This window comes from Quercus robur, chromosome 5 (assembly GCF_932294415.1).
Source record: "Quercus robur chromosome 5, dhQueRobu3.1, whole genome shotgun sequence".
In the NCBI taxonomy this organism is placed as follows: Eukaryota; Viridiplantae; Streptophyta; class Magnoliopsida; order Fagales; family Fagaceae; genus Quercus; species Quercus robur.
Genome location: NC_065538.1, coordinates 15398393 through 15470481, shown reverse-complemented (window position 1 = coordinate 15470481; position 72089 = coordinate 15398393). Strand labels below are relative to the sequence as shown.

General features: G+C 35.6%; 2 protein-coding genes and 1 long non-coding RNA gene across 5 annotated transcripts; 2 read left to right on the top strand and 1 right to left on the bottom strand.

Annotated features, from left to right (window-relative positions):
- Positions 1-6725: 6725 nt before the first annotated feature.
- Positions 6726-9625, top strand: LOC126725256 (uncharacterized). 2 transcript variants are annotated; one of them, XR_007655381.1, is made up of 5 exons: positions 6726-6797; positions 7838-7955; positions 8126-8334; positions 8516-8767; positions 9175-9625. It is a non-coding gene; the product is annotated as an uncharacterized LOC126725256 (long non-coding RNA). The 2 variants fall into 2 exon arrangements; XR_007655380.1 differs by lacking the exon at positions 6726-6797 and having other exon boundaries at positions 7740-7955.
- A 20446-nt stretch (positions 9626-30071) lies between these two features.
- LOC126727872 (uncharacterized) lies at positions 30072-31121 on the bottom strand. Its single transcript, XM_050433775.1, has 2 exons — positions 30967-31121; positions 30072-30885 (listed from the first exon to the last, which is right to left on the bottom strand). Exons 1-2 carry the CDS (start codon positions 31119-31121, stop codon positions 30072-30074), a joined length of 969 nt encoding a protein of 322 aa, XP_050289732.1.
- A 29587-nt stretch (positions 31122-60708) lies between these two features.
- LOC126725254 (LRR receptor-like serine/threonine-protein kinase IOS1) lies at positions 60709-68253 on the top strand. 2 transcript variants are annotated; one of them, XM_050429825.1, is made up of 13 exons: positions 60709-61176; positions 61255-61792; positions 64615-65096; positions 65196-65331; positions 65454-65525; positions 65650-65721; positions 65801-65881; positions 66027-66187; positions 66277-66512; positions 66610-66736; positions 67097-67159; positions 67251-67443; positions 67662-68253. In XM_050429825.1, the coding sequence occupies exons 1-13, from the start codon at positions 61092-61094 to the stop codon at positions 68059-68061; spliced, it is 2646 nt and encodes an 881-aa protein (XP_050285782.1). In that variant the 5' UTR covers positions 60709-61091; the 3' UTR covers positions 68062-68253. The 2 variants fall into 2 exon arrangements, with proteins under 2 accessions (XP_050285782.1, XP_050285781.1); XM_050429824.1 differs by lacking the exons at positions 60709-61176; positions 61255-61792; positions 64615-65096; positions 65196-65331 and adding an exon at positions 65349-65357.
- The last annotated feature ends 3836 nt before the right edge of the window (positions 68254-72089 follow it).

Below are 72089 nucleotides of genomic sequence, written 5' to 3'. Positions count from 1 at the left end.
AACGAGAGAGAGAAAACTGATATCTTCCAGTTAGACCACCTGAAACTGTTATAGGTATTTTTTCTTTTAATATTGCTTTAAATGTTTGAGTTGATTTAGGCTTAGGTTTGGGTAGTTAATTGAATTGATTTTGATTGTCAATTTGTCAAGTAATTACTGCTATAATTATTGTTTCTTTGTGTATTATTGTTATTTCCTTTTATGGATGTTTTGATCTGATCATGTTGGATCGATAAAGAGTTATGATTGTCAATTAACCATCTTCTATTGCATTTATTTTTAAATGAATTTCCTTTTCATTTGTTACTGTCTGATTAGTGATTACTAAACACACACACAAAAAAATAAATAAATAAATAAAATCAGAGAACAAAGTCAGTATTAGGCAGAATTACCACTAACAACAATCCTCCCACCATCATCATGCCAAAACCGCTACTTGTAAGTTTTTCTCCTCATTTTTCAGCTTTTTCATTAAATATGATCATAATTTGATATTTTATTTAGAGTGGTTTCGATTTAGGTCTTTTCAGTTTGTGCATTACATATGATCAAGTTTTTGATATTTGTTTGGATTGGTTTCAGTTTAGGTCTTTGTGTCTCTCTTGCCACAGTCAGGCTGCCATTTTTTTAAAGAAGAAAAGGAAGAAAAGAGCCTTCAATTGAGATAATGAACCTATTAAGAATGTTACACTATTTAAAAATAGAAGAAAAACAGAGATTGAAAGAGAGATAAATCTTAGGGTAGCCACCATCATCATGAAGCTGGAACCGTTATCGGTAAAGGTTTTCTTTATTCTTTTTTTAAATTATGCGGTAACTATGATTTATGTTTGGGTGTTTGGTACTATAGGTTCGATTAGGCATTTGGGTTAGATTTTATTTTGATTAAGTTTATTGGATTTGATTTGGTTTATGGTTAGGGTATTTGTGTAGCTTTGGTTTGGTTTTGGATTTTCGAGTTAAAATTGTTTTGGGTAATTTTTGAATCACATAGAGAGCAAAGTATTTTTGATATCTTCAATTTCTTTTATGCTTCTTGAATGAGTATTCCTGGCAAAGAGTTTCCAATCATTCCACTCAGTGTTTATTTATTTAACTCTCTCTTGGATTCAATTGTAAATTTCATTTGTCATTAATTGATTTCAATTCCAAATTTGTCTAATAAAAAATTAAAAGGTTTTTCTTTAGCTTTTCTTTTCTGGGTTTGTAGGTGAAAAGGAAAATCCTTGGAAGCAATCCTAGTCTGAGTAGAAACAGTACTAGGTTTAGTTTCCACTTTATTTGAACCATCACCGGTAATTTTCTTTTTAATTGATTGTTAAATATGCTTTATGTTTGGATATTTGGTTGGATCGATTGATTTAGATATTTGTGTTAGAAACTTTTTTTTTTTTATTTGTCTTTGTTTTGGATTTTAGGATTGAAATGGTTCAGGGCTGTTATGTGATTAATTTCACAATCTGCATACTATGCTACCAACCATATCTACGTTGCTGGATGCCGCTTCTTTCTATACAATAATCTGTCACTAAACAGGTACTTATTCTTTTACGCATTACTTATATGAGTTATTCTGTTCTTTTTTCTATTCGTTTATAGGACTTCTTCTAGATGTTTCTTTACATATATCTTATTTGAATTTTCTTCAACAATCTATACCCAGGGTTAGCATAACGTAATTTTTTCCCTTCTTCAAATATTGTTTCTGCCATTAGTTTAGGCAATTCCTAGTTAATTGCTTTCTCATGATTGTTTTTCCTATTCAAATACTATTACTTTGAATGCATAGTTAATTGATGGGGTTATGCTCCTCCTTTGGATGCTTTCCTTTGGCGTATATAACCTTTGACTTTCTATTTGTTTTCTAATTTATTTTGTGGTTTTTTTTAAATGTTTAATTCCTTCCTCTTGTGAGAGAGAGAGAGAGAGAGAGAGAGAGAGATCTAAGGAAATTTACCACTGTTAAACCAGTGTCACCCTATTTTACAACTTCAAGCCACCATCTTAACTTTCAAAATATTATTGTTAAAGTTTTAAATTTTATTTCCAAATTTGCTGCTAACATATGATTAAGGCTTTGGTTTTGAATTGGATGAAAAAAATAATTAAGGCTTTGGTAATTAATTTCCTTTGAAGCACTATTTGTGTGTGATTTGTTTGGAGGAGAACGGGGGTTGGTTATTAATTTGAGTATGAGTGTGGATTTATTTATGTAATACTTAATGCATATGTCAATTGCAAATATGACTACATTTTTTCTTTGAGAAAATTATTGTTAATGAGAAATGGTGATTTTAAAGAGTTGGGAGTTTGGTCCTACCAAATCAAAGAACCAAAAGGATACAGTTACATGGTACTGTACTTAACCTCCATGTCTCTCTCTCTCTTTCTTTCTCTCTCAAATATCTCTCTATAATTTCATTCAATTTGTGCTTTTCAATATTAAAGTTTTGTTCATCTTCTTATGAAAAAATTAGAAACAAAAGCCCTTCATTCCAGGTTGATATGAAAGGTTTGGATGGAATGCTAGGAGCTAGCTATGTTAGGATAGAAATCATTCTATAATTATGATGCTCCTAAAGCTAAGAAGCCAATAACCAGGACATCCAATTATTTGCAAAGGTGGTGGTGCTGTTGTTATAGATAGAGGAAAAGGAAAGTAATAAGAAGCCTATATATGAAATAAAGAAAGAGTATTTCTTTTTTCCATTGTTAGAGCACTCACCTTAATGAGTGTATAATAGAAAAATGTGTAAAATTTACACAATTTTGCACAAAAATGACCCACGCTAATCCATATATAACCGTGTAAATTTATAGGTTTGCTATATAGTAATCGTATAAATTTACACTGACACTATTTATTTTGCATTTAGCTTTGGCAGGACAAATTTATAAGTTTTCCTGTTAAGTATGATTTAGGGTTTTGTTTGGGAGTGTTTTATCTTTTAAATTGATGGGTTTGGAGCTTGTAGTGGGTTCTGTTAATTTCAATCAAAACTTTGTCATAATGTTAAGATAGTTTTAAATTTGTGGTTCAAATTAGTTTTTCCTGTTGTATAGTTTCTTTCTTTTTTTCCTTCATGTTGTATAGTTTCTTCTCCTACATTTGTGCTGTTCCTTTCCTGTAGCAACAAAGTTTCCATTCTTACATTGTTTATGCCTTATTCCTTCTACACTATTCACTGTTGTTAAGATTCCATTTAATTTCTTATTTCCATTATTTTTCTCCAATCATAGTATACCATGTTTTTGTGCCAGACATTGGGTATTATGCCCAAAAAAAAAAAAATTTTGAATCAAGGTTAAAGGTAACTTGATTTCCCATTTTATTTTTCCAATTTCTTGGTTTCTGTTTTGTCGATTATTTTTTTTTGGTTAGAATATCTTTCCCTGTTTGGTAGATTTTCGTAAGATTTTCTTTATCTTTTCATTTGCCCCTTATATTTGAAATCATTTAATTCTAACATAATAAAAAACGCTACAAAATTATGCATCAAGTTCATTTCTTCGTACCCTTTTCTTATTTAGATAATTTTCTGTTTTATTTCAGATTGTGAGATTTTAAAGTTTTCTTTATTTAGGTTATGGTTTTGTCATTGTTGGAGGATTTGTTTCAGTTTCTTTATGCCATCTTTTTCATTGAATTTTAAGTTTTGTCATAGGATAGTCTGAGCATCCTAAGACTCTTATATCAACATGAATTGCAAGTACTATAATATATGTTGTTCTAATTTTGAATCCAACTATAATTCTTTCCTAATGTTGGTTGCTAAATTTCAGTTGAAGAGATAGGGTTTTTAAGGTAGATTCTTGCTTATATCTCTCTTTGTTGATTTCATTTTTTTTCATCTTTTCATTTCCTATGTCTTTGTCCAATCATAGAAAATTGAAGTGCAGATTGCAATTCATTTGCCTCTTAGATTTTCGCTTTGTTCAATGTAGCCCTATTTTGGGAATACAAGATTGATTGAAAATTGAGATTTCCATGAGTATTCATTTTGATAGGTGCTACATTAAAAAGCTTCTAATTTTAAGTTAATGAATCTGAGTCCTAATTTTGAGTAATGAGCATGATTGTTGTATTATATACAAAAACAACTGAAGGCCATGAGCAAGGAAAATATTTGGAGTTGAATTCAAAATGCAAACCTTTGCAGGATATTGCCAACTTTTAGAAAACTAAATATCAAGAAAGCTATTAATTTGTTGTGGTTGGTCTCTCACTTTTTTCCTTTTTAAAAGTCCATGTTGTTCAAGTGTTAGGAAAGTTGTTAATTTGTTTAATAAATAAAAAAGAATAGCATAATCTAAACATATATACTCCATTCTAATTTGATCATAGATTGATCAAATCAGTTGGTGTTTGTTTGCAATGCATCTATGATTTTGTAAATTTTATAGACCCAAAAAAGGAGGAGACCAAGCTTGCATTTAGAATTCATTTCTATCTAAACTAAACTATGATTATTACACAATCATTAATTTTAAACTCTCTCTTCTATTTTTGTGTAGGTGATTTTGTAGATTTCCATGCACCAATGTATATCTTACATGCCCACATTGCCTATCACAAACCAAGAACCCATGCTACAAATAATAAATAGTGCTATGAACAATGTTAATGTTGTTCTAGATGTAAGTAGCATAATCTAGACGTAAATACTTCATTCTATTTTTATTACAAATAGATCAAATTAGTTGGTGTATTTTTTGTATGGCATTTATGATTTTGTAATTTTTACAGACTTAAAGTAGGAGAATTGCATTCATAATTCATCTCCATCTAAATTGACCAATTATGATTACTGAAAAATCATTCATTTTAAACACACTCCTTTTTCTGTTTTTGCGTAGGTGATTTTGCAGATTTGCATTCGATATTGCCTATCACTAGCCAAGAACGTTTTTGGTGAGACCATAAAACTAATACCAACTGCAAGGCCACCCTATGCAAGGCCACAATCAACTTTACTAGCGAGACCTTCAGGAGTCGGCACCATATCTTCCCTGCAATAGTAAGTGATTTAAGTAGAATAGAGATATTTTGTTTCTCTTTTTCACTGTCAGTTCAATTGACAAGTAACTTCTTTGTTTTTTTTAATTTTTCAAAAAATTATGTATAGACAATGATACGAGAGCCTATTTTCTAAATTTGATTCTTTGTACTAATCAGCAGTATTGATTTGAAGTCTTGGTGTATTAATATTGCTGTCTTTGTGTTTATTTAAATTCTCAGTGAATACATTGAACATACTGAATATATAATGTGTGGGAAAAGTACAGTACTATCTTGGAAGATGTTAATTTGAATTTCTTTGACATTGTTTCCTTCATATTTAGAATCAATGAACTACTAGGACTCTCTTCTATGTTTTGGATTGAACTTTCAGGCTTTAGTACTCAAATTTTATTAGCTATCCTCAAAGGTTTCTTCTCTACATTCAAATGGCACTTTTAAGTTTTAAACTAATTGCATAACCTCCAAAATTTGCAAACATAGTTTTGTTTTGTTTTCTTTTTTATATTAAGTCATATTTTTCTCTTTATATTGTTAGGCATAAAGAAAAAGGCTACTCTAAGTCTCAAAAATGCTAATAGACCTTCACATCACTATGCTCTCTATTGCTGACTATGGTAACAAAACTATCTGGAAGTAATCTTTAGGTTATGATATCATGATTTTTGTCTCTACCCTATTTGTTTTCTTCTATATCTTAATTCTAAATATTTGTTTCTTTAAGTTTTTGTTGATGCAACGATGACTCTCAATCTCTTCGAAACTAAAATTGAATAAAAAAAAGTTCTACAATCCAATGTTATATTACCCTAGTGATGAAGAAGATGAGATGAGTATTTTGATTCATTTCACTTCAATTCTTGATTAGTTTTGGGTGTTAGAGTTGCAACATTGAGTGTGTGTTGGGTTAATATCTGTGTTTGTGTATGATTTTCAACCATGGCATCTCCGCTGGATGAAGTTAAATGAGAATTCCAGAAAATCCAATATAGTTGCTTCGTTGATAAAATAGAAAAAGTTATTATTGAAATCCATGACAATTTGGCTGTGTAATCTATAGAAAGTTTGGTGGTAAATCCCTATTTCTATCTCCTCATAATCATTTTTTTACTTCTTGGAAGAATATGAAACTTAATTTTAAAATGAAGTTCTAGACTCTAATTCTTATAGAGCTCCCAAGTTGGAACCCTTCTATATTTTTTTCTATAAAATTTAATTTCAATGGCCTCTAGGATTATGCCAACTCAAATGTATCTATATCTATATCTATATCTATATCTATATATATATAATAGCAGAAGCTGAGAGAAAATGAGTTCCTAGAATTAAGGAGGTAATGACAAATAGGAAAAATCCCTATCTAAAATTCAGACATGTGTAACTTTAAAAAGCGATACACTATATTGTTTTCAAAAAATTAACACCGTTTGGTTATAATTGTTTATATTAACAACAAAAAAAAAAAAAAAAAAAAAAAAAGCTGTTAAAGGAAAAAGAAAATGTAGAAAGTAAAAAATATCTACCGATCTCTATGAAATTAAAAAAAACGTAGAAATTAAAAAACCCTGCCAATATTGTGATACAGGAAAAAGGAAAAAACGCTACCCTCTTCACATCAGTCTTTTTTAACATTTTTTCTCTGTAAAAAAACCCTAGCCATATTGCGATAGAGGCGATCTCTTCGCATCAAACTCTGCTAGGAGAAAAAAAAAAACTTGCGCCACACTGGAGATTCGATTGGCCGACCATTGCTATCCCCTTTTGAGTTTTCCAGGTACGTTCTGCTCTCTCTCCCTCTCCCTCTCCCTCTCCTTCTCTCTATGAGTTTTTGTTGTTTGATTCGGTTTTGAAACTTCTCTGTGATTTCGGGATAATTTTCCCCTGTTTCCGTCAATTTACGGAATATTCTAGATCTGTTTTGCGATTAAAACCCTAGCGATCTCCTCTTCAGACTCTACGAACCAGTGGAATCGGCATCCGTCAAAGCTAAATACGATCAAACGTCCCATAGGTTTTGACAGTTTTGAGAAATTTGGTTGAATTGATTTGTATTTAGGTATTTGGGTTACATTAGGTTTTGATTTGATTTAGTTTCTCAGAATACTAAAAACTTTTGGGAGTATTTGGATTCAATTAATTTTGTGTTCGATTTTGGTTTAGCTTTAGCGTATTTACAATTGGCTTTGGATAATCAAGGTTTAGAGGCCAAAAGTCCGAGAACGGTAGAGAGAGAGTCGGTTAGTCACAGAGTTCAGAGAGATCAACCGATTGGATTTTTTTTTGGAAGAATAGGAAGAATAATCATTAGACTGTTAAGTTAATGCGCCATGGATTGAGAAAGGGGCACCACCACAAGTTCTGTCATCACCGTAAGCCTCCATCCACTATCAGACTACCGGAATTGCTTCCTGTAAAGTTTTCTTTAAACTAAAAAATTAAGGGTTTTTGGTTTTTATTTGGAGAATCAATTGGGGGTTAATTATTAATTTTGGCTTATTTGTTTTTGTTAAATTTTACTATTCAGTGTAGCTCAATGATTAAATTGTGTTGGTTTTGAAGGATTTGAATTTCTTTTGTGATGATTATGTAATCATTAATTTCAGTTCTTATTTCACATCCTCACTGCTATTTTTTGTTATTTGAATTTGAATAAAAATCCGGACGTTTATTCTCTTTCTTTCAATGTTTTGGCCTCAAGTTATAATCTTTAATTATTTACTGTTATTAAGGACAATGAGAAACAAAGAAGTACAAAACTTTACTCCATTGTTATATATAAACTTTACTAATGTTTAAAATGTTCTAATATTACAGATTCATATCGCAACGAAGTACAAAACTTTGAAGCAGATATCAAAGAATGTGAGATGCAGTTAACGTAACAAACAACCATGATCTGATCAATATTGCTATGATCTTGGTTGACTAATAGGTAAGTTTTAATTTTTTTTTAAACAAAAAATAATATTAAAAAAAAAATGGATACAGAAATCTAATTTTTTTTTTTCATATCTGCATCTTCAACTTATAGAACTATTTTGTTTAATTAACTTATACATTCCTAACATTTTCTTTGACATAAGTATTTTTAATTGTTTCCAGGGAACATTATATGTTTATAATTCTTTCTTCGGCCTTATATGGTTAAACATCAAGGGGAAATTGATCACATCTTATTGTAGATGAGAGTTAATGCTGGGAATATTACAATTCTGTATTGGCAAAAAGCTGTGAATTTTGATCAAACAAATTTTTTTCAGACTCTACAGTATGTTACTTCCCAGTCAGCATGACGGTCTAAATCTGATAAGGTATCCAATGACAAGAAAAACTAATATCTGCTGTAATACAATGCTTGAAAGGATTATCTAAAACATTTCAGATTTAATAAGAGATCTCAGATTTAGTAGTAACAAGAAGAGTACTGATAATGGGAAAATCTTAGTGTAAAAGAAGAAAATGAACTAATTCATTTATTCTTACTTCATGCAGAACATGTTGGTTTATCTCTCTTCTATGGATTGCCCTTAACTTCTGTGTTGTTCTGGGCCATATATATGAACTGCTCAGTGGAAAATCGAAAGGTTTCAAATGAGAGGATAAAAGAGTTTACAAATATTACATCAGAAGCAGCTTGGGAAATTAAAGACTGCATTTCCATATATATCAACTGCTCAGTGGAAAATCGAATGATTTTTGTTGAGAGGATAAAGGACTTTACAATATTGACCTTAGAGACTCCAGGTAACTGGCCTTCAACTAATTCTGTTTAATTTTTTTGACGAATTAAATCAAAGTTAACAATGAGCTTTGTCGGTTGGTGGCACTGTCCTGTTTCCTCATTGGGTGAACCTGATTTCATATCTCTCCCCTCCCTCACTTGAAAAGAAAAAAAAGAAATCCGAACTTCATATCTACAACTTCCTAAACTATTAAACCATGGCTAGAGTTTGGACTGTAATTTACTTCTTATCAATTATTATATTACTGTTTGAACTTAACAGAATTTGTATTGCTTTTTATATTTCTTTGGATTGATTGAGCAAAATAATTTGATACCATTTGATTTCCTGCTTATTACACTTTCCTTCTTTTTCTTTTTTTTCTTTTTTTGGCATCCTATTGATCTTAAGGTTCATTTTTTTTAATAGGGGACTCATTAACTGCCAGTCTGTACTTGCTGTCATCCTAACAAAAACAGCAGTTTCAGCCCATTTTACTTATTATTGAAAATAAACCAATGACTTACTGCTTACTATTCAAGGGGAGACAGAGCGCTAAAAAAAAGAAAGCATTATCACTATTTCAAACTGTTTTCCATCCTACCTGATCTACTGTTTTTGAATAGCGATTAAAATTGTAAGACTTTGAAATCTGAAAGTGTAATATATTTTTGTTGTTGTAACTCTATGGTTGCTGGTAGGTGAATTTTCATTTATAAAACAATGAATGTAATTACTATTAAATTGACAGAAATTGTTTGTAATTCATTTAGTAGATCATGTTTGGTTGGAGCACACCTCTTTTTCTTTGAGTTTCATACTGTAGAATACTTTCAAAGATTGTATGTGCAGCAGCCAATGTGGCATGACCACAAAACTGAAGCTGCAAAGGCGTATCAAACATTTGATTGATTTACATATACTTATTTTAATTTGCTAAAAATTCTACTGCACCAATAAAATATATGAACCTGTAGGCCAAGAGCATGTGCTCTGGCAACAAGATCTATAACTTTCATTCAAATAATGGTTATGCTACCTAATTAAATAAAAAATTGCCTAACATCCCTACTATAATACCAGTCCTGTACTTATGGCTACCAACATGATTCACACTTAGAAATTAAATATTTTACAGGTTATTTGTCATGTTAAACAACAAATTATTGAAGTTGATCTGCTTGCCAACAACAAAGTCAATTGGATTCTCAGAACGAAAACAAAGAACAAACCTGATTGCTTTAGTCTTTCTTTTGACATATATATACTTTTGTATCTAAAACTCAAAGGTCCTGAGTTTGGACGACATTTAAAGATTAGAAATCACAAAAATTACATTCAATAAGGCCATTGTATATTCCCAAAAATTACATTTTCCCCTATTATTCTGTTGTAAAGTAAGAAGTATGATGTGTTGACAATTATTTTTGTTCAGCTACTGCATCAAAGCAGATTACCTCCACAAGCAGTTTTTTCTTTAGTTAAAATTGAAATCTTTTGTTCATTGTGGTTCATAGGAATGGTACATAAGAATATCACATTTTTCAAGTACATTTTAAATCTACTGTGATTCAAGTTTATAAATTTTTTTATGAAGTTTCTATTTTTATTTTTAAATCTATATTACTTTATTCCTGTGTACCAATTGCTAATTTGGAATTGTTAACACTTAATTTAGAACAAGGCTGTCAATAATTTAGTGAATATGTAAATGATGCTGTATTGAGTCATTTTGGTGAATTAAGTACAACATAAGTGAAATTGAACGTTACTATCTTTTTTTTTTTTTTTTTCCCTTTAATTTCGTTACGAACTAAGAAATATGAGTTAGTTCAGAGTGTTTTGGTTGGGTTGGTTTTGATTTAAGTTTTTTAGGAGGGTTAGTTATACACTAAAAAACATGTCTGTTTATTTCAATGTAATTTGTCAGGATCCTTCGTAAATACCATCAAAAATAGGGTTGTGATGACTAAGTGTCTTTACAATGTATAGTATATATTAAAAGCAATCAGCTGTATTTTCTTATACTTAAGAGATTTTAAATGATCCCGCGCATTGCGCGGGTTAAACACTAGTTATATATAAAAACAGAGACCTCATGTGGGAGAGTAAGAGGACCTGCCATGTGGCACTCTCCTTTACAAGAAATTTTTTTATGTAAATTCTCTACTCAATTGATATATCAAAATAGATAAAGGCTAATTAAAATTCAAAAGATAAAAACTCTTTATTTTCATAGAATCACTGTACCGAGATATTTTTCAAGCACCACATTAGAGATAAGGATTAATTAAACAATAAAATATCCATATTTCTTGGAAATATACATAAATATCATATTAAAATTTTATTAGAATGATATTTCATTTAACCTACCACTATCATAATCAACTAACATAAACATGATATCAAAAAAAATTTATAATATTTCCATAAGCTAACAAAACATTAATATGACATCATAAATAACTTGTGCTAACTCTAATGTATCTTATATAAATATAGAGATCTCATGTGGGAGAGCACGAGGTTCTGCCATGTAGCGCTTTCATTTAAAAGAAAAATTTTCACATAAATTCCCTACTCAATTGCCACATCAAAATAGATAAAGACTAATTAAAATTCAAAAGATAAGAACTCTTTATTTTCTTAAAATTACTGTATCAGAACATTTCTCAAGCACCACAATAGATATAAGGATTAATTAAACAATAAAATAAGCATATTTCTTGGAAAAATACGTAAATATCAAATTGAAATTTTATTAGATTGATATTTCATTTAACCAACCACTATCATAATCTACAATTATAAATATGGTATCATAAAAAATTTAAAATATTTCCATAAGCTAACAAAACATTAACATAATATCATAAATAACTTATGCTAACTCTAATGTACCACATATAAAAGTAGAGACCTCATGTGACAAAGCATGAGGTACTGCATGTGGCGCTCTCTTTTACAAGAAAAATTTTCACATAAATTCTCTACTCAATTGCCACATCAAAATAGATAAGGATTAATTAAAATTCAAAATATAAGAACTCTTTATTTTCTTATTTTCACTGTATCAGGACATTTTTCAAGCACCACATGAGAGATAAGGATTAATTAAACAATAAAATATGCATATTTCTTGGAAATATACATGAATAACATATTAAAATTTTATGAGAATGATATTTCATTTAATCTACCACTATCATAATCTACTAACATAAAAATGATATCCTAAAAATTTGATAATATTTCCATAAGAAATCGAAACATTAATATGATATCATAAATAACTTATGCTAACTTTAATGTATCATATGTTAAAGCAGAGACCTCATGTGGGATAGCATGAGGTTCTGCCCTATGACGCTCTCTTTTATAGTAAAATTTTTTCGCATAAATTCTCTACTTAATTGCCACATCAAAATAGATAAAGACTAATTAAAATTCAAAAGATATGAACTCTTTATTTTCTTAGATTCACTATATCAGGACATTTTTCAAGCACCACATAGAGATAAGGATTAATTCAAAATTAAAAAATGCAAATTTCATTGAAATATACATTAATATCATATTAAAATTTTATTAGAATGATATTTCATTTAACCTACAACTATCATAATCTACTAATAAAAATATGATATAATAAAAATTTTAAAATATTTCCATAAGAAAACAAAACATTAGTATGCTATCATAAATAACTTATGCTAACTCTAATTTATCATCATATATAAAAGCTGAGACCTCTTGTGGGAGAGCATGAGGTTCTGCCATGTGGTGCTCTAATTTGCAAGAAAATATTTCACATAAATTTGTTACTCAATTGTCACATCAAAATCGATAAGTACTAATTAAAATTCAAAAGATATGAACTCTATATTTTCTTAGAATCACTATATCACGATATTTTTCAAGCACCACACTATTTCTCCAAAAAAAAAAATACAGTAGATATAAGGATTAATTAAACGATAAAATATACATATTTCTTAGAAATATACATAAATATCATATTAAAAATTTACTAGAATGATATTTCATTTAACTTACCACTATCACAATCAACTGAAATAAACATGGTATCATAAAAATTTTATAATATTTCCATAAACTCAAAAATCATTACTATGATATCATAAATAACTTATGATATCTCTAATGTATCATATATAAATGCAGAGATCTCATGTTGGAAAGCATGGAGTTCTACCATAGGGCACTCTCTCTTACAAGAAAATTTTTCACATAAATTCTCTTCTCAATTGCCACATAAAAATAGATAAAGACTAATTAAAATTCAAAAGATAAGAACACTTTATTTTCATAGATTCACTATATCAGGACATGTTTCAAGCACCACATAGTGATAAGTATTAATTAAACAATAAAATATGCATATTTCCTTGAAATATACCTAAATATCATATTAAAATTTTATTAAAATGATATTTCATTTAATCTACCACTATCATAGTCTACTAACACAAACATGATATCATAAAAATTTTATAATATTTCCATGAGCAAACAAAACATTATTATGATATCAAATATAACTTATGCTAACTCTAATCATATATAAAAAGCAGAGACCACATGTGAGAAAGCATGGGGTTCTTCCATGTGGCAATCTCTTTTACAATAAAACTTTTCCCAAGAATTCTTCACTCAATTGCGACATCAAAATAGATATGGACTAATTAAAATTCAATAGATAAGAACTCTTTATTTTCTTAAATTCACTGTATCAGGACATTTCTCAAGCACCACATTAGATATGAGGATTCATTAAGTAATAAAATATGCATATTTCTTGGAAATACACATAAATATGATATTAAAATTTATTAGAATGATATTTCATTTAACCTACCACTATCATAATCTACTAACATACACATGATATCATAAAAATTTTCTAATATTTCCATAAGCCAACAAAACATTAATATGATACCATAAATAACTTATGCTAACTCTAATATATTACATATAAAAGCAGAGACCTCATGTGGGAAAGCATGAGGTGTCATGTGACACTCTCTTTTATAGGAAAAATTTTCACCAAAATTCTTTACTCAATTGCAACATCAAAATAGATAAGGACTAATTAAAATTGATGTCATTACTTATACTAGGCCCAAAGAGTCCTGGGAATGACATTGATGTATTCTTGAGGCTGTTGATTGATGAGCTGAAAGAATTGTGGGAAGATGGGGTGTGTACGTATGATGCTTCAACAAAAGAGAACTTTCAAATGAGAGCAGTAGTGTTATGGACTATCCATGACTTTCCTGCATATGCTGTTATTTACGGTTGGAGTACAAAGGGAAATTTGGCATGTCCTTGTTGTCATAGTGAGACTACTCATTGTAGGTTACGAAATGGATATAAGATATGCTATATGGGACATCGTCCTTTTTTTGGCCTTAGACCACAAATGGCGTAATAATAAGTCACAATTTAATGGTAAAAAAGAAGGGAATGATAAGCCACAAACTGAATGACCTCTTGTGATAGAATTTAATTAATTAATTAACCAAGTTATTAATTAATCAATTTATCATGCAAAAACATGGTAGCACAAACAAATCACCAATAAACTAATTATGCACGGAAAATAAGTAACATGGTGATTTGTTTATGAATGTCGAAAACCTAATGGCAGAAAAACCCCACCGGGTGATTTTCAGGTCACCACTCTCGAAACTCCACTATTATCACAACAAGTGGTTATAAGTAAAGAAATCCCAAGTACCTTACCAACCTACAGTTGAACCCTTACCCTAATACCCAATTGAACTTGTTTTGTAGTGACAATTCCCCTTCTTGATGCATGGCTCCCAAGTACGTGACTAACCAATTTGATGCGCGGATCCCAGTACGCGGCTTACTCCTTTGCACGAATCCAAGTACGTTACCAACTCCATAGCAACCCTTTGATTGTTGTAGTTGATTTACAGCAACTTCACATAGAAACACCAATAAGATCTTCAATGTTGGTGCAAGAGACTTTGCTTGGTTACAGAACCCAAAGGCGTACAAGAAACACAGCAAGAACTCTTTCTTCTGTAGGAGGGTAAGGTTTCAAAAAGAAAACCTTATGAAGCTCTCTAAGGTTAGGTTTTTTTTTTTTCCCACCTCCTTTAAATAGGAGTTTAATGGGCTCTCCTATTCCAAATAGGTTTACACAAACCTTAGGCTTTTCTAGTCCTATAAGGATTATACAAACCCATAAACAAATAGCCTTTTAGAATAAAACGTTTCTGGCTATAATTTGAAAACCCGTAAGCTCGATCGATCGAGGAATCTGTCGAGCTTTAATGAATCTCGACAGATCGAGCTTCTATTGAGCAAGTATCGAGACCTGCAGATTGCACTTTTCTTGAATAATTCTTGAGTAGTCTTGATGTCTTCGATTTAACCACTTGTAATGATTATCTTGAACCTACTTAGATTTACCCAAATACAAGTAAAGTGTGTTTTGTCAAAGGATATGCCAATTACATAAAAATATGTCCCCAACAATCTCCCTCTTTGGAAATCCGTGACAAAACCACAAGAGTACATCGAATGTCCTAGAATATATTCTACTCAAGGTTACAGAATAAATAACCCTAGTCTAAAAGATCTGAACCTTGGAAGTTGCTGCAAGAAGAAGGTTCAAAATCTTGACTTGGCTTTAACTTGTCTTCCTGAAAGGCACTAACCAAAACACATCAAGGTACCATGTGGAAAATAATGACAAATTAAATAAACAAGAAACATGTGTATAAAGAGAGAAAAGAAACAACACATGTGAGATGAAGAGTGAAACACATACATCATCATCAAATATAGAATCAACATATGATGTATGTAAATGGTGACAAAACCAAAAGATACACAACACAAAGAAGAATATATCAATATCAATGTATATCAAACTAATTCTCCCCCTAAGTTAGTTACATCAAAAACTTTCTTCCTTTTAACATGAAGTTCTCCCCCTAAGTTTATTACTCCCCCTGAGGAATGACATTCAATTCTCAAATTTCTCCTCCTTTTTGACACGATTGTCAGAGGGCATAAGAAGCCAAAAGACATGACAGGAGATAGACAGAAAAATGACAAAGAGGGAACGAGGAGAACATGGAGCCATAGACCTACAAGAAAAGAAAAACAAGATGCTATGGACACAAAGAAAAAAATGCAAAAAAAAAAAAAAATGAAATGCATGCAAGGGGATCTCGATGGATCGAGAGGTGTCGAGACAGGTGTCGAGAGAACAGAACGTCGACAGATGCAAGTGTCGAGAAGGTATCGAGGAACAAACCAAAGACATAAGAACTGAATCTCAATCAATCGACCCAGCTGATGACAAGCTATCGAGGAGGTAGGAGAAATCTCGATCGATCACCAAGTATCGAGAAGTTATTGAGGAGGTAGAAACATTCTCGATCGATCCACCAGGTGTCGAGGAGCTGTCGGGATTGCGATAAGAAAAAGCTGAAGAAGCTCGACAGACAGCAAGGTATCGAGGAGGTGTCGAGCTAGCTTTTAAAACCAGTTTTTTGAGATGTGAAAAACACAGACATGAATGCAATCCAACATGCAACTCAACCAATGATCCAATCAACATATTAAGCTCTCAAAATCATCTCTCAATAAAAATTTTAAGCACATGGATCCCAAAAAAATACACACACACAGCAAATCTAACCAATTTTATATTTAAAAAACAAGTCAAGACAATTTAGTAAGCATAGATTAACACGTGTAAAACCTTGTGATGGCCAAATCACATTGTATCTGCACATGTATCAAGAATAGCAAAGAATATTGCGTGTTGTGTGTGAAAAACGTTGCAAGATTGCATAAGTGTATACATGTTATGAAGATTTGAGATATGAGAAAATCACTTTAACTCACACACAATCATAACTGCTTGATGGGGACAATCACCTTCGATGTACATCTTATAACTCCCATATCTCCTAGAATACACGCTTGTAATCATATTTAAAGCATTTTTGATCTTTTTGCTTTTGATTTTTTTTTTCTTTGCATATTTTTTCTTTTAAGCATATCATGCATGGGCATATTAGAGAGAGAAAAGAAATACCCAATGATATTTGACATTCAAATTTTGCTATGCCTGAGCACACAAATGTCATTGACACTGTACTTTTGTTATGCCGAAGCATACAGGTGTCATATTATGATTGGCGGGTAACAGTGGTGAGATGGTTATTTATGTCTTTCTCTTAGGATTTTCTAGTCCTTCCCGTCAAATATAGTGATATGAGTGTTAAGTATAAGTAACAACTTAATCTTACTCATCACAAACACAAGCCACAAAGCTCACTTGCTTAGTTGTGCATAGAGATGCTCATCTAAGCTACAAATGATACAAAGTTTAGACGATTTTGTTTTAATGGCCATCCAAGGTACACAAGTACCAATGTACACAAAACACACACTGTTTTTGTATTTTTCTGATTTTTCAATTTTTTTTATTTTTTATTTTATATGAAAAACAAAACAAAGCAAAACTGAAAAATAACCAAAAAAAAAATATGTTAAACACATGAAAGCATGAAAGAAAGATGCATATGCATGAAGGTATGATAAAAGGGTGCAGATGCATACAAGTATGATCCCAAAAGCAGATAAGAAATCTAGCAAAGAGAGTCCCACATTAGATAGAAAGAATTAAAGTAAAGGACAAACAGAAAGACAATTAAGTCTTAAGATCTTTTATCACCCACACAGCACGAGTTTTTTGCCGTGAAGATGAAAATGCACGTGTCCTAGTATGACTACTAAAGGACATAGAGGAATTAGAATTCCCTTGAAATTGAGTCAAAAAGCTCAAAACTTTTAATAACTCACCAAGAATAGGTGTAGAGCCTTTAGACAAAGGATGAGACCTATTGGACACCCGCTTATGAGGAAACAACTTGAAACAATTAGGACGAGTGTGACCGGGAGCACCACAATGATGACAAACATGAGTAGTTTTCGAACTACTATGCTTCTTAGAAGGAGGTCTAACCTTAGAGGTTGACAAAGACCTTATTTTAGGACAATTTGGCCTAATATAACCAATAATATGGCAATGATGACAAATGGGGGTAAATTCAGAAGTTTTATTCAACCTAGGAGGAGTTTTAGACATAGGTTTAGAAACTTCAGCGTTAATATCAGATTGTTTACCTTTGTCTATCCTAGCAATATTAGCCTTCAACTCTTCATTATTCCTTTTAAATGGGAGAATATAAAAGCCTTTTTCTTTTGAGTTAGGCTCAACAACAAGTTTGGCACTAGTTAATTTTTCAACTTCAGTTTTAAATTCAACTAGTTGCTTTTCCAAACTATTAATTTTGTCCACCTAAGATGAAACTTGATTTTTAAAATTTTCATTCAAATTATTAGCTTCATCCAATTTTGCAATCAAATCATCTTTTTCAAGCTTGACCTTTTTAAATTTAGCTTTTAATTTTCTAGAACATTCAAGAGATTTCATACAAAAATTATAAAGCTTGCAATAGGCATCTTGAATATCATCATCATCATTCAACATAAGATTATGCAAATCAAAAAAATCAAGAGTTTTCATGACAACAGGGGTCAATGAATCACACAGCAAAGATTAAAACCTAATCAGAGTGTGCTTGCTCTGATACCACTTGATAAACCACAAACTGAATGACCCCTTGTGATAGAATTTAATTAATTAATTAGCCAAGTTATTAATTAATCAATTTATCATGCAAAAACGTGGTAGCACAAATAAATCACCAATAAACTAATTATGCAGCAGAAAATAAGTAACACGGTGATTTGTTTACGAATGGGGAAAACCTAACGGCAAAAAAAACCCACCAGGTGATTTTCAGGTCACCACTCCCGAAACTCCACTATTATCACAACCTACAGTTGAACCCTTACCCCAATACCCAATTGGACTTGTTCTGTAGTGACAGTTCCCCTTCTTGATGCACGGCTCCCAAGTATGTTACTAACCAATTTGATGCGCGAATCCAGTACACGGCTTACTCCTTTACATGAATCCAAGTACGAGACTAACTCCATAGCAACCCTTTGATTGTTGTAGTTGATTTGCAGCAACTTCACATAGAAACACCAATAAGATCTTCAATGTTGGTGCAAGAGACTTTGCTTGGTTACAGAACCCAAAGGCGTACAAGAAACGCAACAAGAACTCTTTCTTTTGTAGAAGGAGGCTATGGTTTCAAAAAGAAAACCTTATGAAGCTCTCTAGGGTTAGGTTTTTCTTTTTCCACCTCCTTTAAATAGGAGTTTAATGGGCTCTCCTATTCCAAATAGGTTTACACAAACCTTGGGCTTTCCTAGTCCTATAAGGATTATACAAACCCATAAACAAATAGCCTTTTAGAATAAAACATTTCTGGCTATAATCTGAAAACTTGTAAGCTCAATCGATCGAGGAATCTGTCGAGCTTTAATGAATCTCGACAGATCGAGCTTCTATCGAGAAGGTATCGAGACCTGCAGATTGCACTTTTCTTGAACAGTTCTTGAGTAGTCTTCATGTCTTCGATTTAACCACTTGTAATGATCATCTTGAACCTACTTAGATTTACCCAAATACAAGTAAAGTGTGTTTTGTCAAATAATATACCAATTACATAAAAATATGTCCCCAATAGGGAAGACAGCAGCCAAATGGTTATCTGGTGATGATGAGTTAAAACAAATTATTCCACTATAGCCAATTATATTTGGAAATTGGCCAGAGAAAGCAATTTCTAGAAGGGCATGGGCAGTTTCATAATTTGAAGAAGCATAGCATTTTTTTTTTTAATTGCCATATTGGAGAACACTTTTGTTATGTCACAATTTGGATGTGATGCATATTGAAAAAAATATATTTGACAGTGTGATTGGGACAATTATGAATATTAAAGATAAAACGAAGGATTCTTTAAGCACTCATCTTGATCTAAAATAAATGGTCATACAACACATGCTCCACCCCATAGAAGTTAATGGGAAGATAAAGCTACCCCCAACTTACTACACACTGTCAAATGATGAGGAAAGGGTCATATGCTTATTGGTAAAAAATCTTAAATTTCTAGATGGCTACTCTGCAAATTTATCTCGATGTGTGAATATTGAGGAGAGAAAAATTTCTGGTATGAAGACTCATGATTTTCATGTTTTCCTAGAAAGATTACTCCCACTTGCAGTGCGTGACTTTTTACCTAAAAAAGCATCTGATGCTTTGATTGAGTTAAGTAACTTTTTCAAAGAATTGTGTTCCAAAGTGTCATGAGTGGATGATTTGGATGGTCTAGAAATCCAAATTGCAATAACTCTCTGTAAAGTAGAAAAAAAAATTTCCACCTTCTTTCTTTGATGTAATGGTTCACTTGACCATTCACCTATCTTGGGAAGCTAAAGTTGTAGGTCCAGTGCAATACAGATGGATGTATCCAGTTGAGAGGTAAAGTTTACAAAATTTCATTATAATCTAAATTACAATTGCATACTAGTATTTTATTTTTGATAAAATTTCATATTATGCCTTCAAATATAGCTATTTGCACAAGCTTAAGAGTTATGTCCGTAATAAGGCACACACAGAAGGGTCTATTGCAGAAAAGTATTTAGCAGATGAATTTCTAACATTTTGTTCTCGCTATTTACATGGAATAGAAACCAAATTTAATCAAATTATGATGGAGGTACTTCCGCATGTACTAATACCTCTCAATTGTCCATATTCTCAACACCTAGACGACATTTAGGGAAAGCAATAAGGTGTGAGTTGAATGATGATATTCACAATGCAGCAACAATTTATGTCCTTCAAAATTATGTCGACACTGACCGATTTGTTGAGTAAGATGATCTTCACAAAAATTACTTCTTTGATATTCTCATGATATGATATTAAAATTTATTAGGATATTTAACTGTGTGCAGAGAACATAAGAACATCCTTACAAATGTAGGTGTTCTTGACATTGATAGGGTGCATAGACAAGAATTTATTGCGTGGTTTGAAAAAAGAGTAAGATAGTAATTTGTTTTGAAAATGTATGTTTGTTTATATTTTAACTACTATAACTTGAGTTTAACCTTATTTAGGTTTTATTGTAGATCACCAACTTATATAATACAAGGCAAGTTGATGGGCATATGCTTTCATTAGCTCAGGACCTTGAGAAAGCGGTTATTTTTTATCGAGGTTACAATGTTAATGGGTTCAGATTTCATACAAATCAATGTGATAAAAGTAAAAGAACACAAAATAATGGAGTTATTGTGAGAGGGGAGGATCAAAGTTGCAATGTGCCATATTATGGACAACTAACAGACATTGTTGAACTTCAATATACTGAAGGGAACAAAGTTGTGTTGTTTAAATGTGATTGGTATGATATATCTCATGAAGGAATTGGTTATAAGAGAGATCGGCATGGAACCACTATTGTTAATCCATCACGAAAGTTGAAAACCGTATAGCCATTTGTATTAGCATGTCAAGCAACTCAAGTTTACTACGTTAATGGAATAAAAGATCCCACATGAAATGTTGTGATTGAAACCAAGCCATGAAACCTTTATGAAATGCCATTAGATGAAGAAGAGCCATAACAAGAAGAAGAAAATTTACATTGTATCGCAAATGTGCTGCAAAAAGAAAATGAGGATGATAATATAGATTGGAGTAGGATTGGTATTGAGAATATGATAATCGAGTGACTTCAAAGGCTTAAAAGGACCATTTAATGTAATTCTTCTTTGTTTCTAATAAAGCATTTCTATCCTTTTTAGCTCAAAAATTTTTTTTTTTGACTTATTTGATAATGTTTATATTGTGATTGGCTTATATTTCAATTGGACAAGCTCGCTTTCCTTGATGGGAAGAAAATTTTATTCACTTTTGAGAAAGAGAGAGAGTACAAAAGGCTGCTATTTTTGAATTTTAGGCTACCATTTTGAAGTTGAAATTGCTATCATTTTTTTTATGGGAAAAATTTGTTAGAAAATAAGAACAGACCTTTTATATATAAGATGTATATAAAAGACATTTCTTTTAGGCTGTAAACAAAATGTTCATCTAAAGTGATGATGATGTAAATATCACCAGTGAGCCATATGATCTTCGCACGCTCGTAACGATACCTACACAGCAAAGAGAGAAGACCTAACAGAGAGCACCGGTGTGGTGCTGGCTGAATACCCTCCGAAGGTCAAGTTAGAACTATTCTCACAACTCTAGAGTGCTAGAGAAGGGTAAATTATGCGTACCTTGATTTGTGAGGGTATTGGGGCTTTTATAGTAGTAGAAGGTTGACATCTCTTCCTTAGTGTAGAAGTCTTTTCCTTATAGGAATCCTCTTGAACACTCCCAAACGTGATGGACAAGACATTTCCTTATAGAGAAGATCTTCATTAATGCGCGTATCTTTCGAAATCCTCTTTGTGCTAGGATTCCATTTACCTTGGGATTCTATGGTGGCTAAGTGTGTGTCGCAAGTATTTCCCATTAGGGTTTCTGGCTGCCACGTGGGTGCTTGATTCGTCCTTGTTGCATTCGTTTATGCAGGATCCATCCATAACAGACCTTGCATAAGTTGGGCCCGTCTTCTATCAGCCCACAGATGTAGAACCGTCAGGCTCATTTCATAGAGATCCGTCAACCTAGATTTTTACCCTCTTTAGTTGCCCCATCACCCCATGGGTCCGTCATCTTTGAGCGGAAGGACCCATGGGGTGACGGTTCAAGGTTTAGGGGATAACGGTTCAAAGGCCTGTGGGTCGACGGTTTCAATACGAATGTCATGAACTGTGCCCACCCCTAACAAGTTGTTTGGAAACCATTTATGACGCATGACATGTGTTGCTCTTTCATTGGATATTATCTCAGATCAAAGCATCACTTCATCTTCCGTGCACTTCCTCTATAAATATCACACTCTTCTTTTTTCATTTCTCTACTTTCCGCTGAAACACACTGTTAGAGCACTTTCGTCAACCTTGTCAAAGACCACTCTGTTCAGTTGCTGTATCCGTCATCAACGCCCTTCATCCGTTCACTCACTAACTTGGTAAGTACTCTCTTTTTCACGTCTCTTTTTATTTCAGATATACTCTTTTTATTTTCCTAGACTTTATACCCCCGTCACCCCTTCTAGACCTGTCAGACTCTTAGGTTTTGTCGTCACGTGTAGGCAATGTCTAGTGCGTCAAGTAACCAGTCAGTTGTCCATGATGGGGTGGATTACGAGGAAGTATACTCGTCAGGTCACAAAGACCAAGAGAGTCCAAGTGAAGAGAGGAGTTTGTCCACCTCTCCCTCGTCCTCAACAAATGAGGATATGGAGATGGCTAGCCCAGAGGAGGTTTCTGATGACGGCGAGGAACAACCAATAAAGTTCATCATAGGTGTTGATGAACTTAGAGAGTTCATCATGCTACCGGAGTGGACGGTGAATGATTTTAGGTCCACCATCAAGGAGAAACACTTCAACACTCTTAGGGCCAATTTCCAAATTCCAAATAACATCCCCATCCGTCTACCCTATAAGTCAAAGAAATGCTACTATAAAGGGGTAGAAGGTGTCGGGGTGTATGAACAAATGCTGAAGGCAGGACTTAGATTTCCACTAAGCTCCCTTCACCGTGACCTTCTCAAATACCTAGGCCTATCCGTTAACCAAGTATCCCTAAATGCCTGGAGGGTCTTCATAGCAATGGAGGTCCTATACGGTGCTATGTCAAATGGTGCTAGGAAGCTAACGGTGCAGGTATTCCTTCACTGCTACCATCTAGATTAAATAGACAAATCAAGGGGGATATATAGTTGTGTGCCTAGGAGTCCGTTGTTGAAGGTTATATTTGAAACCCTAGACTCCAATAGTGACTGGAAGAGTCGTTATTTCTTCCTAGAAGGTGATGAGTGGATGTGTCGTCCAGGAGACATGGAACACATGCCCGTCGACACGACTTAGGGCATATTGCCTTCGTCCAGTATGAACCCGTCCTAGTGTGTGAACTCTTTACATAACCATTTAGTTTATTATAATTTCTTCAACACTTTTAACCATCTTCTTCTTTGTAGTTCGACGGCGTCCACAAGTTGAACTTGAGGAGTTCAGCTTTCTTAAGAGAATTTTTGCCAAGACCAAGCCGGAGGAAAGGACTTGGGCCAAACTAGTCACACTTGATACCATCCATTGGTATTGTGATGGACCTGAACCAACACTAGCAGCTATCAAATATGACGCCAGAATTCGCCAATGTAAGTCCGTTGTCCTTATTCTGTTTGAATGGTTTTGATTTTTATCTTAGTAATTAACTTCATCCGTCCACCTCTACAAAAATGGACGGCGCTAAGAGGAGGGAAATGATTAAGGCACATGTTGCCAAGAAAAAGGGGACCGACGATGTGGATCCCAAGGGGACGGGCTTAAGCAACCCATCCACAAAAAGGAAGCAGTTGTCTAAAGGGGACCGTCCTCCCAAGAAATCCAAGGTCCCGTTGGAGCCAGTTGTAGGGCTAATGGCTGAGGGTGAAAAGACGGTCACCCAAGCAAAGCATGGGGCTGGCAAAGGCCCTATGAAGGCTTCGTCCACTAGTCAGGGGAAGCCACCCTTCCTCCTCCGCGAAGACTCCAAATATGCCTTGGAGTAGCTTTCATCCATCATAACGGTGAAGGATTATGAGGACTTAGGTAATCACTTAACGAAAGCAATGGAGGAGACGGGACTTTTTGTAATTGCTCAAGTAATCCTGCCCGTCGACTTTCCATCCGTCCTTTCCACTTGGCTTTCCATCTAACCCCATTTTTTGTATTTCAGGCCATGATTATCATGAAAGGGTTGATGGGACGGTGTCTTAACCATGAGATAGCCTTGGAGCGTGTGCGGGCAAAGGTAGAGCTGACGGAGGATGAACTGAGTGTAAGGTTGAATTTATTCAACCATCTAATTGGCTTTATTCCGTGCCAAATTTGCTTGTATTTCAGCATTTAGTTACCCTGTATTTAGGTGGGTTTGTTGTAAGGGTAGTGAGTGAGATAGAGTGAAGTTTGCTCAAGAGTGTGCAAGAAAACAGAGACTCGCAGCTTGGCCTCGCGGGTGACTCGCAGCTGCTAGCCGCCAAACGCAGCACACGTGCCAAGCATGCCGGAAGGTGAACAGTCATTCTAGCTGGAGCACTACAGGACAAAACAGGACAACTGGCCATACGGTTATCTCGCGACTGTATCTCGCGACTGGATCTCGCGACTTGACTAAGTCGCGAGGTCAAGCCGCGAGCCACCCCTGTTTTGTAAATCCTGACGTTTCACATTCCTCTCTCACTCCAGTATAAATATCCATTTTTATCCACGAATGTAAGAGAGCTTCCAGAGAGATTTTTGAGGGAGAAACCCTAAAGAAAAACAAGATTGATTCACCAACAATCTATACATTAGAGTCTCTTCAAATTCCTCAACTCTCTTCCTCTCCATTGTCAAATCCTTGAGAGGCATTTTACCAAACCTTGTTCTCACCATAATCATCACTGTGAGAGAGCTGTTTGGATTTTTGGGAAGCAGTTAGGAAGGAACCAATCTTCATTGGTTGATGCTACGGTCTAGTAGCAGAATCCGGGAAGCTAGAAAAGAAAAAGGTTCGGCGCAACCTCGTTGGAGCAAGAAGCTTGGAGGGCTTAGATGCATTGGGTAGATTAGGCTTGGAGGGTCTATTGCTGTCCATGTATCCCAACTACATTTTCTAGTGGATTGTTTACCGCTTGGAGGGCGGTGGAGAGGTTTTACGCCAAGGACTTCGGTTTCCTCTTCGATAACACATCGCGTGTTGTCTTTGTGTTTGCATCTTCCTTCCCTTTTATCTTTGCCTTTTATTAACTGCTGTGGGTTGTGTTTTTAATTTGGCTTAGATAGTTTTTCCAATTCCATATTATAGCTTATGTTAAGTTTCCGCACACTAGTTGTTTGACATAATGCTTGAATTGGTTAAGTTGTAATTTGGGGGTCTAAACATTCAAGGGTGTTTGTACACATATTTGAACTTTCACTGAGTCAGCTCAAAAACTAGAAATCCAAAATGGAGAAAAAGTTTGATCTTTCGAAGAACGTGTGGAAGGAGCTCGAGCAAAGGACGGAGGAGGTGAAGAAGGCCCTTGAGGACAAGGATACGGAGGTCCAAGACCTGAAGGACCAGCTCCGTCAGGCTAAGGAGGTTGCGATACATGAGTACCGCGACTCCAACGCCTTGCTATTCGAGCTAGGAGACTCTTATCTAGAGGGTTTTGATGACGCTCTCCGTCAAATTAAGAAGGCCTACCCTGACCTGGATGTGTCCAACATTAAAGTTGAAGACCAAGCTAAAACATCTGTCATGCCCGTCGCCTCGGAGGATACTGAGGATCTATTTGCTGAAGATGTAAATCAAGGCGACCCGAGGGGGGGGGGGGGGGTCAGCCCAGGCACAAAATGTCCAAGGTCAAGCCCAACCCATAGGGGATGATACCTATCAGCTTGAGCAGGAGAAGGATGCCGACGTTCAAGAGTAGTGTTTTTTTTTTTTTTTTTGGTGTAAATTGGGAGAACAATCTGTCACTATATTTTTATGTTGAACAATTTCCCTTCAAGGGTTTTATGTTTTTCTTTTCTATTCTTTTTTACCCGTCAATGGTATTTATTTTGCTTAATGGCTTATTCCGTAGTTTTTATGCAACAGGCCCGTCTTATTTGGGTCCTTTTGTGTGGCTGGTGTGACCTTTGTAATATGGATATGATTTAGTGAAACTTCCATCCTCCTTGGGTGGACCATCTATTTTATGGACTTGATAAAGTTTCCGTCCTTCCCAGATGATCTATCCATTTCATCCGTCTTGGACGATCCGTCCATTTTATGGACTAAAATGGTCGTACCGTCTACTTTATGGATTTAGTAAAGCTTCCATCAAACTTGGATGGAACGTCCATTTTATGGTCTTATGAACCGTCCGTTTTGTGAACCTCTGTTCTCATCCATTTGGACGAACCGTCCTTTTAATGGACTTACGAACCGTCCACTTTATGGACTTTGTTTCTCATCTTGTTTGAATGATCCGTCCACTTTATGGACTTTGTTTCTCATCCTGTTTGGATGATCTGTCTACTTTATGGACTTTGTTTCTCATCCTCCTTAGATGATCCATCCACTTTATGGATTTAATAAGAATTTTGATCCTTTTTGGATGATCCGTCTACTTTGTGGACTTTAGTTTATACCCGTCCACTTTTTGGACTTTGTAAGAATTTTCATCCTCCTAGGATGATCCGTCCGATTTGTGTACTTTAGTTTATACCCGTCCACTTTTTGGACTAAGAATTTTCATCCTCTTGGGATGATCCGTCCATTTTAGTTTATACTCGTCCACTTTTTGGACTTTGTTATTCAAGTAGAAAAACATAGTTGTGTCTGAATATTCCTCTTAAAAAAGCATGCGTTTGTAAAAAAGTACCTGCCCCCTTGGGCTTAAAAAGATACATAAAGTATTGTAGCAAAAAATTGTCTAAGTAAAACTAGTAATTGTAGTAAAACTAAATAAACTGGGAAATTGGGGAGCGTCATTGCTCTTCATATTATCTCTATTGGTAGTATTTCCGTAGGTGCTCCATGTTCCATGGGTGTTGTAGCTTTTGCCTGTCCAGCGTCTCGAGGTGGTAAGTGCCCTTCCTCTGCCATGATGCGATCCTGTAGGGTCCTTCCTAGTTGGGGCTGAGCTTTCCTTGTGAAGGATCTCTAGTAGCGCCCATTACCTTCTGTAGTACAAGATCTCCAACCTAAGTCTCTATGCCTGACATTACACTTGTAGTGTTTCGCCATGAGATTTTGATACCGTGCCAACCTTTACTCTGTTGTCGCCCGAACTTCGTCCACCAGGTCAAGCTGAAGGTGTATGGCCTCTTCGTTCTTATCCTCATCGTAGTTCTCCACCCGATAGCTTGTGAGCCCTACTTCTGCTGGGATGATAGCGTCACTTTCGTATGCTAGTTAAAATGGCGTTTCTCCAGTGGGTGTTCTTGCTATAGTTCGGTATGCCCACAGAATGCTTGGTAGCTCATCCGGCCAGATACCCTTTTCCCCCTCGAGCCGAGTCTTGATGATCTTGAGCAAGGATCGGTTCGTGACTTCAACTTACCCATTGGCCTATGGGTGTGCGAGCAACGAGTAGTGATTCTTGATACCTAGCTCCAAGTAGAAGTCCCTAAATGCGCTATTGTCGAATTGCTTTCCATTGTCGGAGACAAGCACTCTGGGTATCTCGTACCTGCAGATGATATTCCTCCAAAAAAAACTTCGAATGTTCTTCTCTGTGATAGTGGCTAGGGCTTTTGCTTCCACCCACTTAGTGAAGTAGTCGATACCAACTACTAGAAACTTTAGCTGCCTAACTACTGTCGGGAAAGGAGCTATGATATCTAGTCCCCATTGAGCAAATGGCCAAGGGGCCGTCATTGGGGCCAGCTCTTCGGACGATTGCCTGATGAAATTACTGAACCATTGACACTTGTTGCAGGCCTTGACATAAGCTTGTGCTTCCTTCAGCATTGTAGGCCAATAGTATCCTGCTCGGATCAACTTGTGCACTAATGACCGTGCCCCCGAGTGGTTTCCACAGATACCCTCATGGACTTCTCTCATCACGTAATCTGCTTCCTCGTGGCTTAAACACCTTAGGTACGATCGAGAGAATCCTCTTTTGTATAAGACATCTTTTATCAGCACAAATCGTGATGGTTGGACCTTCAACTTCCTAATGGCATCTTTCCCATCTGGTAACATGCCAGTTCTCAGGTAGGATATCAATGGCGTAGTCCAATTGCTTTCAGAATCTACTTCTTGCACATTCAATCCGTCATCAATAAGTGAGGAGACTTCAACAAATGACAATACCTGTTCGGGACAAGCATAAATTCTGCTGAGGCAACTTTTGCTAGATGGTTGGCACATTCATTTTCCTCCCTTGGGATTTGAACGAATCTAACTTCAAGGTTGCCGATTCGATTCTTCACCTCTTCTAGATACCTTTTCATCCTTTCATTCTTGCACTCGTAGCCGCCATTAATCTAACTTGTTACCACCTGGGAGTCGCAATGTACGACCACATTTTTAGCACTTACTACCTTTGCGAGGTCTAGCCTCGCCACCAATGCTTCATATTCGGCCTCGTTATTGGTTGTGGGGAAGTCTAGCCGGATCATGCACTTGATCTTATCCCCCTCTGGGGTTTGGATTACCATACCGGTCCCTCCTACTCGTCTATTGGAAGATCCGTCCGTGTGGATGCTCCACTGTGTGGCGATTTCTACCCCCTTGCCTTCCGATTAGGCAAATTCGGTGATAAAGTCAGCCATAGCCTGCCCTTTTATTGCAGTTAGCGGGCGATACTGTATATCAAATTCACTTAACTTTGCTGCCCATAAAGCCATCTATCTGGTAGCCTCAGGGCTACTCATGGCTTTTCTCAGGGGTCGATTCGTCAAGACTATGATGGTATATGCTTAGAAGTACGGCTTGAGCTTTCGTGCCACAGTTACTAGCGCGATGGCCAATTTCTCCATTTGGGAGTACCTCTCTTCTGCTCCTCGGAACGCCCGACTTACAAAGTAGACATGTCTTTGAGATCCATCTTCCTCTCTTACTAAGGTCGCGCTGACCGCTGCTTGTGAAATTGCTAAGTAGAGGTAGAGTTCTTCCCCTGGTTTGGACGGGCTGAGCAATGGCGGAGATGAAAGGTATTTCTTCAAATCTTCAAAGGCCTTCTGGCACTCATCCATCCATTCGAATGATTTTCTCAGAGTGTAGAAGAAGGGTAGACATTCTGTTGCTTTCGAGATGAACTTGTTCAGGGTTACGAGTTTGCCATTCAAGCTTTGCACCTCCTTGACCGTCCTCAGTGGTTCTAACTTCATTATGGCCCGTATCTTCTCCGGGTTAACCTTTATACCTCTTTGGGATACCATGAAGCCCAAGAATTTTCCCGCCGTCACTCCTAACGTGCACTTGTTTGGATTCAACTTCATGTTATATGATCGAAGGGTGTCTAAGGTCTCCCGGAGGTCATCTAGGTGATCATCTTCGTGCATGCTCTTCACTAACATGTCATCAACATAAACTTGTATGTTCCTCCCAATCTAGTGCGCGAACATTTTCTTCATTAATCTTTGGTATGTTGCCCCAGCATTTTTGAGTCCGAATGGCATCACCTTGTAGCAGAATAGTCCCTGGCTAGTAACAAAAGAGGTCTTCTCTTGATCTTCTTCTTCCATTTTGATCTAGTTATAGCCCGAGAAAGCATCCATGAAGCTTAAAAGCTGGTGTCTTACAATTGAGTCTACCAAAGTATTTATCTGTGGGAGTGGATAGCTATCCTTAGGGCAAGCCTTATTGAGGTCCGTGAAATCTACGCACATCCTCCATTTTTCATTGGCCTTTTTAATCATGATCACGTTTGCCAACCAATCGGGGTAGTACACTTCTCGGATGAAATCTACCTCAAGCAACTTTCGAACTTCCTCAGCTATGACTTTGTCACGCTCCTGAGTGAATACTCGTTTCTTCTGCCGGATTGGGGAAAATGGGGGTAATACATTTAACCTGTGAACTATGATTGAGTGGTCAATTCCCGGCATGTCCTTGTGACTCCAGGCGAACACGTCTCGATTGTCTCTTAGGAATGCCGTGAGCGCTGGGCGTACCGGCCAACTAGCCAATGGGCCTATTCTAGTCATCCGTTCTAGCCTTGAGTCATCAAGGGTCACTTCTTCTAGTTCTTCAATCGGCTCCGCTACCGCCCGTTGTTCTCCTATGCATTGGTGATCGTCCATCTCTAACATGGCAATATAGCATTCTCGCGCTACCACCTGATTTCCGCATAGTTCTCCTACTCCATAATCTGTAGGGGATTTGATCATTAAATGGTAGGTTGAAGTTATAGCTTTCCATGAGTTAAGGGTGGGTTGTTCGAGAATGACATTGTAGGCAGACGAGCAGTCAACCACGAGGAATGTTACATCCTTAGTGATTTGTTGGGGGTAATCACCTACAGTTACTGACAATGTGACGGCACCAATGGGGAACACTCTTGCCCTTTCGAAACCAATAAGAGGGGTATTTATCATGACCAACTATTCTCTATCAATCCTCATCTATTGGAAAGCCGGGTAATACAGGATGTCTGCCGAGCTACCGTTGTCGACCAGAACCCGGTGCATGTTGTAGTATTCTACCCATAGGCTGACAACAAGTGCGTCGTCATGCGGGTGGTGCAGCCTTCGAGCATCTTGTTCTGAGAATCCAATGATGGGGTTGTCGATCCGTGCCATCTTAGGTACAACACCTGTAAGCTGGACGTTCTGGACCGTTCTTAGGTAGGTCTTTCGGGCTTTTTTGGACGACCCTGAAGTTGCTGTGCCCTCTACAATCATCCTTATGTCTCTAATGGGCAGCCTAGGGAGCTCATTCTCTCATCGTAGGGCTTGCTCCTGGGGTGGATCTATCCTTCCCTTACTAACGAATGTCTATAACTTCCCTTGTCTTATGAGAGCTTCTATCTGCTATTTTAAATCGTAGCAGTCGGCTGTATCATGTTCATGGTCAGAGTGGAAGCGGCAGTACTTATCCCTTAACCTCTTACTAGGATCCCCCTTCAGCTTACCGAGAAACATCAGAGCTTCTTCGTCTTTGATCTGCATTAAGACCTAGTCTATTGGGGTAGTTAATAGGGTGAAGCTTGTGAACTTCCCAGTGGGGTGTTTGGAGCGTCTATCATCCCGTCGTTCTCCGGTTCTATCTATCTTTCGCCCCCTATCCTGCCGTATGTCCTCCTGTCTTTCCCTTTTTCTGGGCATCTCCTTACGGGCCAACAGTGCATCCTCCACGTTCATATATTTGGTGGCCCTATAAAGCACATCCGACATGGTCTTTGGATCATTCTTGTAAAGAGAAAATAGGAACTTACCTTTCTGTAACCCGTTAGTGAACGTTGCTACAAGTATCTTGTCATCTGCTTTGTTAATTGAGAGAGCCTCCTTATTGAAACGGGTTATGTAGAACCTCAGCGTCTCGTCCTCCCGCTGCTTAATGTTCATCAGACATGTAGTAAATTTCTTGTATCTGTGCTCTCCAATGAAGTGCGAAGTGAACTGGGCACTTAGCTCCTTCAAAGTACTGATGGAGTTAGGCGTCAATCGGCTAAACCAAATTCTCGCAACACCCTTCAGCGTTGTAAGGAAGGCCTTACACATGATTTCATCCGAAACTCCCTGAAGATGCATCAAGGTCTTAAAGGTCTTTAGGTGATCTAGAGGGTCCTTGACTCTGTCGTAACTGTCTATCTGCAGCATTCAAAACTTATGTGGTAGAGGGAAGGAATTGACAGAGGGAATGGATTGACGGAGACAATGAATGGTGAGTCGGTTCGGTTGACTAGGTTGTCAAGATTGCTGGACACTCGTCCCTTGAGGGCGTTCATCATAACTTCCATCTGTTCTTTCATTGCCTGCATCTCTACGACAATAAGTGGTGGAACCGTATCCATGAGGGATGGAAGGCCCATGTTTTATCGCTCCGGTCTGCTTGGAGCGTTACTACCTTTTAGCCCTTCTTGGTCCCTTCGCTCATCACTAGTACATTCTTGGTCCTCTTCCTGAGTACCGTGCCCCACCTTCTGGCGTAGTTGTTCTTCCAAAACTTGATTTCGCTTAGTGAGGCGCTCTACGGCCGCGGTTAGGGTCTGTACTTGTCTCTCGAGAGCGGTCAGGCGTGGCTCGTCTCCCTGAACGTTATTGGTGGTGGTCGCCATTAAGCGAGTAAGAACCATGCAACTCTTAATCCGAGAAGCGTTTGTTATGGCTTACAAGTCTCACTTTTCCCACAGACGGTGCCAACTGATGATGCCGTAAATATCACTAGTGATTGCACACTCATAAAGATACCTACATAGCAAAGAGAGAAAACCTAATAGAGAGCATCGGTGTGGTGCCGGCCAAATACCTTCCGAAAGTCAAGTTAGAATTATTCTCACAACTTTAGAGTGCTAGAGAAGGGTAAATTATGCGTACCTTGATTTGTGAGGATATTGGGGCTTTTATAGTAGTAGAAGGTTGACATCTCTTCCTTGGTGTAGAAATCTTTTCCTTATAGGAATCCTCTTGAATAGTCCCAAATGTGATGGACAAGACATTTCCTTATAGAGAAGATCTTCATTAATGCGCGTATCTACCGTAATCCTCTTTGTGCTAGGATTCCATTTACCTTGGGATTCTATAGTGGCTAAGTGTGTGTCGCAAATATTTCCCATTAAGGTTTCTGGCTGCCACATGGGTGCTCGATCCATCCCTGTTGCATCCGTTTATGCAGGATCCGTCCATAACAGACCTTGCACAAGTTGGTTCTGTCTTCTATCGGCCCACGGATGTAGAACCGTCAAGCCCATTTCATGGAGATCCATCAACCTAGATTTTTACCCTCTTCATAAAGTATACAAAGTGCTATATGTTTAGTATTTCCTTTTATTTTTCTTTGAATTTTAGAATAACTAATAATTTCATGATTATTTGCAAAGGCCAATTGTGGCCCTCGCAAATAATTTAGTATTAGTAAGGGTATATTTTTAACTCACACAAAAAATAAACTCTTTGCAAGGAATTTTTATTATCTCTCGGAAATAATTTGGTGGGAACATTGCCCTCCAAAAATTTTTACATTTTAAAGATTATTTGTGAAGGTCGATCCTAGCCCTCGCAAATAATTTAGTATTAGTGACGGCATTTTTTTAACCGTTACAAATAATACACTTTTTGCGAGAGATTTTTAATTTTCCCTCGCAAATAATATGGAGGGAAAATTTCCCTCCAAAATATTAGTGTTTGTGACGGCTATAACATATAATTGTGACAGCTTTTTTTGTTGGTCACAAATATTTCACATTTTACCAAGTATTTGCGAGAGCTTTATTTTGCCATCACAAATAAGATTTTTTGAGAGGGTTTTTTGGGTCCGTAAAAAATTCTTGGTCGCTAATAGACATTTTTCTTGTAGATATTTAAAAGATAAGATTTCTTTATTTTCCTAAATTCATTGTATTAGGGCATTTCTTAAGCACCATGTTAGATATAAAGATTAATTAAATAATAAAATAGGCATATTTCTTGGAAATATACGTAAATATCAATTTAAAATTTTATTAAAATGATATTTCATTTAACCTACCACTATCATAATCTACTAATATAAATACAATATCATAAAAATTTGAAAATATTTCCATAAGCCAACAAAACATTAATATGATACCATAAATAGCTTATGCTAACTCTAATATATCATCATATATAAAAGTAGAGACCTCATGTAGGAGAGCATGAAGTTCTACCATGTGGCACTCTCCTTTACAAGAAAATATTTCACTAGAATTCTTTACTCAATTGCGACATAATAAAAGATAAGGACTAATTAAAATTTAAAAGATAAGAACTCTTTATTTTCTTAAATTCATTGTATCAGGACATTTCTCTAGCACCACATTAGATATAAGAATTAATTAAACAATAAAATTTGCATATTTATTGGATATATACGTAAATATCAAATTAAAATTTTATTGGAATGATATTTCATTTAATCTACCACTGTCATAAAGTACTAACATAAACATGATATCATAAAAATTTTATAATATTTCCATAAGCAATCAAATTATTAATATGATATCATAAATAACTTATGTTAATTCTAATTTATCATATATAAAAGCAGAGACATCATGTGGAAGAGCATGAGGTTTTGCCATGTGTCATGCAAAAGAGAGCGTCATATGGCAGAACCTCGTGCTTTCCCACATGAGGTCTTTGCTTTTATATATGATACATTAGAGTTAGCATAAGTTATTTATGATAGCATATTAATGTTTTATTGGCTTATTGAAATATTATAAAAATTTTATGATATCATGTTTATGTTAGTAAATTATGATAGTGGTAGGTCAAATGAAATATCATTCTAATAAAATTTTAATTTGATATTTACCTATATTTCCAATAAATTTGCATATTTTATTGTTTAATTAATCTTTATATTTAATGTGGTGCTTGAGAAATGTCCTGATACAATGAATTTAAGAAAATAATGAGTTTTTATCTTTTAGATTTTAATTAGTCCTTATCTTTTATGATGTCGCAATTGAGTAAAGAATTCTTGTGAAAACTTTTCTTGTAAAAGAGAGTGCCACATGGCAGAACCTCATGCTCTCCTGCATGAGATCTCTATTTTTATATATTATAATATATTAGATCTCATATGGGAAATCATGAGGTTCTGCCATGTGACACTGTCTTTTACAAGAAAAATTTTCACAAGAATTCTTTACTCAATTGCGATGTCAAAATAGATAAGGACTAATTAAAATTATAAATATCATAACTCTTTATTTTCTTAAATTCACTGTATCAGGATATTTCTCAAGCACCACATTAGATATAGGAATTAATTACACAGTTAAATATGCATATTTCTTGGAAATATACATTAATATCATATTAAAATTTATTAGAATGATATTTCATTTAGCCTACCACTATGATAATCTATTAACATAAACATGGTATCATAAATATACGCATGGTATCATAAATATACGGTGCGGGTGCATTTGCTTCTTTTGGCAATACTTTGGATGATATACGCATGCTTTCTTCGGTTTTTCAGTTCGTAGAATTTATTTTTGTTAATCGAGGTTGTAACTCGGTAGCTGATGCTTTGGCTAAAAAAGCTAAGCAGTTAGTTGGGGATCAGGTTTGGCTTCATGATGTGCCAGCAGACATTGCCCCCTTAGTTAGTTTTGACGTTCATTGATTTTGATAGTTTTATTTCAATAAATTGTCCAGGTCCTTGATCTGGGTTCTCAAAAAAAAAAAAAAAAATATTTTAAAATATTTCCATAAGCCAACGAAACATTAATATGATATCATAAATAACTTATGCTAACTCTAATCTGTCATATATAAAAGCAAAGACCTCATATGGGAGAGTATGATGTTCTACCATGTGACACTCTCTTTTACAGTAAACTTTTTTACATAAATTCTTTGCTCAATTGCTACATCAAAATAGATAACGACTAATTAAAATTCAAAAGATTAGAACTCTTTATGTTCTTAAATTCACTGTATTAGGACATTTCTCAAGCACCACATTAGAGATAAGGATTAATAAAAATTGAAAGGATAATTACTCTTTATTTTCTTAGGTTCATTGTTTCAAAACTTTCCTCACTTTCAAAAAGATCAGAACTTTTCGTGTTTCCACTTACCATTTTCACCTCTTACACTTCTTCTACTTTACATATACTGTTAGGTTCTAAAGATTTAGGATTAAATGTTTAGAATTCTAAAGATTTACATGTTGTGTTGGTAAACCGAGAACAAAACACGTCTAGTCTATGTGTTAGGCATTGCTCAAAGATGTGTGTTTCAAGCTTCAAGTTCGATCTGTAAGGTTGAATTTTATCAACCATCTTGTTAGCTTTATTCCGTGCCAAATTTACTTGTATTTTAGCAATTAGTAACCTTGTATTTAGGTGGGAATCATGTAAGGGTAGTGAGTGAGAGAGTGTGAAGAAATGCTCAAGATTGTGCAAGGATGCAGAGACTCGTGGCTGGGACTCACGGCTGACTCGCGACTGGCAAGCTGCCCACTACAGCACACATGTGAAGTGTGCAGGGGAGCTGAAGAGTCATGCCAGCGGTTGCACTACAGGACAAAAGTCCAAGGTTGGCCAGGCCGTTAGCTCGTGGCTTGAACTCACGACTTAGCCCAGTCATGAGGTCAAGTCACCAGACCACCCTGTTTAGGAAAAACTGACTTTTCACATTCCTTCTTACCCTACTATATATAGACCCTTATACCCACGATACTTAGAAAGCTTCTAGAGAGAATTTTGAGAGAGAAACCCTAGAGAAAACCAAGATTGATTCATCCACAATCTTCACATAGAGACTCTTCAAATTCCTCTACTCTCTTCCTTTCCATTGTCAAATCCTTGAGAGGTACATTACCAAAACCTTTTCTCACCATACCCATATCTATGAGAAGGTCATTTGGTGTTTGAGAATCAATTAAGAATGGACCAATTTCATATTGGTTAATGCTATGATCAAGTAGCGGAATCTGGTAAGCTAAAGAAGAAATAGGTTTGGCGTAACCTCGTTGGAGTAGGAGCTTGGAGGGCTTAGGTACATTGGGCTTGGAGGGGTTTTTGCTGTTCATGTATCCCAACTACATTCTTTAGTAGATTGTTTACCGCTTGGAGGGCGGCGGAGAGATTTTACGCCTAGCGCTTCGGTTTCCTCTTCAATAACACATCGTGTGTTGTCCTTGTGTTTGCATCTCTCTTCCCTTAATCTTTTCCATTTAATTTCTGCTATGGATGCGATTTTATTTGGTTTAGATTGTTTATCAATTTTGTATTAAGCTTATGTTCATATTCCACAGATTAATTGTTTGACATTAAGCTTGAATTGGTAACTTGTAAATTGGGGGTCTAAACATTCATAGTGTTTTATACACTAATTGAACTTTCAACTTGCATGCCCAACACTCAATCAATGCACTATACATAAAGTATATGCATCTAGGAACAAAATCCTACTAGGGCACAAGAGTGAGAGTACTTAAAGAAAATGCATAACATTTAGCTAGAAGTACTAAGAAACAAAACATAAAGGTTGCATAAGCATGGTACAAACAATAAAAGCCTACAAATAGCACATGGAAACAAACCCTAAAAGCTTACAAAAGCAACATGGGCACAAATACAAATACTGAATAACAACTTTAACTATTAACAAACCAAAGTATCATAAGTGTTTTAAAAGTAAAACAGATCCATGAGTTTTAAACCAAAACAATAACCAAAGTGTTTTAACATATCAAACCAATAAACTATAATACCATAAGAAACATAAAATAAAACTTAAGCAAAAACTGAAAAACACTGTGTTTAAACACTATTTATGACATGCTTCCCCTCAAAATGACACTCCCCCTCAACAGCTGCCCTTCAAAAATTCTCCCCCTTTTTGATTGGAATGGCCAAAGTGTTAGTGCTGGGTGTTGGTGCTGTCAAACTTGGCTGAAAGTATGTTGAACTGATCTTGAATTGTTGCCATCTTGTCAGTATGCTCATTCTGGACCTCTCTAAGTCCATCAATCCTCTCCAGGATGATCTGGAATGCATCAGGAGGTACCTTTGATGAGGTTGAAGCTCTGCTCCTCTTGCCTCGGCTTTTGGGTGTTGAAGTTTGTCCTGCAGTCACTAGCTTAGTCTCCATTTGGTCACCTCCACCTTGATCTCCTTCTTCTTCGTCACCTGGAAGACGGACTTGTATCCTGATGATGGTTAGCTTATTGATGGCTGAAGGTGTAGGCATGGAGTTGATATCTTGAGGGATTTCAACACCTTTTGCTCTGAAAAGCCTAATAAGAAGGCTAGGAAAGATCAGCTTGGGCCTAGAGGTGATTTTAGTCTCATCCACAATAGTGTCAAAGATGTGAGAACTGATGTCAATGAAGGTTTTCTCCTTAAGTTCGATAAGGAAAATAGCTCTGGCATTGTTGATTGTAGTCAGGTTCCTTACAGGGTACAAGTTAAACATCAAGATGGTAGTTAGGCACCTCATGTCAGCTGGAAATGCTATAGTGTTGAGGCATCTCCCTTCTCTTTGTCCACCAATGTGAGTTTGGACAGTTTCTATTGATAACATCCTGTCCTTGTAGTTGGTGAAGTCAGAGTCCTCTAAGCCTTCAAGCCCTAGCACCTCATCTATGTCATGGGCATCTATGGTGAATTCCTTTCTTCTAACCCAATAGCTCAACTCATCCTCCCTTATCACAACATTAGCATAGAATTCTCCGATTAAAGGCTCACAAACAGCAGGTAGGTCACTCAACAGTTTATCCCAACCTCTGCCCTCAAAACAACTTGGAATGAAGGTGTCCTTCAAATCCCCTAAGTCAACAAACCTTTCCTGAATGATGGTTCCCCTCAAGAAAGAATCTCTATATCCCTCAAAGTGTTGAACCGACCTAAATAGGTTATGGTCCATTTTCAACCTTTTGTCAGCTTTCTTAGATGGAGTCTTCTTCTTTGTAGGAGATGGGGCCATCTGTAAACAAGCAGAAAAGGCCGCAATACAGAGCATAATAGGTTGAAATACACATGTATTAGTAACAAGTTAGTTACATGGGGAGTAATAAAGTGTCAAGGCAGTGTATAAACCAAACACAGTTGAGAACCAGATAACAATAGCTCAAATCAATAACCGAAGAACTCAATCAAGTACAGTCTATATTGATGCAGACTGCAACAAGCACTAATCAGCTACATTTGAATAATGTAAACCACACTTAGTCAAAAGTAAGCATATGACAATGAGATATAACCAAAACAAATATGAAGTGTGCAAGCCATACCCTCAAGATAGAAGCACACATATGATATGGCAACACAAAAGCAAAGCATTATTAGCCAAACACAGTCACTCTGAACCAATCATACTCACACTTAGAGTAAATCACAGAGAGCCCAAATACATATCTTATGGGTATGACAATGAAATATAATCATGATAGCAAACATATTTAGCAGTCTAGCAACAAAAACAACCAACCCCAAACAACTAAACCCAATATTTGAAGCAAACCCATGTACGAACATTGCAAAACACACAAACCCAACAAAATCTCACAAAATAAGAAATACACATATAAATATGTAAAATAGATTGAGAAAATAGAAACAAGTCACGTATAAGTCGCCAGGTCCAGCCGCCAAAACACTTGACAGGAAAACTTTTGAAAAATTTTCTAAGTGTTTTTCGTGACTGGAAGTTCCACTCGCGAGAGAGTCGCGAACTAAGTTGCGAAAATCTTTGTGTACCCCTCGTGACTGGACTTTCCATTTGCGAACAAGTCGCCAACCTAAGCGGTGAAAAGCATGAAAAACCAAATTTACCCACCAATGAGTCACCAGTGAGTCACGAAAAATCTTGTAAGGTTGAATTTATTCAACCATCTAATTGGCTTTATTTTGTGCCAAATTTGCTTGTATTTCAGCATTTAGTAACCCTGTATTTAGGTGGGCTTGTTGTAAGGATAGTGAGTGAGATAGAGTGAAGTTTGCTCAAGAGTGTGCAAGAAAACAGAGACTCGCGGCTTGGCCTCGAGGGTGACTCGCGGCTGCAAGCCGCCAGACGCAGCACACGTGCCAAGCATGCCAGAAGGTGAAGAGTCATGCTAGCTAGAGCACTACAGGACAAAACAGGACAACTGGCCATACGGTTATCTCGCGACTGGATCTCGCGACTTAGTCAAGCCGCGAGCCACCCCTGTTTTGTAAAACCTGACGTTTCACATTCTTCTCTCACTCCAGTATAAATACCCCTTTTACCCACAAATGTAAAAGAGCTTCCAGAGAGAATTTTGAGAGAGAAACCCTAAAGAAAAACAAGATTGATTCACCCACAATCTATACATTAGAGTCTCTTCAAATTCCTCAACTCTCTTCCTCTCCATTGTCAAATCCTTGAGAGGCATTTTACCAAACCTTGTTCTCACCATAATCATCACTGTGAGAGAGCTGTTTGGATTTCTGGGAAGCATTTAGGAAGGAACCAATCTTCATTGGTTGATGCTGCGGTCTAGTAGTGGAATCCGGGAAGCTAGAAAAGAAAAAGGTTCGGCGCAACCTCGTTGGAGCAAAAAGCTTGGAGGGCTTAGGTGCACTGGGTAGATTAGGCTTGAAGGGTCTATTGCTGTCCATGTATCCCAACTATATTTTCTAGTGGATTGTTTACCGCTTGGAGGGAGGTGGAGAGGTTTTACGTCGAGGGCTTCGGTTTCCTCTTCGATAACACATCGCGTGTTGTCTTTGTGTTTGCAGCTTCCTTCCCTTTTATCTTTGCCTTTTATTAACTGCTGTGGGTTGTGTTTTTAATTTGGCTTAGATAGTTTTTCCAATTCCATATTATAGCTTATGTTAAGTTTTCGCACACTAGTTGTTTGACATAATGCTTGAATTGGTTAAGTTGTAATTTGGGGGTCTAAACGTTCAAGGGTATTTTTACACATATATGAACTTTCATTTGGTATCAAAGCGGGTACACTGTTATTGGTTTCATTACCATTGTGTGATCCTTGACTCCCTTTTGAGATGGATCGGTCTCAATCCCTAAATGCACCTCCATATTTTGATGGTAGTAATTATGCTTTTTGGAAGGTTCGCATGAGAGTTTTTCTGTATTCTATTGATGAATCTGTTTGGGATGCTGTTGAGATAGGTTGGACTAGGCCTGAGGAAGCAAAATCCACATGGGATAAGGCAGCACTTGCTGCATCTAATGCTAACAGTAAAGCACTCAATGCTATTTTCTGTGGTGTGTCTCCAGATGAATTTCACAGGATTTCTCACATTACCGTTACCAAAGAAGCATGGGAGATATTGGAAATCACCTACGAAGACACGAAGAAAGTGAAAGACACCAAGTTGCAAATGTTGACCACTCGGTTTGAGGAGCTCAAAATGAGTGAGGATGAGTCCTTTGACTCTTTCTATGGGAAGCTAAATGAAGTGGTTGTCAGCAAGTTCAATTTGGGGGAGAAAACGGAGGATTCTAAAATTATAAGGAAGATCCTTCGATCATTGCCGGAAAGTTTTTGTGCTAAAGTGACAGCGATTGAAGAGAGCAAGGACCTTGATGACATCAAAGTCCAGGAGCTGGTTGGTTCTCTTCAAACTTATGAGATGTCACTGCCCAATCAACGAAAGAGTAAATCTTTTGCTCTTAAGACCATTAATGAGAAGGTGGAAGATCAAGACTCATCGAGAGAAGATGTGGTTGACAAAGATGTTGCATACCTTGTCAAAAATTTCAGAAAGTTCTTGAAATTCAAAAATAATGGCAAATTTGATGATAAAAGAAAATTCCAAAGTTCTGGAAGGGAGAAAAGGGAATTCAAAAAGAAAGATGGAAAAGAATCCCAACCTACACAAGGTGTCACTTGTTTCGAATGTAACGGGCATGGACACTTTAAGAAAGAATGTCCGAATTATTTGAAATCGAAAGGCAAAGTGTATGCCACGACATTGAGTGACTCAGATTCATCTGACTCAGAATCTGAAGAAAGCTGTGATGGAGAGGGGAACTATTCAGCTTTTATGACTATTATTCATGTTGAGTCTTCAGACGAGTTGAATCTGCTTGTACGAGACCTTGGAGAACATAGTGATGAAGAATCACTGGGAATTGTTGAAGAATCAGATGCTGAAGAAGATGAAAACACAGCCAATCTACAAGAGAATTATAACTCACTCCTGGAGAAGTCTGGTGAGTACACAAGGGTGGCCAAGGCTGCTGTGAGAAAAATGAAGAAGGCAGAGGAGGATTACAAAAGTCTCCTAATCCGATATAGGGAGGCCAAATATGAGATAGAAACACTGAATGGTGAGCTGTCCGAAGCTTACACAAAAGTGAGATTTCTTGAGCAAGAGGTTGTGCAAGCAAATGCTAAAATAGAGAGGGTCACCACCAAGAAGCTAGATGATGTTATTTCATCTCAAAAGAACTTTTCAGACAAATCTGGGTTGGGATATACCGGAGGAAGTAGCTCATTTGGAAATGTCACTAAAGAAGTGAAGTTTGTAAAGGCTAAAGATCTAGTTGTAGTTGACCTTACTGCTGAGAAGCTCAAGATGGAGGAGAAGAAGAATGTGGAGAACCAACGGTTGTTGAATCCCCGCAATCAGTATGTGTGCAGGTCTGAATCTCGTACCAAGTCACGCCCACGACCACAAAGAGGTCCTAGAGCAACTTATGTGTGTCATTATTGCGGACTTCAAGGGCATACTCGACCAAATTGCCAAAAGCTGAGAGCAAAGAATAGTGCAACTCCTCAAAGGTCAGGAGGACCTAGAAATGATAGAAGAAATTGGGCAGGTGAACAATCTAGAGATCAGAATGGTGATCCCGGAATGATGAACGTGATGAAGATGATTGGTGCATTCACCAACTGCTTGGAAAGCTTCTCACGAAGGTTTGAAAGCCCTAACTCCCGTACCCAATCCCATAAGGAAATCACCCCAAATGCAAGTGACGTGTGGGTGAAAAAGGGTACTCATGCATAAGCATTACAACATGTCCACGCATTAATACTTCCTATGCTTTGCGACGATGTTTGTTTGTTTGCTTGTTGTTTTTGCTGTTGGTTGTTTGCTTGTCTACTTGTGCATACTTTTAATTTTGTTTGATCAATCTTTTTCTTCTAGTGTCAAAAATCCAAAAATCACATAAAAATTAGAAAATCAAAAAGTTTGATTGACATTGTTGAGCTTTTGTCTCAAAACCTGTTTTGCCTTGTACCTTTGTGCTAATGGCTTTGTGCATTATCGAGCATTGCTTGTTTCTTTGCACTCATATCTCTGTGGGAAAAATCTTGAAATCTATGTGATTGTTGTAAATAGATCTTCAAACTTGTCATGAATGATTAGTGAATGGTTATGTTGATCTTGAGACATGCATAGACTTGTGTCTATATATCTTCCCACTCTTTATTTTTGTTTTTGCTAAAAAAAGCTCACCAAATGTAAATCTCCAAATGAAAAGAGATATTGAACTACAAAAGCCTGTCGCACACTCTAGTATTCGACTAGGAAAAAGGGTAAGCGACCTAAAATTAAAGTGATTTTTTGTTCAATAAGCCAAAGGCTAGTTCATTAAAGTGAAATATCAAATATCACTCTCACAATGAGATGTAATTGTCTCAAAAGATCAAAAAGATCAAATGTTGTGATTAAAAGTGGAGTCAAATGTAAAGCTCCAAGATATGTTATCAAGTTTTGTGGGAGGTCATATATACATATTTCTATAATTGAGATGGATCACTTGATCTAGTGCTAATTGTGTATGCCTTGGTTGAATTGATCATTGAAGTTTCTCATTAGACTAAGGACTATCTCATTGTTGATATCCACACACAACACACAAGTTTATGTTCAGTAAATGCCATACTCATTTGTGTGATTGTACTTGATGAAATGTGTTTTCACATGCTCAATCTTTGTTAATTCAAACACAAAAAGATTTTTGAGTGTTTTTAGGTGTTTTTGGAAAGTATTTTGTTTAAAAAATCTAAAAATTTCAAAAACCCAGTTTTGCCCTGTTTTGGCGACTCAGTCGCGGGTAAGTCAAGTCGCGAGACTCAGTCGCGTCTTCGCGGGTCATTTTTACGACTTGTTCGCGAGTGGAAGGTCCAGTCGCGAGGGTTACTCAGAGATTTTCACAGCTCAGCTCGCAACTCACTCGCGGGTAGACCTTCTAGTCGCGAAAAACACTTAGAAAAATTTTTCAAACTTTTGTCTTTGAGTGTTTTGGCGGCTTGAACTGGCGACTTGTTGGCGACTCTCTTCAGTCGCAAAAAACGCGTGTTTGGCAAAAATAGGGGCAGCTTTTAAATCTTTTTCAGTTTTTTCCCTCGAACTTTTATGACTGTTCATCTTCTCTCTCAACTATCTCCTTCCCAAACACTCCGTGCTCCCATTTTCAAACTCCATTGTTGCGTATTTTCTGCTCAAAATCTTCAAGTAACAGGTATGGGTTTTCATTCTTGAACTCCTTTCTACTTGATTTTGTGTTTTTCCCCCTTGATTTTTCGCATGTGTTTATGTTTTTGAGATGGGTTTGTGTTTCGGATATTTCTCTATGTTCATGCTTAGCTTGTGGATGTTGTAGCTTGAGTTTGATATTATTATAGTTGTTGTTTTTGGTCTTCATCATGTGCTTAGCTAAATTTTTTTTTGGTTACTCATTTTGTCTAAACTTGTGCTGATGAGTTGTTTCAAAATGTTCCTATTGTGGATGTGTAGTTTACTGTGCTGAATGTGCAAGTTCTATTGTGTGAATCCATTGGGAGCATCTGCTAGTTTTACTATGCTGATTATGAGTCATGTCATTTTCATTCCATTGTATGTCTCATTGACATATATCTGTCTTTAGGATGTTTTCTATCTCTGATGATTTAATTCTCCCCTACATTCTCCCTGTTGTTCTTGTGTTTCCTATTTTAGGCTTGTTTATCCATGTGGTTGATCTAAGTAGCCTAATGTTTAAGTGTTCAAGTTCATCTGTGTGGCTGCAATTTCTTTGTTAATTACATGGTACTGACTAGTTCTACACATGTATTTAGGGGTATGCATGGGTCGGGTTGGGTCGGGTTGAGGAGATTTTTTGACCCAACCCACCATGGTGGGTCAAAAAAAATTCAACCCAACCCAACCCATCACATAAGTCCAACCCAACCCAACCCAACCCAACCCAACCCACATGGGTCGGGTTGAACCCATGGGTTTGACAAATTTTTATTATTATTATTATTATTAAATTGAGTAAAAAAAATATAAATATTAATATATTAAAAAAAACTTAAAGATTAGTGTCAATGTAACTCCATAAAGGCTCAACACTAATGACTAAATAATAATAGTAATTTATTAGGATTTGTGTGAACTAATTGGCTTTTATATGGGATTGGAAGAATTGGTTATTTAAAAAAATTTATTAATTATATAATATATTTTTTATATATATTAAATTAGTATTAGTAGGAGGAATTGAGAAAATGTTGCTCTACAGTTTTTTTTTTTTTAAAAATTATTAAATATATAATATATATTTAAATATATATATAAGTGCCCTACAATTGATTTTTCTTTTAAAAATTTATTAAATATAAAATATATTTTAAATATATATTAAATATGGTGGGTCGGGTTGGGTTTGGTGGGTTTGTAATTTTATGACCCAAACCCAACCCGACCCACTATAATTTTTTTTTTATAACCCAACCCAACCTACCAAGCCTAAAAAACCAACCCAACCCGGTGGGTCGGGTCGGGTTGGGTCGGGTTTGGCGGGTCGGTGGGTTTTCTGCACACCCCTACATGTATTGTTCTATGCTGTTGTGGCCTCTTCTGACTGTTCACAGATGGCTCCCTCAACTCCGAAGAAGAAATCTCCTGCAAAGAAGGCTGACAAACGATTGAAAATGGATTCTAATCTGTTTAGGTCAATTCAACACTTTGAGAGATACATGGATTTCTTCTTGAAAGCAGGAATTATTCAAGAAAGATTTGTAGACTTGGAGGATTTAAGAAACTCCTTTATCCCCAGCTGTTTTGAAGGGAGAGGATGGGAAAAGCTTCTGAGTGATCTCCCTGTAGTGTGTGAACCCCTGATTAGGGAGTTTTATTCAAATGCTGTGATAAGGGAGAATGATTTCAGCTGCTGGGTTAGAGGTAAAGAATTCACTTTGGATGCACATGTCATTGATGATGTGCTAGGGCTTGAAGGATTAGAAGATCAGGAGTTTTTCAATTACAAAGATAGGATTGTATCTATTGAAACTGTTCAACAAAGGATAGGTGGACAAAGAGAAGGGAAATGTCTGAATACCACAGCTTTTCCAGTGGACATGAGGTGTCTAACAATAATCATGATGTTTAACCTCTACCCCATAAAGAAGTTGACTACAATCAACTGTGCAAGAGCAATTTTTCTGATGGATCTCAAAGAAAAGACTTTCATTGACATCAGTTCCCACATATATGACACTATTGTGGATGAGACTAGAACAACTTCTAGGCCAAAATTGATCTTTCCTAGTTTGCTAATGAGGATCTTTAGAAGGAAGGGTGTTCCAATCCCTCAAGACATCAGTCCCATGTCCACACTCTCTGCAATTAACAAGCTTACCTGCAAAAGGATTAGTGTTAGGCTTCCAGGAGAAGAAGATGAAGGTGATGAAGGAGAGGGTGTCCCAATGGAGACTGAGGCAGAGGCAGCAGGGCATGCATCAACCTCAACACCCAGGAGGAGTGGCAAAAGGATTAGAGCATCAACTTCTTCAAATACACCTCCAGATGCTTTTCAAATCATTCTGGAACGACTTGATGGGATTAGAGGAGTCCAGACTGAACACTCTGAGAGGATGAGAGCCATGCAGGACCAGATTGATATTTTGTCTGCAAAACTTGACAGCTTCACCACCCAGCATGGACAGTGACCCTTTGGCCATTCCGGTCAAAAAGGGGGAGATGTTTCTTTCTATTGATGTTGAGATTGTTGATGAGAAGCAGAAAAGCAGCTCTTAAGGGGGAGTAATGTGTTGAGGGGGAGTTGTCAAAATCAGAGACTTTGTTTATATTTTCTTATGTTTTGGGTATTTAATGTTTATATGGGTTTGATACACTGTGGTTTTGGTGTATTCTTGTTTCTAACTTATAACTTATACTCTTGGTTTAATCTTTTATATATATTGTTGATGTTATTCAGAATATTTTGTGTTTGTACCCTTGTGCTTATGTAAGCTTTTAGGGTTAATGTTTTTATGCATATTATGTAGGCTTTATGGTATGTACCTTGCTTAATGCAGCCTTTTATGCTATGTTGAAATCAGTACTTCTATCTAAATGTCTTGCATTTTGATTTATGTACTGTCACTCTTGTGCCCTTGTAGGATTGTTCCTAGATGCATATACTTTGTGTATTATGCATTGGTTGAGTGTTGAGCATACAAGTATCTTGCCTTGTGCTTGTTAACTTGTATGTCCTTGTGTTCATTCCAAGTGTGAATGAGCACAGTGATCACTACCTTGTGGTGTTCACTTGGTTGATCAAGCCATGGTTTGTTTCTTAACTCCATCTTTGCTTGATCACATATTGCCTGTTTCATATGCATTTCACGATTTTCTGCTTACAATGATTATGGTGTATTGTTGTGTTTCAGGAGTCTTATGTTCATATGATTCAAGTGCTTCACAGCTTCTAGAGTTAGGTGTGAGTGAGTTTTGTTCAACTGTTCCCAACTCACATGTTAAGTTTAGAGTCAGTTTTAGGGTTTTGTTACGGAATAGCCAAAAGGGGAGATTGTAAGGTTGAATTTATTCAACCATCTAATTGGCTTTATTCCGTACCAAATTTGCTTGTATTTCAGCATTTAGTAACCTTGTATTTAGGTGGGCTTGTTGTAAGGGTAGTGAGTGAGATAGAGTGAAGTTTGCTCAAGAGTGTGCAAGAAAACAGAGACTCGCGGCTTGGCCTCGCGGGTGACTCGCGGCTGCAAGCCGCCAGACGCAGCACACGTACCAAGCATGTTGGAAGGTGAACAGTCATGCTAGCTGGAGCACTACAGGACAAAACAGGACAATTGGCCATACGGTTATCTCGCGACTGGATCTCGCGACTTAGTCAAGCCGCGAGGTCAAGCCGCGAGCCACCCCTGTTTTGTAAAACCTGACGTTTCACATTCTTCTCTCACTCCAGTATAAATACCCCTTTTACCCACAAATGTAAGAGAGCTTCCAGAGAGAATTTTGAGAGAGAAACCCTAAAGAAAAACAAGATTGATTCACCCACAATCTATACATTAGAGTCTCTTCAAATTCCTCAACTCTCTTCCTCTCCATTGTCAAATCCTTGAGAGGCATTTTACCAAACCTTGTTCTCACCATAATCATCATTGTGAGAGAGCTGTTTGGATTTCTGGGAAGCAGTTAGGAAGGAACCAATCTTCATTGGTTGATGCTACGGTCTAGTAGCGGAATCCGGGAAGCTAAAAAAGAAAAAGGTTCGGCGCAACCTCGTTGGAGCAAGAAGCTTGGAGGGCTTAGGTGGACTGGGTAGATTAGGCTTGGAGGGTCTATTGCTGTCCATGTATCCCAACTATATTTTCTAGTGGATTGTTTACTGCTTGGAGGGCGACGGAGAGGTTTTACGCCGAGGGCTTCGGTTTCCTCTTCGATAACACATCTCGTGTTGTCTTTGTGTTTGCATCTTCCTTCCCTTTTATCTTTGCCTTTTATTAATTGCTGTGGGTTGTGTTTTTAATTTGGCTTAGATAGTTTTTCCAATTCCATATTATAGCTTATGTTAAGTTTCCGCACACTAGTTGTTTGACATAATGCTTGAATTGGTTAAGTTGTAATTTGGGGGTCTAAACGTTCAAGGGTGTTTTTACACATATTTGAACTTTCAAATCTCTGTATGGGCTCGCGACTGGGGCATGCAACTGGTTTTACCCGCGACTGAGTCGCTAGAACAGGGCAACATAGTTTTTGAATTTTTGACAATTTTTGTAAAAACAAAATACTTTCCAAAAACAACTAAAACACTCAAAAATCTTTTTGTGATTGATTAACAAAGATTGAGCATGTAAAAACACATTTAAACAAGTACAATCACATGAATGAATATGGCATTCAATGAACATAGACGTGTGTTGTGTGTGGATATCAAAAAATGAGATAGTCCTTAGTCTAATGTGAAGCTTCAATGAACAATTCAATCAAGACATACACAACTAACACTAGATAATGTGACCCATCTCAATTATAGAAATATGCATATATGACCTCCCACAAGATTTGAGTACAATATCTTTGAAACTTTTCATTTGGCTCCATGTTTGACATATCATTTGATCTTTTTGAATCAACACATCTCATTTTGAGATCAATGCTTGAAATTTTTGATATTTCACTTTGATGAGTTAGCCTTTGGCTTTTTGGGCATCATACAATTTTAATTTTTGGTCACTTTCCCTTTTTCCTAGTCAAATACTAGTATGTGCGACAGGCTTTTGCAGCTCAATATCTCATTTCATTTAGAGATTTACATTTGGTGAGCTCTTTTAGCAAAAACAATAAAATAAAGAGTGGGAAGATATATAGACACAAGTCTATGCATGTCCCAAGATCAACAAAACCATTCACTAATCATTCATGACAAGATTGAAGATCTATTTACAACAGTCACATAGATTTCAAGATTTCTCGCACAATGATATAAGTGCATAGGAAACAAGCTGTGCTTGTAGATGCACAAAGCCATTTGCACAAAGGTACAAGGTAAAACATATAATGAGACAAAACTCAACAATGTTGATCAATCTTTTTGGATTTTCTACTTTTTATGTGGTTTTTGGATTTTTGACACGCAAGAAGGAAAAGATTGATAAAACACAACAATGTAAAGACATTTAAAAAAAATGAAAGCAGAAACAAACAAACAATTTTCAATTCTTATAATCAATAAACAAACCAACAGTCACACAACATAGGAAGTATTAATGCATGGACATGTTGTAATGCCTATGCATGAGTACCCTTCATCACCCACACATCACGTGCATTTGGGGTGATATCCTTATAGGATTGGGTATGAGAGTTAGGACTTTCAAACCTTCTAGTGAAGCTTTCCAAGCAGTTGGTGAATGCACCAATCATGTCCATCATTCCGAGATCACCATTTCGATCTGTTAATGGCTCAATAGGCCAAGTCCTCTTGTCATTTCTTAGCCTTCTTAACCTTGATCACTTGCATTCCTTAATGCTCTCAGCTTATGACAATTGGGTCAAGTGTGCCCTTGAAGTCCGCAGTGATGACACACATGGTTCGTTCTAGGACCTCTATGCAATCGTGGAAGAGATTTTGCTCTAGCTTCAAACCTGACCACAGATTGATTACGGGGCTTATTCAACACCTGCTGGTCAGTCACATTCTTCTTCTTCTCATCATTTGCCTTTTCAACAGTAGGGGCAATTACAACAGGCTCTTTGGCCTTCACAAACTTCACTTCTTTGGAGATGTTCACAGTTGAGCTACTTTCTTTGGTGTATCCTAATTCGGTTTTGTCGAAGAAGGTCTTTTGAGAGGAAAGGACATCATTAAGCTTTTTTGTGGAGACTTGCTCTACTTTGGCATTTGCTTGAACCACCTCAAGCTCAAGGAATTTCACCTTGGTGTAAGCTTCGATTAGCTTACCATTTAGTGTTTCTATCTCACACTTGGCCTCCTTATATCTCACTAGAAGACTTCTATAGTCCTCCTTAGCTTTCTTCATCTTTTTCACAGCTACCTTGGCCACCCTTACATATTCCCCTGACTTCTCAAGTAGTGAATTTTAGTTCTCTTGAAGACCAGCTGTACCTTCATCTTCTTCAGCACCTGATTCTTCTACAATTCCCATGAATTCCTCATCACTATGTCCCCAAGTTCTTCCACAAGCAAATTCAAGTCCTTCGAAGACTCAACATGAGCAATAGTCATGAATGTTGAGAAATTCCCTTCTTCATCATAGCTTTCTTCCAAATGAGAGGTGGAGGAATTTGAGTCACTGAGAGTGGTGGCATACACCTTACCCTTCGATCTCAGGTAATTAGGACATTCCTTTTTGAAATGGCCCTGTCCATTACATTCAAAACAAGTGACTCCGTGTGTAGATTGGGACTCCTTGCCTTCTCTCTTTTTGAAGTCCTTCTTCTCCTTTTCGGAACTCATGAATTTCCCTTTATCACCAAATTTCTTACTGTTCTTGAACTTTAGAAATTTGTGGAAATTCTTTGCAAGGTAGGCAACGTCCTTTTCTACTATATCCTCATCTGATGACCCATGACCTTCTACCCTTTCATTTATTGTCTTAAGAGCCAGTGATTTGCTCTTTCTTTGATTTGGTAATGAAAGTTTATACGTTTGGAGAGAACCAATCAACTCTTAGACTTTGATTTCATCAAGGTCCTTGCTCTCCTCAATTGCAATCACCTTTGCATGGAAGCTCTTCGGCAATGAATGAAGAATTTTTCGTACAATTTTCGAGTCCTCTGTTTTCTCTCCCAAGCTAAACTTGCCGATGACCACTTCATTTAGCTTACTATAGAAAGAGTCAAATGACTCATCCTCGCTCATCCTGAGCTCCTCAAACCAGGTAGTCAGCATCTATAGCTTTGTGTCCTTAACTTTCTTTGTACCCTCATAAGTGGTCTCCAAAATCTGCCATGCTTCTTAGGTAACGGTGATATGAGAAATCCGATGGAATTCATCTGGGGACACACCACAAAAAATTGCTTTAAGTACTTTACTATTAACATTTGAAGCCGCGAGGGCTGCCTTATCCCAAGTGGATTTGGCTGCCTCCGGCTTTGTCAAACTATTTCAACAGCATCCCAAACAGCCTCATATAGAACACAAAAATGCTCTCATCCTCACCTTCCAAAAGGCACCATCAAAATATGGTGGAGCATTTAAGGATTGAGATCGGTCCATCTTAATATGGGGTCAAGGATCACACTAAGGTAATGAAGCCAATATAAGTGAACCCGCTTTGATACCAATTGAAAGTTCAATTAGTGTACAAAATACTATGAACATTTAGACCCCACAAATAACAAATTACCAATTCAAGCTTAATATCAAACAATTAATGTGCGAAATATGAACATAAGCTTAATACAGAATTGATAAACAATTTAAACCAAATAAAAACACATTCACATCAGAAATTAAATGGTAAAGATTAAGGGAAGAGAGATGCAAATACAAGGATAACACAACGATGTGTTATCGAAGAGGAAACCGAAGCCCTCGGCATAAAACCTTTCCGCCGCCCTCCAAGCGGTAAACAATCCACTAGAAAATGTAGTTGGGATACATGAAAAGCAAAAGACCCTTTAAGCCTAATCTACCTAATGTACCTAAGCCCTCCAAGCTCCTACTCCAATGAGGTTACACCAAACCTATTTCTTCTTTAGCTTACTGGATTCCGCTACTTGACCATAGCATCAACCAATATGAAATTGATCCCTTTTTAACTGCTTCCCAAACACCAATTGGCATTCTCACAGATATGGGTATGGTGAGAAAAGGTTTTGGTAATGTACCTCTCAAGGATCTGACAATGGAGAGGAAGAGAGTAGAGGAATTTGAAGAGTCTCTATGTGAAGATTGGGGATGAATCAATCTTGTTTTTCTCTAAGGTTTCTCTCTCAAAATTCTCTCTAGAAGCTCTCTACATTTTGTGGGTATAAGGGTCTATATATACTGGGGTGAGAAAGGAATGTGAAGAGACAGTTTTTCCTAAATAGGGTGTTCTGGCGACTTGGCCTCATGACTGGGTTGAGTCGCGAGTTCAAGCCGCGAGCTAACGGCCTGGCCAGCCTAGGACTTTTGTCCTATAGTGTGACAGCTGGCATGACTCTTCAACTCCCCTGCATGCTTCACACGTGTGCCAGCTTTGGCGGTTTGCCAGTCGCGAGTCACCCGCAAGTTCCAGCCACGAGTCTCTGCATCCTTACACAATCTTGAGCATTACTTCACACTCTCTTACTTACTACCCTTACATGATTCCCACCTAAATACAGGGTTACTAATTGCTAAAATACAAACAAATTTGGTACGGAATAAAGCCAATAAGATGGTTGATAAAATTCAACCTTACACAAACAAAACACAAACACACATAAACCTGAAATTCTTCAAATTATATAAAATAGTTTATTTGACATTTATCAACCAAACTGATACTTTATTCAATTCAAATTAGTTGGAATAGTCAAACTTTTAAGACATTTTTAGGAGACTAACATTGTAATGCCCTATGTAAAAAATAAAATAAAATAAAATAGGGGGTCAGATTTTGACCCACACATGAGCCCCCATGTCACACCCCGAACTCAAAAGGGTCCAAAACATGAGAAAAACATCTAAAGAGTATCTGTAGATTTTTCCTTTTTTGAAAATTCAATCTAAGTGATTCATATCAAGTACCAATATCAAGAATTATCATAATAATTCCATTAAAGATACTCCCAAAGTAAGTTAGAGTTCTATGCAATAATTACAATAATCATTGGTCACAAAAGAATGGAGGTCTAAATAAATTTAATTACAAATCATCAACTTGTTCCATCAATGGAAATAAAGTCATAACCACTATAATATACAAAAGAATGAGTCAAGCCTATTATAGGATATACATCATCTAAATATCTCCATAACAAAAGTCTAGCCTAAGTCAGTAGTTAATCTAACTACTGCTAGCCACAAAAACATGTCTCAAAATGATCATTGTCTACTCTAAAATTTTTTGTAAAAGAATGGGATGAGACAGAGCCCAGTAAGTAGCATACTCAATGGGGTGGGGGGAAATGCAAGTTTCATTTTCAATAATAATAATATAACAAAAATGATTGAATAATGAAACACAAAGTTTCTCAAAGTAAATACCTTGAAACTATATAAATTAATTTGTAAGCACTAACAATATAATTCCAAAGCCATAAAATCTAACATATGGTAATTTATCACAAATATACCACACTACCACATAGACCGGTCAGGGGATCTACCTATTCACAATTGGCATGATATTGTCATCTCTGGTATGCAGTCTCTTATCCCCATGGGTAGCAGCCTCACCCATACCCTCAAGGTTTTGTCTCTCCCCCTATGGGCAACAGGGAGAACACGTCAAATAGGACCTCTTTTGCTTGTGGTCATTTGGCCCCATGGGTAGTAGCCTCAATCACACATAATGAAGGAACCTTTTTCCCACATGGGTAGTAGGAAAGAACTCGTCATCTAATGTGGAAAGACACTGACCTAGATCTGATTCCATTGTCACAAAGACTACGAACACCAAATCGAGTGATCATTGGGAAATCACACATGGCATAAAGTTAAAACAACATAAAGCTCACAGGTTACATGTACTTTCAGATATATAATTTATATCCAGGTAGTTTCAGAAAAACCTTAAATAATCAAAACTTCCATAAAGTTTGTAAGGTTTTCAACTTCATTCCTTGTCAACAAGATTTTCTATCAATTTCCCAACTGTTACAAGACAAGATAAATAAGCACCTTTAAATTTTCCAATATACCATAAAATCCATGATTTCCTTATCAAAGATTATATAAAAAATGCTCATATTTTCCATGTCAACAATTCATGCATTTCCCCATATGTAGTACCAAATATGATGTATTTTTCACAAATAGTCATATACATTTAAGGTTATGACAGAATAGTTTTTAGGAAAATATAGTTTTCATAAATAGTTTCCAAAAATGTGTCTAACCCAAAAACCATGTTTATGCAACATGATTATTTTCCAAAAATCCCATTAAAAAGCTACTTATCTTGCAACCCGCAAAAGCCTAATTCTCCCAGCTCCAAAGGAGATTAGCTAGAATCTAAATAATATCAAGCAAACCTATCACAATAAATATAAGGCTTGAAATTGTATCTAGCTACAAATTAGGAATTGACAAATAAACACTTAATTAGGCAAGCCTAGTATTTAACCTCACAAATAAAGTATTTCACTTCCAAACTTTCTCAACAATTTAATTTACAAGGCATAGACTCCAATTCATACTCATAATTATTCTCTCTAACACCAAAACTTCAACACCTTATAAGTACTTCCCACAAGATTTGTATAATATCATCAAGAGACCCATGATACTAAAAATCACAATATCCTCCAAGACTAACAATTTAAATCTTTAACTAGCCCCAAATAATCAATAAAAATTATATTCACTGTCTATTTCATATTAAAAGGCCGAAACCCCTAAATCTTCACTGCTTAGATAGCCACCATTGTAAAAATTATAAACCCACTCATCAAATAATTTCACCAATAAAAACCCATACATATAAACACATTTATATCACTTCCAAAGCTCATAAATTACATGGGTAAAACTTAGATAATAAAAATAAAATAAAATAAAAAGCCTCTAGGAAAAACATATAAACTCACCAAAAAGATTTGAAATCTTCACCTCAAATGAAAGATGTGAAGGTGATTAGAGGTCCTTAAGGATTTTCTGGTGATTTTGTCAAAAATAAAATAAAATGATGGAGATAGTGGTGAAGGAGGTACACCGGGGGGAAAGGATGAGAGAATGTGAAAGAAGTGTTTGTGTTGTGGTGAGAGAAAATGAAAAAGAAAAAGAAAAAGAGTAGAAGACCTTAGTTAACTAGCCAAAGAGGAGAGATATGAGTGATATTTGTGTGGTGGGGAAGTGAGTGGGATAGGTGGGCATGTGTGTCTCAAAAAGAAAATCTCACTAAACCTTTTTTTAAAAAAACTTGGGCCGTTACACCCCACCTACCCCTTATTTCCCAACCACACAAATCTCACAAATATCTCTCTCTCCCTCTTGATCAGCTTGTGAAGGGCTTCTCTTCTTTTCTCTTCTCTTTTTCATTTCCACACAAACACAAACACACCCATAGACACTACTCTCTACCTCACTCTTTCACTCTCTCACTAGTGCTCATCCCAACACCTCTACCGTTGTTTTTTGGGTGAGTTTACAACTAGAAAAACTCTATAGCAACCTCTAAGGCTTCTTCATCTCTCTTTTATTTAAGGTAAAAACTTCTAATCTTTTTGGTGGGTTTTTATACTTTTGTTAGAGATTCTCTTTATCTAAGCTTTTGGAGTGATAATCCTGTGTTTTGATTTCGTGGACTTATTTGATGAGTGGGTTTATGATTTTACAAATGGTGGCTATCTAAGGTTTATTTATGGTGGAAATTTAGGGGTTTTGAGTCATAACATGTGATAGTTGGTAAATCTAATTTTTCCATTGCTATTAGGTTTTTTTGGAGCTAGTTAAAGATTTAAATTGTTTGTCTTGGAGAATATTGTGATTTTGGTTTCATGGGCCTGTTGAAGATGTTGTGTAATTCTTGTGGGAACTACTTATAAAATGTTGAGGTTTTAATGTTAGGAAGAATACCTTGAATGACTTATGAGTATAAATTGGAGTCTATGCCTTGTAAATTAAATTGTTAAGAAACTTTGGAAGTTGAATTACATTATTTGTAAGGTTAAATACTTAGGCTTGCCTAATTAATTGCTTATTTGGCAATTCCTAATTCGTATCTAGATGCAATGTCAAGCCCTATGCTTATCGTGATAGATTTGCTCGGTATTATTTAGGTTCTAGCTAATCTCCTTTGGAGCTTAGGAATTTAGACTTTTGCGGGTTGCGAGGTAAGTATCTTTTTAATGAGATTTTTGAAAATAACCATGTTTCATAAAAAATTATTTTTGGGTTAAACATATTTTGGAAAATTGTTTATGGAAACTATATTTTCCTAAAAAGTGTTGTGTTGTAACCTTTATGTTTATGATTATTTGTGAAAAGTGCATCATATTTGGTATTGCATATGGGAAAATACATGAGTTGTTAGTATGGAAAATAAGCATTGTTGATTTAATCCTTTGATGATGGATTTCAGGAAATTATTGCATTGTTTGCAATTTCTAAAGTATCTTGACCTATGTAATTTGAGAAGTTAATACAAAATATTTTTGGCAAGGAATGGTTTTAAAGGCTTTGAGAATCTTGTGAATATCTTGGGTATTCAAATATTTTATGAAACTACTTGGAAATGAATTAAGTCTTTTGAATTAAATGTAATTTTTGAGCTTTTATGTTCTACCCATGTACTGTGACATGTGATTACCCGGTGATTACCTAACTAGATACTATAGTCAGTGTGACATTGGTATCTTAGCACCCGTCCTTGTGATGGTTATTGAGTTCCATCTTTGTGACATTGATGAGTTCTGTATTTGTGACAACATATTAGTTCCATCTATGTGACGGCGATGAGCTCCGTCTTTGTGAAGGCATATTTAGTTCTGGCTGTGTGTTGGCGATGAGTTCTATCTTTGTGGTGGCAGATTAATTATGTATTTGTGATGGAATTGTCATGTGGCCTTGGGTTAGATTTTCTAGCTTTGGGATTGTATTGTTATTGCTCATAGTATATAGTATGTAGTTTCATGCAAGCATTTTGAGAAGTTTTGTGTCGTATCATTTTAATCATTCTTGTCATATTATTATAAGAAATGGTTTTGTAGAACTCATTTGGAAATTCCCAAACTATAACTTGCTTTGTAAAATATTCGTCATCATGAAACTTGCATTTCCTCTACTCCCATTAATTATATTACTTACTGGACTCTGTCTCATCTCATTCTTTTACCAAACTTTTTCAGAGTAGGTAGTGATCTTTTGAGACGGGTTGTGGCTAGCATTAGTTAGACTAACTACTAATGGAGAATGGACTTTAGTGATGGTGATCCTTAGGTATTGTACACCCTAGAGGAGGCTTGACACACTCTTTTGTAAATAATAGTGGTGATGAATTTCATCTCTGATGTGACAAGTTTGATGTGTAATTATAATTATTTAGATATCCATTCTTTTGTGACCAATGGTCCTTGTAATTATCATAAAACTCCAACTAACTTTGGGAGTACTTTTAATGAAATTGGTATGAAAATTACTTGATGCTGGTGGAAATATTTTGGATTGAATTGCCAAAATAATTGCAGGTACTTTTTGTTGGGCTTTGTGGAGCCTAGTTGTGTTTGATCCGGTTGACGACTCGACCCGACCCAAATAATGTTGCGTGGTTTTTAATGGGAGATTTTCTGAAGTTTAGTCCATGGAGTGGAGGCTTGTGCGTAGGATATAGAAACCGGTTTTGGTGATTAGGGTTTTGTTGTTGTCATCTTGAGAGAGTGTGAAACATTGTAGCCGCACTTCGTAATTTTTCCCTGATAATAGTGAAATCCCTGCAACTCCGTGGACGTAGGCAAATTGCCGAACGACGTAAATATTGTCTTGTGTGTGTGATTGTTTTCTTTGACGTGTGTTTTCTTTAATTTTTGTTTCTCACAGGTTGGGAATTTCGGGTTAATTCCCTACACTTTTGGGTTGTAGTTTCCTCATGCTTTGGACTCTTTTTGGGTTTGGGGCGTGAGAAACATATTAAATTTTATGTAGACTTTATTATTTAAATTGATTAAATAATTTTGAAATTTGAAATTTATAAATTTCAATTTAAAGCATAAAATCCTTTCATATCCTAAAATTACAAAAAATCAAGCAACTTTCCAAACATTTCCTCAACTATTCAATTTTCACAACCAAATGCCGACCCACAAATCTCAAACACCCATTTCATTATCTCAACGAAAGGAAATCATTTGTTAGTACTGGCATAGAAAAATGTGATAAAATAAAGAAAATGGTTTAAAACATTTCTATTTATAATGATTTAATTGCCTTTAGCTAGGCTTTCGCATAAAATAAAATTAAAAAAAAATAACATGAAAAGCATTCTAAAATTATCATTGACTATCACTTTTATTGTCATAGCTCATATCGATATTGCATTAAATAGCAGTAACCAACTACAAAAATACCTAAAAATTATGAGTTTTAAAACATTTAAAAAAACAACTAATCTCATCAATGATCAATTAAAATGCATCTTTCTATTTCTCTTTAATTTTAAAACAAAATACAATTATAACTTTCCCACACCAAACACCTAAAGACCCAAAGTCAATCGCATACTTTATAGAACCCACAACATCTAATCTCAACATCAAAACAATAAGTTATCGTTGTCACTCAATAAAAAAAGTTGGCTCTCTTCCTTGGTTATAGGCAACTCATACGGTTTAAGATTAAATGGGATGATGAAGTTGGAGCTTGGTAGGAGTCCTTGAAAGGTTGAAGATATACGACATCATTCTTGGTTATGATGTACTTAAGATGACATGACATGGTGGGCATGTACATATAAAAAGCAGGCTCTCCCGCATGAGGTTTCTAGTTTAATATGTATATATATATATATATATATATATATATATATATTTTATATATATTGATTTGGACTCTGCAATGTAGGATTGGAGTATTTGAACTATGGTTGTAAACTACCTATTTTTATAGGTGTGTGAAGACTATAAACATTTTGTTGTCTTAACTTCTCAAGGAGTCTCTCTAAGGTGTTTATCTCCACATTATAATATTTGTAATCCACAAAACCGTGATAAATGGTTAAAAACCTAATATTGATTAATGGGACTAGTGGGAATGAATGACTTGAAAATTGAACTTGTTGTATTGAAAAATAATAAAATTATGAAATGCGTTGGCGTCTAGGTATTCCGTTTCATATAGGTTGACTGAGAAAAGTGATATTTGTAGTTTTTGGAATTATTCTTTTGGAGATAATCTCAAGTTGACCTGTGATAGAAAGATCCCATAATGAAAACACTCACATAAACCAATGGATGAGAATCATGCTTGCTCTAGGGGATATTCAAAGTATTTTTTATCAAAAGTTTCATTGAGATTTTAACGTTATTGCTGCTTGGAAAGCTATTGAAATAGCAATGGTTTGTGTGTCCCCCACCTCCACTAGAAGGCTAACCATGAGTCTGTTAATGGCGAAACTAAAGGAGTGTTTGCGTCTGAATTACCTCAAAGGAAGGGCGGTGAGGGTCAATCAATCTATTCACGTGAAATGGTCAACATGAATATGACTTTATGAAGTCAATCCTTCAACAAGGTAAATTTTTGTCGAAGGAGGTTAATATTTTGCTTCCCCTCTTTTTTGGTCATAAGGTAATTCCCTATAAAGTGTTTCAAAATGCACCATATATTGCTGGGAGCAATCAACTAGTTTTAATAAAATGGTGATAGCTCTAGCATTTAGCATTTTTTTTTTTTTTTTTTGAAATCAGCATTTAGCAATTCATAAATTATACATGCATATGACTCATTCTCTGAAAGTGATAGGAGAAATCAGAAATACCTGGTCTGCTGGATGGTTTTGAAGGACTATAGGCTTTACCAACTACTGACTCCTATTTTGATGAAATGAAAGTATTTCCCTTCGTGTTATCCGCCACTGATCAAGGAAAAGTCAAATCTGGTAACCAATATTAAAACACCGACAGTCTGACAAAGTTAGATGGAATAAATTATGTCAATTCATTGTGATAATAAGGGATCTTAAAGTCTTTAACACGCTATGTAAGAAGAGATATTCTTATTATAAATAATAAAAAGCTCTCGGTGTTAGTTATCGGCCAAGCTGCAGTCGATAATTTTTTAAAGAAATTCGCTATTTATATTCCAAGTCGTTACAGAGCTGTCAGCATAACGATATATTTTACTAGTTCTACCCAAAAAAAAAAAAGGAAAAAAAGAAGAAGAAGATATATTAATTTTACCATGTATTGTTGGAATTTTACTTGTTCATAAAGAAAGGAAACGACTATAATACACTGTATTTAATATTTCCATTATTCTAGACTAAGGTCAGACGCCGGAGTAGTTAATATTTCCATTATTCTCATTGACTAGGAGTTAAAAAATACATTGGTAAATTTTGCACGAATTTTTCAAATAAATTAAAAAGTTTGATAATCTGTCAATTTACAAGGTAGAATACATCTGGTGATGAGAACAACTGACTAAGTTTGTTAAACTATTCTGTTTTGTTAAAGTACTTATGAGATGGTGGAGAAAATTTCTGCAGTATTGTTCCCATAAGCGAGAAGAAAGTTGAGGGTCATGATGGGTAGCCTCAAACATTTCATCCATGCATTTCTTGGTGGTTTTGCTCTTATACATCTAGTTGATGCGCAGGATCAATCAGGTATGACAATCTAAATTCTTGAATATATCATTGATCAGCTAACCAAATAGCTAAGGTATTATTCTGTCTGTGTCTCAGGCTTCATTAGCATAGCTTGCGGATCACCAGCAAATTCTAACTATTCCGAGCCGACAACAGGCATAAATTACATTTCGGATGTAGCATTCAGAGACACTGGTATAGGTCAGCAGATATCAAATGTATATAAAGGTGGCTTTCAACAACAAGTATGGAATCTCAGAAGCTTTCCTAAAGGAATCCGAAACTGTTACAACATAGGCATTACGCAAGGCACTAAGTATCTGATCCGAGGAACTTTCTTCTATGGGAATTATGATGGACAAAGTAAGTTACCACAATTCGATATTCATCTGGGAGTGAATATGTGGGATACGGTCAACATAACGAATGTAACCATTCCTGTCATTAAGGAGCTCATACATGTCCCATCTCAAACTAATTTACAAGTCTGTCTTGTAAACACGGGCCTCGGGATGCCATTTATATCGGCAATAGAGTTAAGGCCATTGAGCAATAAGACGTATTTATCAAATTCTGGATCATTGGCACTCTTCGCTCGCTTGGATTACGGTTCCAAAAGCAGTATAGCATACAGGTGAGTTATATATATATAGGAAAAACTGAAAGAAAATCCGAATTGATTTCAAATTGGAATTCAATTAAGATCTAATTTTGTGCCACGTGTCCCATCTAATCTAAGTTTTTAAATTTTTGTATCAAGTGAGTTAATTTAATATAAAAATTGTATTTCAGTTAGAGTTAATTTTGCGTCATGTGTCCCATTTAATCTAAATTTTTTAATTTTTGTGTCAATAAGTTAATTTAGTGTAAAAAATGAGGAGTTTAATATAAACAAACTATAAAAAACATAATCATATATCTAACTCTATATATCAAATTAGAGGAAGAGAGAGTTTAAATGCTTCTATATTTATGAGTTTTTTTTTTTTTTTTTGGTATAACTAAAAACAATTCAAATTTATGAGTCATTTATGTAATATACCATGACTATGTATGATCGATTCATTACTAATTAGGTAATATATATATTGCTTTTTAAAACCAAAGTTTAGAGAAAATTTAATTAGAATCAAAATTGGATTTTGCTTTTGTTAGCTTTCCATACAAATTAAATTGTTTAGATTTCGCTATTATTTTTTCTTTAAACTAATGAACATATTTTTTATACTATTTCTATTTAGATATTTTGTATGTGAAAATATTGAACGTAACAAACTGTAATTGAATTAAATGATCCCATATACTTATCCCTATTCAATTTAGGATATACTATTTGTCCAATTTATTATTTTATTTTGTGTTGTATTTAGTAGAATTTTACATACAATAATTGTGAATTGATATTGTATACATACTATCCAATAGTGATTTCAAAATTATATACATAATAGTTGTAAGGACCAGATTTGAGTCCTTAGCCTAAAAAATAGATGGACTTAAACCCAAAAAGCCCAAAACAATGAATTTGTAAAGAGTGGGTTGGAAAACTGAGCTTTAATGAATCAGACCAATACTAAAATAGATTCAAATGACAAATGAATGAAAACAGATTGGTTTATATTGAATAAAATTGTCCTCGGCAAAGTCCGAGTAGATCTATTCTTCTATATTTCTTTCAAGTTTGATTACAATATCAGTTCTTGATGCTACAGTCTTTCTTTCTTAATTTCTCGATCCCCTTCTCCCATGGCTCATTTCTTCCTTTATACTTTCTTTGGCTTTCACCTCTACCCTCCACGTGTTGGCCAGAGGGTTGGTCTTAATACTTGTCTCATTAGCACCTTCCTAAAATTTTCATGTAGTAGTTATAAAGCTGAAAAACACTGTTCAGGTATCACGTCCATATTAATACGATCAGAGAGTTAGCTGCAGAGTATTTAATGCGGTGGTAGCAACTTTCTCCTTAGATATTTTAGGGTTTCTCCTTGTCTGACGTCTCTACAATGCTTATCCATACCAATAAAACTTCCTAGAACGTTACCCTGGATGACGGGCTACCCCTTCGGACCTCGGCTTTGGTTAGCCGAGGATGCATTTATCCTCGGCCCACCCTCTTGAGCCATTATGACCAAAACTAACCTCTTTATTTAGTAACATAGTCTCTTCTGATGAAGTTTTCTCCTCCTTGAACAACCCCTCATCCTCAGCTTGGCCACAAGCCCAATATACAAATAGATAATGAACTCCTGGGCCAAATATCCCTACAATAGCAATGTAATGAGAAATTTGGTGCAACCAATATCATAAAAATTAGAAGGAATAACTATTTTAGAACCTTCAAATGTCATGATCGAACTATGCCTTATATGTTTAATGACCAAAACTAACATCAATAACACCACTACAATTCATCATTCCTGTACGTAATTATGGGTTACATACTAGTTTTAATAATGCAAAAATCTGAAATTGCACAATACTAATAGAGGTGTAAAGGGGGGTTTTGAATTAACAGTAGGTGTGCTTTCAACCCAACAAACCTGATCCAATCCAACCCAACATTATGTCTCAATTTGGTTTTTTTGTGGGTTGATAGGTTAGGTTGGGTTCTAAAATATTGTTGAAGCATGGGTTCATTTGTGTTTTGGTTGGCAAAAAACAATACAAATAACCCAACCCAATCCATCCTATTAATATTTTAAAAATAAAAAAATTATAACTTTATAAACTTGGTTGTAATCTAGTTACAATAACACTTAATATATTTTTATTGAATATGAATTTTGACAAACCCATAGTTGGATTACATTTTCTTTTTATATCCTTTGTACTTGCCAAATTTTTAGAGGATCAAAGATTGATAGCTATCTCATCAATTAAATATTTAAATTTCAAATTTTTATAGTTTAAAATTATATATATATATATATATATATATATATATATATATATGATAAGTTTATGGATAGAATGACAAATAATATTTGATTAGTATGAAATTTTCAATATGTGTTAAGAACATAAAGAACATGCAATCCAACAAATATACTTTCAAAATAAGTAGTCATATTAATTTTTTAGTGGGAGTTATAGCTTTAGGTTTGTACCCAAACGTTGTCCATTAGTTATTTAATTTTGGAAACTAGCCTTGATGAAAATTGAATATTAGACTCAATTTAGTAAATTATAATAATTTTTTTGATAATTAGCTTAAAAATTGAATGAAAAACAATTTTCGTATTAGGCTTCAGAAAATTTCCCAATTGCCCAACCAAACAACCCAACATAAGTTGGGCTAGTTTTTAAAGTTACCCTAGGTTGGGTTGGATTGATATTTCTCAACCGGGAGATGTTGGATTTGATTGAAAAATATTCCAAACTTAGCCAAATTCGACACATGCACACCCTCAAATTCAATTATTTGCTAACTAATACTGAATATCTATGTTTCCTTAGGTATGCATTCGACATTTATGATCGCATTTGGTACCCCTATAACGACAGTACATACACAATTTTAAGTACCTCGCATACTATTGACTCCCAAAGTAACAATTATTACCAACCACCATCTATTGTTATGAGTACTGCCTCCACTCCTACTAATGTTAGCGCTCCGTTGGAGTTGTTTTGGGATACGGAGAATGCTACTTCTTCCGAATACTATATATACATGCACTTTGCTGAAGTAGTAAACCTCACTGCTACTCAGTTCAGATCATTCAACATTACTCTGAACGGGAAATATTGGTATGGACCTTTCGCTCCAAAATACTTGTCCACAATCACGTTGTTCAGCCCATCGATCTTGCCAAATGCCCAGAAATATGATTTTTCATTCTTCAAAGCAGAAGGTTCAACACTGCCACCCATCATCAATGCAGTTGAGATATATTCAGTGAGAGATCTCTCACAATCTGGAACATATCAAAAAGATGGTATGTTTTCTTCCACACATGTCAATCTAGCTAGTGCCTTGTTCTATTTTTTTTTTTTTTTTTTTTTGACTTATTAGGATGGATATGAAAATGTTATAGTTGATGCTATCACAAATATCAAGTCAGCATATGGAGTACATAAAAATTGGGAAGGAGATCCGTGTCTCCCACAAGCATACTCATGGGCAGGTTTAAATTGTAGCTATGATAGTGTTAACCCACCAAGAATGATAGTGTTAACCCACCAAGAATAACATCCTTGTAAGTTTATTCGTTCATATAATTAAGCTTATGACTTGGAAACTACTTTTTGAAGTATATCTTACTTATGTTATTGTGAAATGTAAATTGAATCAGGAACTTGTCCTCTAGTGGATTGACTGGAGTGATATCTGTTTATATATCAAATCTCAAAATGTTACAAATTTTGTAAGTATTTGCAATTTAAATAATAAAAAATGTAAAAAAAAAAAAAAAAAAAAAAAAAAAAGAGACAATAATTACCAAATTTGGTTAAAATTTTTTGATTATGTAAGTAATTTTTTCATTTCAGGGATCTATCAAACAATAACCTTACTGGATCCGTGCCTGATTTTCTTTCTCAATTGCAATACTTGAGTGTCTTGTAAGTTGAATTCTAATGATTTTTACTAAAAATTTATTTGTTTTAAAAGACAAAAATCATATTCACTGTACCTTTGCAGAAACTTGGAAAAAAATCAGCTCACTGGTACTATTCCAGCTAACCTCATTGAAAGATCGAAGAATGGTTCACTATTGCTAAGGTATGATTTTTTTGTAGATAATGTAATACTTCATTATCATAATTTTCCTTTCATATTACATGATATCCTCTAGAGAACATTAGTGGGAAAAAAGTTATAAATTCAATGCCTTAAAGTTTCACCGCCATTAATTTTATTGCTCTAGTGTGGACGAAAATTTAAATGTTTGTGGATCTGGATCATGCAAAAAGAAGAACAATATTGCTGTTCCAATTGGGGCATCAGTTGGTGTACTGCTCATCCTCGCATTGATTGGTGCGTCTGTCCTGTGGAGGCTTAAGAGAAAACAAAAAGATGAGAGTAGAGGTTAGAATTGAAATACAAGACCCTTATTCATATAAACAAAGAATACATTCTCCTCACATATGTTACTATAATGCTCACGATGATCGCAGGACTGGAAATAGCGAAAACCGAACCCAACATCCAGACCATGTCGTTCCGGTCTTTAGAGTCACTACAACGCCAATTTACATATGCTGATCTTATAAGAATTACCAACAACTTTGAGAGGGTTCTTGGTAAGGGTGGATTTGGAAAAGTTTACCATGGCTACATTGATGACACTGAAGTAGCAGTGAAAGTGCTTTCTCTGTCATCAGTTCAAGGGTATCAACAATTTCAAGCTGAGGCAAGAGACTATGATGCAGATTTCTTGAGCTTTTCCCACAAATATATACATAGATTTTAATATCAAATTAATGAAAATGAATTTTCTTGAATTACAGGTGAAACTTCTTATGAGAGTTCATCATAGAAACCTGACGACCCTTGTCGGCTATTGCTATGAAGGACCAAACATGGGCCTTGTTTATGAGTATATGGCCAACGGAGACTTAGATGCACATCTTTCAGGTTGGTAATAATGAAGTGTCTAGCGAAGATTTCAAATTTTTCACTTCCAAATTTTATTAACCATAGAATAATCTACACAGAAAGAGAGGAATTGAGAGTATATTATTGAATTCTTATAAAAATAAATTAAATAGAGGAGTCCTGTGTCCATAGGCATATTCTACGACTGGTAGTGCATATGTACAATATAAAGTACGACCCAACTGAGCTTGGCCCTAGGGAGGACCTAATCCTTCATTTGAGAATCAAATAGAAAAACAATTTTCCTTTCCAAAATTTTCTTACTGTAATGGTCACATGATCAAGGTTACTTTAATTGAATCACACAGAAACGCTTACGAATTTCATTTATGGATGCAGGTAAGAATACTAATATCTTGAGTTGGGAAGCAAGGCTTAATATTGCAACGGACGCAGCACAAGGTTAACTATGAGCGATGAGTTAATTTGATTAACATTATTTTTTTAATAAATTTTCATTTTATCTGAAATGATATGGACCATGAAAATGCAGGATTGGAGTATTTGCACTATGGATGTAAACCACCTATAATCCATAGAGATGTGAAGACTACAAACATCTTATTGAATGAAAATTTTCATGCCAAAATAGCTGATTTTGGTCTTTCCAAAATGTTCCCAACTGATGGCATCACTCATGTCTCAACATTTAATGTTGGTGGCACCCCTGGGTACCTCGACCCTGAGTGAGTATTTTTGTTACATAGCTTGTCATCTTCAAAAGTCATCTTATTAATTAAATACAATAGAACTATTAGCAATCTGCAAGCATGTGACCAATTCTAAATCGAAAATGGATTCAAACCTTATACTGGATAAAGGTCAATGGGAATGACTTGAAAATTAAACTTCATATAATTAAATATTTTTAAAAACAAAAAGTTTGACATGCATTGGCTTGCAGGTTCTCTCTTTCATATAGGTTGACTGAGAAAAGTGATGTTTATAGTTTTGGAGTTGTTCTTTTGGAGATAATTACAAGTCGACCTGTGATAGAAAGATCCGATGAAAACATTCACATAAGCCAATGGGTGAGAATCATGCTTGATAAAGGGGATATTCAAAATATAGTTGATCCAAGGATGTATGGAGATTTCAACGTTAACTCTGCTTGGAAAGCTATTGAAATAGCTATGGCTTGTGTATCTTCTACCTCCACCGAAAGGCCATCCATGAGTGAGGTGGTGATGAAACTAAAGGAGTGTTTGAAATCTGAATTAGCTCAAAGGGCAGGAGAATCAAATTATCTAGTTGAAATGGTCAATATGAATATGATTACGGAACTCATTCCTTTAGCAAGGTAACTTGTCCAAAAATGAGATTGGTATATTGTATCTCAAACTGTTTTTGAATTGGGGCAAAAATTAGATATAGTTCCTAATATTCTCTACATTACATTCCCTAATTAGATTCAAATACATAATTGCATTGATGAATGAAGGATTAATAATATCATCTTTTTCAATGAAAATTAAATCTAATGTTGTTGAGTGTTTGATATTAATTGGAAAACTTAATGAAATGTACCTAAGTTTTATTATTTGCTTTTATTGTAATCTCCTGTTAATTCATATTGGGCTTCAATTGAACACATGATGAGTGTTAAAAGTTGTACCTATGGACTGTCGTAAGAGCATTCTTATCAAAGGTGTTAAAACTGCTAAATGCTATTTTTTTAGCATTTTTAGCACCTCAAATGATAAAATCACACCTACATCAAATATGATAAATCTTAAAATTTTTAGCATTGAGCTATAGTGCAATCTCATCTTTGATATTCTACTGTAGCTGGATTGTAAATTTTTTTTTTTTTTTTTTAACCCTCAATGGCTCTTTCTCATTTCTGTCTTTCTCTTTCCTCTCTCACTTCTTTCTTTTCTCTTCTCTCGGTTCGGCGATTGTGGTCCACTGATGATTGTGGTTTGGAAATTGTGGGCCGTCGTGGGTTGTGGTCCGATGGACATAGATCGTGGGTCCGATAACTGTGGTTTTGATTTTGGGTTGCGGGTCATGGGTCATGGTCTGATGGTCCAATGGTCGTGGGTGGTGGCAGCAATGGTTCGATGATTGTAGTTTTGGTTCACCAATCTACTGGGTTCTTGTGGGTTTTGGTCACCGATCTACTGGGTTTTAGTTCGGCGTGACGGGCTCTCATGGCTTTTGTGGAGGTTTGTCATGGTGGGTTTGATGTTGTGGGTTGAATCCGGGTTGAAGGGTGGCCGTGGTGGGTTAAGCAAGAGAACAACAGCGGAGGGTTATTGTGTGGTGGGTTTGCTGTTGTTGCCATGGATTTTCGTTGTGGGTCAAGTTCATGGTGGTGGTGGAGGGTTGCCATGGTGGTAGGGGTGGGTGATTGATGGTGGTGGTTGATTGGCTATTGTGGTTGTGGTTTTGGAGTTTTGTGGGTTTCTTTTGTGTGTGTGTTTTTTTTTTGGTGGTTTGATTGGCAATGGTGGATTGGGATGTGGGTTTGCTGGTGGCAACAATGAGTTGAGAAAGAGAGAGATAGGGAGAGAGGAAGAATAAAAAGCGAATAAAAAATAATAAGGAAAGAATATTTAAATGAAGTGTTAAAAAAAACATAAGTTTTGATGTAAGTGATATTGTAAAGTAATATGTTATATATTATAAAATTGGTTTTTGAAATGTTAAATGCTAAATTTTTTAGAACCTTTGATGGGAATGCTCTAATAGGCTATATGTTTGCAATATTGGGCTAGATTTATCATATTGGTCGATTCATCTTTTTAATAAGATAAATTACTGTTTTTTTTTTTTTTTGGTAATATTATAATAAACTTATCATAACATGAAACCAACGTTTCAAATTATCACTACAAATATTCAAAAATTGGTCACTTCAATTTTCAGGACAAAGGTGCAAAGCTCACCGCTGCCATGCTTAAAGTTAAACCTTCAAATTTACTGATCACTTGTTTGGCTCCATCCATGTTACTATTAGTGATTCAATCTGTATTTTTACTACAACTATTTTACCAGTCGTTGATAAGTAAATGCGTACTCCCTCCTTTCACATGAATGGTGGATCCTACTAATTAAATTCATGGTAGAATCCACTATTTATGTGAGAGGAGAGAGTACACATTTATGGTATTCTGGGAGTACCTAATAATTTTCCTTGTTATTGGAGCCGTGTTGGAACCTTTCTGTTGGATCTCCGATCCTTTGGCCTTCACGCATGCTTTGGTAGCAAGATTTATAATTATAACATTATCCACTCAATCAACGGTGAAGAGAGAGAGTATACTTTAAAATAAATAAATAAATAAAAAAAAAATAAAAAAGAGGAAACAAAACAATACAAAGTTTGCCTATAACTACTTTGTAGGAAATGACTATAAACTCTCCTGTATAATATTTTTATTAGATGTAAATTATGACAATCCACTATTAAATCTCATTTTCTTATTATATTATTCATGTTTGAAAAATTTTATGAAGATAAAAAATCAATAATTTTTTCATCAATTAAATGTTTAAATTTTTGTAGTCTTAAACTATGCATAAAAATAAGGAGCATCGAGTATTATTTGCCTTGGATAATCTGGGTGATGTGGGAAAGTGTTATTATGAGCGTTCGAAGCCTAGACCCTGTGATAAGTTTCATGGTGTTCAACAGCAGTCAAGCTCATCCGTGAGGGCAGGGGAGGGAGGAGGTCCGGTAGTGGCGCAACCAGCAGAGAGGGTGACAGAAAGATGCGTTGATGGTGAGGCATTAAAGAGCATTGATGGCATTAAAGAGGGTGAAGCGCTGAACAATAATTGTGGGGACGTGGAAGGAACGTTACAACCAAATCAGGTAAACCAATTAATCTCGGATTTTAACAAGGCATTGAATGAGTTTGAAACCAAAAAGAAGTCTATCCATATTGGTAACCCTTCAACCCTTCCTTTTACGGAATTGATTGGTAATAAGTCAGAGGAGCATATTTGGGATCTGCCAGGTGGATTAGTGATGACTCATGAGTTTGGGTCGGTTAATATGGTCAATATTCCAGACAAGGAAAAAAGCGCAACAACAACAATGAAGGGTAATGGGCCTGATCAGTCCGACCAGCCTCCACACCGTGCCATTTGGAAACCATCTCCATGGCCGATCCTGAAGGTGACCTCTGATAATGTAATGTTTCGGGAACAAAAATCTGTGGATGTTGTTTTGGATATGGGAGGTGGATTAGTGTTGTTTTGGAGATCGACTATTGATGTAATTGTGGAGGGTTCGAGCACAAATTATATCAATACAATGTTTCAAGAAGAAGATAGGGCAGGGATTGGAGTGATCATCCGAGAATGCCAAGGAAAAGGCTTGGCACACATGGTCGGAGTCATCCCTCTCCCCCTAACTGTAATAGAGCTTGAAACTTTGGCTATATCGCAGTCTTTGGAATCCTTTGGGTTACATAGTCGTGATGTTAAATGTTTTGCAAGTTTATTTCACTGTATTAGGATTTCACATGTTCATAGAGAAGGATTGTTGTATTCTCACATTAAGAGAAACGACAATGAGGTTGCTCATAGTCTGGCTAAAAATGCATTATGCATACCAGATTTTCAAGTATGGATGGAAGATGTCCCATCTCATATTGGTTCGATTTTACAGTTGGATGTAGTTAAATTTTATTAATAAAATCTATCAGTTTCTTTCTCAAAAAAAAAAAAATTAAGTTTATGCATTGAATAATATATAATATCCAATTTGAACAAAATTTGATATAAAGAACATGCAATACAATAGTCAAAATTTTAAAATATGTAGATTTTTTAATTTTGTGTTGGGAGTTTGTAGTCATAGCCTAAAAACTAGTTTGTAAGCAAACTTTGTCCTGACATTATGACCAAGTTAACCTTCCATTCATTCGGTTAAAAGTTTGTAGTTAAAATAATTTAAAATGCCACAAACACAAAAAATTTAACATCTTTTTGAGATAACCAATTGTGATTTATACTGCATTAATTTCACACACAGTCTCCACTCTCCACTAACATCACTGTTACTATATACGAATCACAAACTACTATTTTAGCAATTATGAATGTTATTTTTGTTAAACTGATTGTAGATTCCCATGCCATTGATTCATTATTGTCTAATAAATAAGAAAAGTAAAAATACAAATTATTCCTTTTGTCATTTTAGTTATTTAAGTTTCATTTTTGTCATTTTGATCTATTAAGTTTACATATAAAACAAAGTTTGCCTACAAACTAATATGAGAAAACAAGTATCAAAATGTGGCAATTTTTCATAGATTGTTGGAAAAGTTTCAAATTAAAATTAGGAAAAATAAATAAAGGATTAACAACTGGGTCA

Excerpts from the sequence above, each read along its gene's own strand:
- LOC126727872 (XM_050433775.1), bottom strand. The coding sequence starts at position 31,121 with ATGGCACGGATCGACAACCCCATCATTGGATTCTCAGAACAAGATGCT. Across the intron at positions 30,886-30,966 it reads GGTAGCTCGGCAGACATCCT|GGCAAGAGTGTTCCCCATTG; the intron begins GTATTACCCGGC and ends TGGTTTCGAAAG.
- LOC126725254 (XM_050429825.1), top strand. The coding sequence starts at position 61,092 with ATGATGGGTAGCCTCAAACATTTCATCCATGCATTTCTTGGTGGTTTT. Across the intron at positions 61,793-64,614 it reads AAAAGCAGTATAGCATACAG|GTATGCATTCGACATTTATG; the intron begins GTGAGTTATATA and ends ATGTTTCCTTAG. Across the intron at positions 65,882-66,026 it reads AATGGTTCACTATTGCTAAG|TGTGGACGAAAATTTAAATG; the intron begins GTATGATTTTTT and ends TTATTGCTCTAG.